Consider the following 72,089-nt stretch of genomic DNA (forward strand, 5'->3'; position numbering starts at 1 on the left):
CAACATGACTCCACACATGCAATATGAACTATAGGTTCCATTCAATACCATTCCATATGTCTTTGTGCACAAAAACTCGCAACTTCCAAATAAACTAGATAAGATGGACACCGGACAAGGTTATCCTCCAAGATGATAGTCTAGTGGCAAGAGGACTCAAGACCCGCTCAAATACATGAGTATGTGAGTGTTTAAGCCAATAGCATCAAGAAAAACAACCCTGCAAAGGTGAAAAACTGCAGCTCAAGTAAAAGATCTACGGGCAAAGAACCTCTCCAAGTTGATGATCTAGAGGCAAGGGTACTCAAGACCCATGAGCATACACTTGTATGTGAGTTTTTATGTCTCTAGCAACAAGAAGAATGATCCCACAAGGTGCTCAAATTTCAGCCCAAAAACCGAAACGAAAATAAAAACCAAAAACCAAAAACTTGCGAACTTGCAAGGGAACCAATAGAGGGAAACTAGAAGGAGGGGAATTCAAGCATATGCAAAAACATAACTAAATTAGTTAAAGAGGTAAGCCCTATTTTAGACGGATTACAAAGATTTATCTCTCAAAACTTTCACATATTACATAGGCTAAGCACTCATCCTTCTCTCCTCTAAAAACCTAGCTCTAAGGCTCTCAAATGAGTGGCACAAGGGGGCTCAAGTGGCTAATTCGAAGCTCTCTCTAGCCCTACCCCTCTATTTATAGGCCTAGGAAACTTGGCACTTAAGTTTTCTAGCTTTTCTCCAAAATACCCCTCTCTTGTAGTGCACTTCTACCTACCACCGAGGGTATTTTGGTCAATTTTCTTCTTCATTCATCAGACGGCCGCGACGCCTTCATGACTTAGCTTCACCACATACTCCTCCAGTCCTCCCACGGTTTTGAGGCCAAACCGCGAAACCGCCTGCACGCTTCTCAAAGCGTGACTCACCGCCTTGCTTACACCTTAAGCAAGCGCTTCGATGTCGATGCGTGTATTCCGTCATGCGATCCTGACCGCCGGCAAGTCTCTCCTGCTCCCGATCCCTCGGGTCACCTTGTCACTTGCACCGGCATTCTCTTCGCTTGACTTTGTCAACACGCCGTCTCCATCCGCCTTCAATGCTTTGCTTGACCTCCACGTGTTCAGCTAGGATCACCCATGACTCCGCCCGGCCTCCTTGATTGTCTGGCACCAAGCACTCCGCTTGGCCCCGATCGTCCCGCCGTCGACCGCCAAGTTGCATTCATCACCTGCACACCATGAGACAAGCAAACACATATCTCCAACTCCAATTCCAATTAGTCTATAATCATTATGCTCAAATGAAATCTCAAATCAATTCAAATCACATCAAAGCTCATGCAAAACCGAAGATCATCAAACCAAATAAATGACAATGTCAATCACTCGTCACAAGAAAACCAAGGCACATTTCAACTTGGTTTTTCAATCTCCCCCTTGATGAGTGCATTGACAACCTGCAAAGCACAAAGATTTTGGTTTGAAGAAATTAAAACAAGATAAGCTCATCGAAGTGACCAAAAACTCAAGAAAGAGCAAAATATGTACTTGGCATAAGAAAGGTTGAAAAAGACCTAAGAGCGGTAAAGACGAGCCAAAAACCTCAAAAGAGCAAGTAAAACTCAAAACCCCCAAAACACATCCCTTGTTGAATATTTGAGCATAAATTTTTGGGCATATTTTCTCCCTCTTTGGCAATACAAACATCAAGGATAACAGACTATGCAAAAGATGTGCAAATGCAAGCCTACAAAGCTTCACATATATATCACAAAGCACTTGCAAGAACTAGAGATGTCAAAGCACTATGAGAAGTAAACAATATAACTCAAAGGCGCAAAAAGTCTCGAAGTGAGTTCATGTCACAAGCACTGGGAGTGAAGCAAGTTTTGATCATGTTGTTCAATTATCCAAAATATATCACCACAAAAGCATCCGCAGTTTCATGATCAGTGCAAAGATTAGAGAAACTAGTGTTATGTTAAGTTCAAACTAGGCAACCAAGTTCAACCCGATGGGCTATGTAAACACCCACATATCAATCCAAGCCTTAGTTTGACAACATGAAAAAGAACATTATTAGCACATGAAAAAAGCACAAGTTAACTTTCTCATTTGATCATTTAACTATCCTCAAGTGAGTTAAAAGCAACCATGGGTTCACTTCTTTGGCAAACCACATGAAGCCTTAAGCCACCGTATTGGATTCAATTTTAGCTCAAAACTTGATCATTCATTTTATTAACTCAACATAGAATTCAAGATATGTAATTTTTCACAAAGCCAAAACAAGTTGTGCCTTTGCAACACAAAAGAGCACATGCTCTCCCAAGGGTTAATCATGGGCTAAACATTTACATAGAGAAAAGTCAAAGACCCCCAATCCGCTGAACTGAACAAAGCGGCCTAGTACAAGCTTTTCACAAAACTAGCCCTAATTTAAGCACTAATTAAGCTAAAGCAAATACTCAAGGGTGACAAAAGATCATGTTCGTATTTCAAGTTCATTCTTTAGAAAAGACAAGCTTGCTCAATAGATTTTATGCCATGTTTTCAATAAGAGACTAAGTTTGCACAAATTGTTATACATCTACTACACTTAGCACAAATTCACAACTAGTATAAGAAAGTGCAAAGAACATATAAGTGAAGCTTGCTAACATGATTATATTACAAAATGCTATGCAATCCAAATACAATAAAAGTAAGATAGAGTATGTACAAAGGCAACTCCCCCTCACACAATGCCATAGGGATGACACACACCAAGCTCTCCCCTCAGAAAGGCAAACCTTGTTGCATCTAGAGGCTTGGTAAAGATATCTGTCGTAGGGTGAACTCCTCAAGCAGGGATCCGGAGGGACCCCCTTTGAGATTCGGCCGGGGGATGATTCTGAATCTGTTTTGTAGGTGAAATAAATGGGCATAAATGCGATGCAGGTGGAATGTAATGATCGGATGCAGAAGTAGTAAATGCACAGGAGGTCTTTTAGACAGGTTCGGGCCGCACTGAGTGTAACACCCTACTCCTGTGTGTATGCTATAAATGCTCTGATAATGTCTCTTAGAGATGTTGCTGGTTACAAGAATATTTGTCTAGCCTAGAGCCTCGGGCTCCTTGTTCTTCAGTGATCTGAGCTTCTGTGTTTGTACTGAACCTCTGTCTTCTTCCTCGGCTTGCTGTCCTCACCTTCTCCTTTCTCTGGGGAGCCCACCCCGCCTTAAATACACGCTGGGTGGTAGCGTGACCAGAAAGGGAGGGCGCGAGTTCTGAGGCGCCATAAATGGAAAGCAACCATCATGGGCTGCTGCGCGAAGTGACGGGGAGGGTTGAAAACGTGCCCCCGTCCGGTCTTGTTTGTCATCATGCCGTTCTGCAACGGGCGCCGCGGAGAGGGCCCACCGGGCAGCCACTGAACAGCCTGGCGTGCCCGCTTGGTCTTGTATACCTGACATAGCAGGGCGGCAGGCGAGGCACCTTGGGCTTCGCGATGTTATCCCGAGGCGTGCCGGATGTCCCGCGATGGGACCCATGCATTAAATGTCCCCACGCCTCCCTGCCAGGCCGTGGCAGGGACTGACAACGAGCGTGGCAGGAGCAGTTGGAAATGACAGGCCATGCGCCCTCTTAAATGCGGCATCGGGCCTTTCACTGGTTGACACCTCACCGTTGGACCTCTGTGGGGGCCACCGACGAAAGACTTTTGAGGCCGTCGGGGAACCGAGTGCTCGGGGGTCACTGTTCACAGCCCCGAGTACTCTCTCCCGGATATGCCCTTTCTTGGTCCGCGGGGAACCGAGTGCTCGGGGGCCACTGTTCACGGCCCCGAGCACTCTCTCCCGGAATTGGCTGTTCGGGTCCTCGAGGAACCGAGTGCTCGGGGGCCACTGTTCACGGCCCCGAGCACTCTCTCCCGGAACGGACTTCCCTTTGGTCCTCGGGTGCTCGGGGGCCACTGTTCACGACCCCGAGCACCCCTTTCCCGGTACTTGGCTTTTCTGGTCGTCAGGGGACTTGAGTGCCCGGGGGACACTGTTCACAGCCCCGAGCACTCTCTTTCTGGCTCTTGGCCTTCTCGGGTCATCGGGGAACTCGGGCACTCGGGGACCACTGTTCATGGCCCTGAGCACGCTCTCCCGGGACTAAGTCTTCTCGTACCTCGCGGAGATGATCCCCGCGGGAGGACGCCACGTGGCAAACTGCTGATTTGGCCTCGGGACTCGAGGACCCCTGGTTCCTGTGTCACCGACAGCAGCCCCCGGGCCCATTGGCAGGCGATGGCTCAGAGACTGCGGATGGGGCCCTCATCTTCATCAAGGCTGATCCCAGCACCGGCTCCACGTGGCCTGCTTTCAGGTGCTGGTCTCTTCGGCCCAGGCCTCTGGTACGGCCCAGCGGGGAGCCGAACGGACGCGTGTCCAACCGACTCCCGAGGTGCATGATAATGAGGTGGGCAGCGCGCGTGGCAACCGCGCAGATCGAGGGAGATTCGCCTGGCGCCCGCGCCGAACGAGGAAATTCGTCTTGCCGAACGCGCCGTGGCAGGCATCGTTTGAAATTCCTAGGATATAAAAGGGAGAGGGGAGCGAACCGTTGCCCCTTTATGCCATCTTTGTGATCAAGCCTCTTGCCTTCTTCTCCTTCCTTGCGCTCGAGAGCTCTCGCCCTTTCTCCGGCCCATAGCGCCCTCCTTCTCCACCCGTTCCAGCACACTCCCCACCATCGACAGAATGTCGAAGGCAGGGAGCAGCCGCCATGACAAGGGGCCCGACAAGGTGCTACCAGAGTAACGGATCATCAATGAGGAGGGGGCAGAGAAGGTCCGCAAGCTGATGGTGCCCGAAGGCTAGCGGGAGGCCTCGGTGGTGATGCCGGCGAGCTTCCCGTCCATCACGGACTGGCCGGAGCGCATCGTCATCTTCGTCTCCTTCGTGGCGTCCGGGCTGGTGCCGCCATTCTCGACGTTCTTCCTTCAAATCCTCGACACGTTCGGCATCTAGTTAGTCCACCTGAGTCCAAACTCGGTGGTCATCTTGGCGATATTTGCGCACTTGTGCGAAATGTTCATGGGAGTGCTGCCGTCGGTGGCGCTGTTCTGCCACTTTTTCGTGCAACGGCCGGCTGGGAAAAAGAGAGGTTCCTCCACCACAAACGTCACCGGTTGCTGCAACTCCCGGCTACACAACCCATGACAGGGCAATGCGCACGGCAGCCGAGGAGTGGGAGGCCCTGGAGGAGGTGTGCGAGGAGGCTATCACCGCGCAGGAGGAGGCCAACCGCTTGGGGAAGACGTCATGGTGGTGCGCCGTAGAGGTCCTTACGCGGGAGCGGCTGGTCTGTGCTCGAGAGGAGGCCGTTGCGCAGCGTGAGAAGACTGTGGAGACCGCCCGGGCAGACTTAGCCTGTCGGAACGACAAACTCGAGTGGAGTCGCACCGAAGTCCACCGTCGGGAGGAGGAGGTTCCCCACTGAGGGTGCCGCCTAGGTTCCCTCAACTAGGCTCGAGGGTTCCCCTTCATCCTGGTCGGCAGGCAGGACGGAAGGCTGTGTGAGCCTTTCTTCAAGGCTCCGGCAGGGACGCGTGCACGGGAAGAGTCCAGGCTAGAGAGGTCATCAGCCAGAGCGTTGTCGCGGTGAGATATGTACCGCAACTCGAGGCTGTAGAAGTGCCTCTCCAGCCTTCTGACTTCTTCCACGTACGCCGCCATCTGAGGATCCGTGCACTGGTATTCCTTGGACACTTAGTTGACCACCAGCTGGGAGTCTCCCTTGACTAGTAGGCGACGAATCCCAAGGCCCACCGCAGCTCGGAGGCCAGCGATGAGGCCCTCATACTCCGCCATGTTATTGGTTGCTCGAAAATGCAGCTGCACGACGTACCAGAGTTCTTCACCTGTTGGGGAGGTGAGAACCACTCTGACCCCGTGCCTTTCAGCGTGAGGGATCCATTGAAGTGCATAACCCAGTACCCAGGTGCATCGTGCCCGGGATATGCGGAAATCTCTTCTCGGTCAATCGCAGGGACGGGCGTCCACTCCGCCACAAAGTCAGAGAGCGCCTGGCTTTTGATCGCCTGGCGGCTGACAAAGTGCAGATCAAACTCCGCCAGCTCCACCGCCCACTTGACGATGCACCCAGTGCCTTCTCAGTTTTGGAGGATTGGCCCCAGCGGAGACGTAGTAACCACCGAGACCTTGTGCGCCTGGAAGTAGTGGCGCAGCTTTCGGGAAGCGACGAGCACGGCATAGAGCAGCTTCTGGGCTTGGGGATATCTTGTCTTGGCGTCTCAGAGGACTTCACTGACAAAGTATACCGGTCACTGTACACGGCGAGCCCGGACTGCTGCTTCACCCGAGGGCTTGTCACAGCCCCCGAGTTTAGCTGCGTGGTCGGGGCTGGCCGAATGCTCGGGCTCGACTCCCTGGTCAGGAGGAGCCAACTACTCGGGCTCGACTCCCTGGTCAGGAGGAGCCAACTACTCGGGCTCGACTCCCTGCTCGGGAGGAGCCGCGAGAACTGGAGACTACCCGGGGGCGGTCGGGAGCTGGGACCCAGCACCTTGCCCCGAGCCCTCATCACCCTCCACTACCAGTACCATGCTTATGACCTGAGGTGTGGCCGAGATGTAGAGCAGTAGAGGCTCACCCTCGGAGGGGGCCACCAGTATGGGCGGCAAGGTGAGATATTTCTTCAAGTCGTGGAAGGCCTGCTCGGCCTCCGACGTCCAATCGAAGCGACCGGTCTTCTTGAGGAGTTTGAAGAGGGGGAGTCCTCGCTCCCCGAGCTTGGAGATGAAGCGCCCGTGGGCCGTCATGCAGCCGGCGAGGCGCTGAACTTCCTTGAGTCGAGCTGGGGGTCGCATCTGCTCGACGGCCTGGATCTTCTCCGAGTTGGCCTCGATTCCTTGGCTAGAGACCAAGAAACCGAGGAGCTTGCCCACGGGCACCCCGAAGACACACTTCTTAGGGTTGAGCTTTAGGCGGGTAGTGCGGAGACTGTTGAAAGTCTCGACCAGATCTTCCAGCAAGGTGGCGCGGTCTCGGGACTTGACCACGAGATTGTCGATGTAGACCTCGATGTTGCAGCCAACCTGCGAGTCAAGGGTAATGCGCACGGCGCACTGGAAAGACGACCCAGCATTGCGCAAACCAAATAGCATTGACACAACACAATAAGTCCCCACTGGAGTGGTAAAAGAAGTTTTTTCTTCATCCTCTACGGCCATTCGGATTTGGTGATAACCATAGTTTGCATCTAAAAAACATAAAAGATCGCACCCCGCGGTTGCATCTACAATCTGATCTATGCGGGATAAGGGAAAATGATCTTTTGGGCAAGCCTTGTTTAAGTCGGTGTAGTCGATGCACATGCGGAGCTTGCCATTGGCCTTCGGGACGATGAATAGGTTTGCCAGCCACTCGGGGTGGAGGACTTCTAAGATGAAGCCGGCGTCAAGGAGCTTACTTACTTGCTCCCGGATGAACTCCTGGCGCTCGGGCGCCTGCCGCCGGACTTTCTGTCTCACTGGCCGTGCGTCCGGGCGCACAGCAAGTTGGTGCTCGATCACCTCCCTAGGGATCCCGGGCATATCAGACGGCTGTCACGCAAACACGTCGACGTTAGCCCGGAGGAAGGCGACGAGCGTGCTTTCCTATTTGCCGCCCAGGTCACCGCCGATTCGGACGACCTGGGAAGCGTCTTCGCCTACCACGACCTCCTTCGTAGGAACAGAGGCATCGACGGTGAGTCAGGGTTTGGATGAAGAGGGTCCCGGGCCCCCTGGGTGTCCTTCGACCTCAGCCCGAGCAGAGACCAAGGTCAAGTATAGCTACTCGGCGCAGGAGACGGCGCTGCCGGTCTCGGCGGGCACGGAGATGGGGCCTGCTGGGCCTGGCATCTTAACTGTGAGGTAAGCATAGTGTATGACCACCATGAACCGATCGAGCACCGAGCGCCCGAGGATGGCGTTGTAGGGGAGGGGGACTTCCGCGACATCAAAGATGACGTTCTTCGTCTGGAAGTTGTCCTGGCTCCTGAATGTCACGGGCAACTCGACCTGCCCGAGGGGCAGGGTGTGCCCAGGTGTCACCCCGTAGAAGAGGAGCGATAGCTTTAGGCGTCTGGAAGGCACCTGCAGCTTCTTGAAGGCCTCCCGGGAAAGGAGGTTCAGGTCGGCACCCCCGTCGATCAGCACTCTGCTGACCTTTACGTTGCAGATGGTGGGGGACACTACCAGGGGTAGTCGCCCCACCCCTGCAGTACTTGCGGTGTGGTCGGCCAAGCTGAACGTGATCGGGGAGTCTGACCACTTCAGGGGCCTTGCGGCCTCCGTGCTCAGGGTCGCCGAGCACACCTCATGCCGCATGGTCTTGACACAGCGGCGGGAGGAGGGCGTATACGCGCCTCCGTCGATGATGGCAACAGTGTGCTCAGGCTCCAGGAACCCGAGCTCTTGATTGTCAGGGGCGGCTCTGTCGCCGTTGTCCCTTTGGCGCTCCTCGCGGTCCTTCTGGCGCCGCTCGATGAGGCCTTTGACCGTGCAGCACTCCGTGAGGTCATGCCACTCAGTCTGGTGGATCTGGCACCACTTCCCCGGCTCGGGCCTCACAGGAGCAGGGGCCCTTGCGGGAGCAGGAGCCCTCACGGGAGCCGAAGCCCTGGCGGGAGCCAGAGCCCTTGCAGGCGCGGGCCTTCTGTCGGCGGCCGCTCGGGGCGCCGGCCGACGGTCAGGCTCCTCGGCTGGCCTACGGGCAGGGCCTCGAGCCGGCACAACAGGGACAGCCTCGCACCTTCTTCTCATTTTATTTTTCCGCCTGTCAGAGCGGGAAGGACCTGGTTGATCGGCAGCGGGTTGCTCAGGGCGCGGAACATGTCACGCCCGAGCCTCCACCGCCTTGGCGCACTTCGGCCAATGCAAAGAGTTCCGCGGTGGTTTTGACTTCGTGCGTGCCCAGCTCGTCGCGGACACCCTGCCGGAACGCGATTATAATGGAGTGGGGGGTTATCCGCGGGATGGTGTTGCGGACCTGGCTGAAGCACTGTATGAAGCGCCGCAACGTCTCCCCCTCCTGCTGTTTCATGGCATGGAGGTCGCACTCCAGGCCGGGGCGCGTGAACGTGTCCTGAAAATTAGCCACAAACTAGTGGCAGAGGTCATCCTAGGAGCCGATGGATCCTGGGGGTAAGTTCATAAGCCAAGAACGGGCAGAGCCCCTCAAGGCTACATGGAAATAATTGGCCATCACCTTTTCACTGCCGTCGGCCGCTTGGACAGTGGTGGTGTAGATTTGGAGGAACTCGACGGGGTCGATGGACCCGTCGTACTTCTCCGGCAGTTCTGGCCGGAACTTCGTGGGCCAGTTGACCCGGCGGAGCTCGTTGGTGAAGGCGCGGTAGCCTGTGCCGTACCCCGCTGCGCGGGCAGCGCCCTTGGGCGATGAACGTCGACGAGCTGGGGAACCCTGGTGGTCATGGGCCGGCATAGAGGAAGCTTGGTCCTCTGCCTCGGCCTCGTGCCGAGACTCCCATTGGCATTCGAGGGTAACATGCACATCTTCAACAGCCCTCCACTCGTTGAGATGCAAGCGGAGGTCCTGAGCTCCGGTAGTGGCCAGGGGGGTGGCACTCCGCTTGGAGGCCCCCTGGCCGGTTCGGCCGCCACCTGAGGATGGACCGGCCTTGGTTGCGCTGCGGTGGGAGGTGCCCCGGGAGCTTTCGGCCAACACCTGATGGTGAGCCGTGCCTACCAGAGCGGCCACCTCCTGGAGCCAGCGGCCTTCTGGGGTTTCCCCCGCCGCCTAGACTGGCGGGTGCCTGAGGAGAGCTTGCACCGCAAGCAGCGTGATCCCAGGACTGGCATCGCCGAAGGCGAGCCTGCGCCATAACGGCGCCCGGCGCTGTCCAGACGTGGACCTCGCGGCAGGAGTTTCTGCCGCTTACTGAGGGTTATGCGGTGTGCTCGCAACGGCGGCGACGGCCCTGCTGGCCCCATCGCCATGGTCCCTGTGAGAGGGGAGCGCCGTGCGAGCGGACCGGGGCTGCTGCTGAGGAGCAGCAGCGACTGGGGCCTCCTGTGCGAGGGGCTCCATTTCTTCACTGGAGCTGGAGCTGGTGCCTCCTGCCATTTTTTCTGCAGGAAAACAAAACAAATTTAGGGATGCAACCCCCCTACCTGGCGCGCCAGCTGTCGGAGGGTGAACTCCTCAAGCAGGGATCCGGAGGGACCCCTTTGAGATTTGGCCGGGGGGATGATTCTGAATCTGTTTTGCGGGTGAAATAAATGGGCATAAATGCGATGCAGGTTGAATGGAATGATCGGATGCAGAAGTAGTAAATGCACAGGAGGTCTTTTAGACAGGTTCAGGCCACACTGAGCGTAACACCCTACTCCTGTGTGTATGCTATAAATGCTCTGATAATATCTCTCAAAGATGTTGCTGGTTACAAGAATATTTGTCTAGCCTAGAGCCTCGGGCTCCTTGTTCTTCAGTGATCTGAGCTTCTGTGTTTGTACTGAACCTCTGTCTTCTTCCTCAGCTTGCTGTCCTCACCTTCTCCTTTCTCCGGGGAGCCCGCCCTGCCTTAAATACTCGCCGAGCAGTAGCGTGCCCAGGAAGGGAGGGTGCGAGTTCCGAGGTGCCATAAATGGAAAGCAACCATCATGGGCTGCTACGCGAAGTGACGGGGAGGGTTGAAAACGTGCCCCCGTCCGGTCTTGTTCGTCATCATGCCGTTCTGCAACGGGCGCCGCGGAGAGGGCCCACCGGGCAGCCACTGAACTGCCCGGCGTGCCAGCTCGGTCTTGTATACCTGACATAGCAGGGCGGCAGGCGGGGTGCCTTGGGCTTCGCGATGTTATCCCGAGGACTTGGGTGCCCGGTACTTGGCTTTTCTGGTCATCGGGGGACTTGAGTGCCCGGGGGCCACTGTTCACAGCCCCGAGCACTCTCTTCCTGGCACTTGGTCTTCTCGGGTCATCAGGGAACTCGGGCACTCGTGGACCACTGTTTATGGCCCCGAGCACCCTCTCCCGGGACTTAGTCTTCTCATACCTCACGGAGATGATCCCCGTGGGAGGGCGCCACGTGGCAAACTGCTGATCTGGCCTCGGGACTCGGGGACCCCTGGTTCCTGTGTCACCGACAATATCGGCAAATCCTTGGTGTACTTCGTCTGATGGACGAATGTACCTTGCTTGTATTGCTCGATTTGCAGCCCAAGGAAGAAGTTGAGCTCGCCCATTATCGATATCTCGAATTCCCTGCTCATAGTTGTAACACCCTAATTTTTCTAATTCTAAATTTTTCTCAATATTTGTTAAAGTTCAAATGACTTTATATATTTTATTTAAAAGAGAGAGAAAACCCTATTTTATATGAAAGAAGAAGAAAATGACATAGGATATAAGTGAATATTTTGCATACATGCTGAATTAGGCAAATAAGATTTTTATTTGATTTTTGATGAATTTATTTGAAGAGATTTTGCTTTGATTTTGAATTTGAATTCATAGGAAAAAAGAAAAAGAATAAAATCTCTTCTGGGCCGCCTTTTCTCTTTTCGGCCCACCTTCTCCTCGGTTTCGGCCCAGCCGCCGTCGATCTCTCCCACTAGGGCCGCCTGCCTCGGCCCAACTCCGCGCGCCAGCCCATGCGCCGAGCCACTCACCCGAGCCGCTGACATGCGGGTCCCGTATGTCAGAGCCTTCTTCCTCCTCAGTCGGACTCCGACTCAGAGACGGGAATGCGCCGGCCGCTGTCTCCTGTTCAAATCCGAATCCATGCCGAACCCGAGAGCTTCTAGAGAGTTGCCAAATCAAATCCCTGGGATCCCCTCTATCTCTAGCCGGCCTTATCTCTAAGGAAATCGCAGATTTGAGCTCAGATGCATCTCCCCGCCGCCGTGTCCGAGTTGATCTCGCTGCGCCATCGCCCTGGACACCCCGAGCTGCCTATATAAGTAGAGCCTCCTTCCCCGAACGCATCTCAACCAGAATTCGCCAAAACCCGAGCCTCCTCGCCGAGACTCATCTCGCTGCCGACGCCACAGCCGCCGCCTCTGCACGAGCTCGCCGCCCCGTCGATCCCGAGCATCCCGGAGCCTTCCAAGCCCACCATCGGAACCACGTGACCCCACAGAAGCTTTTCCGGCCCTCGCCACCACTGATTGATCGCTGGAGCGCCATCCCCGACGAAGTCCCGAGCCTTCTGCCGCCCCTTGTCGCCGCCAAACTCCTCCAGTGTCGATCTGCTCTCGGTAAGCCCTCAAACTGGATGCCCTCTCCCTCCTGATGCTATTCCGCCGCTTGTTGACGTGATCCGAGGCCAGCGACGAGGTTTGCGCTTGTCTCCGGCGAGTCGCCGCCGTGCCCGAGCTCGGCTCCGCCGAGGAACACCCTACCGACTGCCCAAACCTTCCCCAGCCGTCGGATCCGAAGCCCTCGGCCCAGATTAGATTTGTTCTTACCCCTTCGGTCAACCAATCAGAAGCTGCCACGTGTTGCCACTTAACCCAGTCAGCAGCCATGCCATGTCACCCATCCACCTCAGCCGCCACCTCAACCTTTCTGCTGATGTGTCACCCTGTCACCATGCCACGTCAGCCTGAGCTACCCAGTCAGTAATTCAAACCTTTTTCAGTATAAAAATAAATCTGATAATTCCTTTAATTGGTAATTTTGCAATTTAGCCCCTAAACTTTTTTGAAATAACAAAAAGAGCCCTATCTTTTTACAGTTAGGTCCCTATACTTTTTCATAATTACATTTTGGTCCCTCTACTTTTACAAAAAAGTCCCTGGACTTTCTGATAATTTAATTTAAGTCCTTTTCTTTTTCCAGATTTAACCCTAGACTTGTTTTAGCCCTAACTTTTCCATCGTAACTCCGATTTAAGCAATTCTTGCGTCGATGGATTCGTTTTTCAGTGCTCTTTCTTTTTAGCTAGTTTTTATCTCATTGTTCTTTTGTTTTGTGCTCTGTTCTTAGTGTATCTTGTTTGTTTGTTTGTCGGTAATTATGCGATTAGCCGATAACGTTCCGGATCAATTTGAAGAACAGCAAGACTAGGAGCAAGAATACACTGAGCAGCAGCAAGGAGAAGGCAAGTGTCCTTGATCTATTGAACCTACATTTTTAAATGTTTTGTTTTACAAACTGCATGCAATGTCTGTCAATATGATGGGTAGTCACCTATGTTAGGGTTTTTCCCTAGATATTCCCTTATCATCCCTTGGAACCTAGATGGTCTATGGTTAGGAGTCTTTTATAGGTAGATTGCTTAGCCTTGCTTTTGGGATATTGGGAAGTGTCATAATTTTGACTAATGAACATATGCAATAATGATGGTTAATATGATGATATTTTAGCAACATGGAACCTTAGGTCTTGAGCATAGGGATGTTGGTGATAGTTGTCATGGTTATGACGTTGGTTTAGTGTTTGCTCAAGAACCTAAGTAAGGACCAGTTCGTGGAGCGACAACCCAAGAAGTAACGTACCAACCACGAGGCTGATATGGGTAAGGTGTGACGTACTGATTAGAGTCTGTCCAGTGTGCGTTGGGTCAGCACAAAAGGGGGCTTCTGGGTAGGAGCTTTGCTTGCGTAAAGCCTAGCGGTGAAACCTAGTGGGCAGACATGCACTGGATTAGTCTCTGGTTAGTGGAAAGTGTCATATAGTAATTCTTGGTGGCACACCACTGGCGTGTGTTAAGTGTCTTGCAAACACGGCAACATGGAATTCACTGACTCGTGGGGAAAGCTGGACAACCTCTGTAGAGTGTAAAACTGTTATAACAGCTGTGCTCATGGATATGAGAGACTTGGATCCTCACATGATTAGATGATGGTTTGGTTTTGGTTCTGGTACAGGGAGTACTAGATGTCATGGTTTTGGTCTTAGTATGGGGAGTACTAGACGGTTGTGGTATACAGGGTGGGGAACCTTGTATGCTAGATGATGGATTGTTGGATTACATTCATTTAATACATGTCTAATGCTTTTGAGTCCAAATGTGTTTTCATTACTCGCATTTACGCAAGTAATACCTTGTGTCAGCCTATCCTTGATATAAGCCTGCATGTCATTATTTTCCCACACTTGCTGAGTACATTATGTGCTCACCCTTGCTTTCTCCTACCAAAAACATATGCTGCTCAGTGGAAGACTTTGAGAATTTCCAAGACGACGACCTGGTGTTCTAAGGAGCGTGTCTTCCAGTCGGTCGCCAATGTTTTCGTCCTGCTGCCGTCGTTTAGATGATGTCGTTTAGGTTAAGTTTTGAGGTTGCTTAGGTGAAGTCTTTTATTGTAAGAAGTGAACGTTTGATTAAATAAAGTATTGCTTGTGTTACTTCACCTATGATGTCCTTATGTGTGCTAAACTTCCTGGGCACACATAAGCCGCACTTGGTTTTGGCCGTTAAAACTGGATGTGACAATAGTTTCTGCAAACTTGGCCACAAGTGCATGAGAAGAGCCACCAAAAATGATATCATCCACGTAAATCTGAACAAATAAGAAATCATTGCCATTCTTAAGAGTGAACAAAGTTTTATCAGCTGACCCCATCACATACCGATGCCCTAGCAAGAAAGACCTAAGCCTATCATACCAAGCCCTAGGTGCCTGCTTAAGTCCATACAAAGCTTTCTAAAGCTTGTATACTCTATGTGGGTATTTGGGGTGCTCAAAGCCTGGGGGTTGCTTGACATAGACCTCTTCCTCTATAAAGCCATTTAAGAAAGCACTCTTGACATGTATTTGATATAACTTAAACCCTCGGGATGCCGCAAATGCAAGAAGGGTTCTAATAGCTTCCAGTCTAGCTACTGGTGCAAAAGTTTCTCCAAAGTCTATCCCCTCTACCTGAGTGAAACCTTGAGCCACTAGTCTAGCCTTGTTTCTTACTACAGACCCATCCTCCCCCTGTTTGTTTTTGAAAACCCATTTGGTGCCTATGGTGTGAACATTAGAGGGTGGCTCTACAAGGACCCAGACTTGGTTTCTCTCAAAGTTTTCAAGCTCTTCATGCATGGCATTGACCTAACTCGAATCAGAGAAAGCATGTCCAACATCATGGGGCTCAAAAGAAGCAACGAATGCAGAATCAGTAAAATGAGCATGAGAAGCAGACTTGGACCTCGTTACCCTCTTCTCAAGATCTCCGATCATCATGTGTGGAGGGTGTCGCCGTTGAATGTGTTGAGGGGCCTCACGCCTAGAGGTGAAGTCCCCCTCAATCTGTGTGAGTGCAGGCTCGAGAGCAGCTGAAGTGGAAGTAGAGGCTGCAGGACCCTCTGCTGGAGTAGAAGAAGCAGGAGCAAGCCCTGGAGCAGGTGTGGTTGAGGGAAGTAGTGGATCATCCTCATCATCATCGAAAGCTAGAAGATCGCCATCTACAAATATGCTCTCGCTCATCTCGTGATCACCTGCATACTTAAAGGAAGAACTAGCACAGGGGGTTGATTCATCAAAAGTCACATCACAGGATTCCATGATGGTAATAGTGTCAAGATTATAAACCCTGTAAGAATGACCATGAAGAGAATACCCCAAGAAAATACCATCGGAAGAACGTGACTCGAACTTGTCAATATTGCCACGCTTTAGGATGAAGCAACAACAACCGAAAACTCTCAAATGTGAAACCTTCAGCTTCCTCCCAAAGCGCAACTCATAAGAAGTCAAATTTAAGATCGAGTGCAAGAAAATCCGATTAGAGATGTAGCACGTTGTGCTAATGGCCTCAGCCTAAAACTTCCTAGGAGTCCTATGCTCATCGAGCATCGTCCTAGCCATCTCCACCAAATTCATGTTCTTTCTTTCAACCATGCCATTCTGCTGAGGAATGCGTGGGGTAGAAAATTGATGTTCAATGCCATGTTCAAGGCAGAAAGCATCAAAGAGATAGTTCTTGAACTCGGTGCTATTATCACTGCGAATTGCTTTTAATGGACCAGGAAGTTCTGTGAACAATCTCAAAGCTAAGCTCCAAAAGTGTGAAAACACTTCATCCTTGCTCACAAGAAAGAAGACCCAAGAGTAGCGAGAGAAATCATCAACAATGACAAGAACATACCACTTCCCACCCGCCGAACAAACCCGAGAAGGACCAACAATATCCATATGGAGAAGTTCTCCCTGTCGTTCAGTCATCACCAGATTGACTGGTGGGTGAGGAGTGGCAACCATGTTGCCATGCTGACAAGGAGCACACACAAGGTTCTTCTCAAACTTGAGCTTGGGCAATCCTCGGATCAAGCCTAGGGCACTTAAATGAGTAAGAAAATCAAAGCTCATATGCCCTAGTCTCCTATGCCACATCCAAAGCTCAGAAGAAGGTTGAGCAAGTAAACACCGAGAAGAACTAGAAGACTCAAAAAAATCAGCTCCAAAAACTCTCCAAACTCGAGAAATCTTGCAAATCAAAGCGCCAGAAGAATCAAGAACTCGAGAAGTATTACGTTTGAAATGCACTTCCAAGTCCTCATCTAGCAACTGAGATACAGAGAGAAGATTGTATCCCAGATGCTCCACCAAAGCCACATCTTTGAGAGTGAAACTCTCATTCACCCTTATCATACCTTTGGCTTTCACCCTTCCTTTCCGATCATCCCCAAATGTGATATACTCGTGTCGCTTCACGAGGGTGAGGCTAGAGAACCATGATGAATCTCCGGTCATGTGGCACGAACAACCGGAGTCAATGAGCCACTTGTTTTCCAGGCCTCCGTCTACCACCTACATATGAGAAGAATAGAAGGTGGATGGCTCAGTACTGGGGTTAGTCAAAAACCTCCTAGGAATCCAGTACTGGGTCATCCGCCCTGAAGCAGAAACAGTAGGTAACTCAACACCAACATGCTTGGGGTGAGTACCACGATGAGGAAAACGTGGTCCGTCAAAGCACTGGGACTCAAAGCCTCTTACACATGGACCAAAACCATATGAGTCATGGTAAAATCCACGCCGGGCACCACCTTTAAGAAAAGACTGAAAAGTACTAGGGACTCGTGAGTGGAAGCGAGGAAAAGACTCATGTACACCATCAGAGGGACGATACATGTCCCGGGTGCTCCATTCCCACTCACGCTGCTCATCTCTCCTACAGCGAAAGCAAAACCCAAGCAAGTGACCATCTCTCTGGCAGTAGGTGCAGTGGTAGCGTCTCTTGGGAACTTGATTATCGGTCACTCGGGGCTCTCTTACAGGCTCTCTCATCTTAGGTTGTGGAGCTCTCTTGGGTTGTGGTGCGGGCTTCTTCTTTGTGGGTTATGGAATTGGTTTCTTGATGGGTTGTGTTGTGGTATTGATTTTGGACTTCTCAGCATCTAGGGTAGTAGGTGTGGTGAACATAGTCTTACTCTCCCCATTGTAAGCCACTCTCTCAAAACCCAACCCAAGAGCTAAACCTGCCTTGTCAGCACACATCTTGGTCTTGGCCAAGATCAAATTCATTTTCCCTTTGTCCTCTGAACACTTCTCCACCAGAGGAAGGAGATACTCATTCTCAGTCAGAAGCTTTTGAACTTGCCCTCTAACCCAGCTGAGTTTGTCCTGAAAGATGGTGCAGGTGGAACAATTTAGCTGCACATCCTTAGAACTCCCAGCACTCTCCAATCTAGACTCTAGCTCCTTCAAGCGTTTGTCTTTCAGATCAACATCCTTTGCAAGTAAAGGGCAATTTATACAAGCACCTAAGAGAGTAGACCTAGACTCCTCCTCAAGGAGCTTCTTCTCGGCACTCTCAAGCCGACTGGCGACTTGAGCATGCACATTACGAAGCTTAGCAAGTTCAGGTATGACAATCAGGCAACTCTCACACTCCTCAACATCGGGCCTAGACCTAAGTAATGCAAGTTCAGCAGAGGTAGACTCATACTTAGACCTAAGATCCTTCAACTCACGCATAGCTTTCTTAAGTAACCTATCCTGGCTAGCGAGAGCATCATTCAAGGTATCTACTTGGATGGAAAGCTGATCGTAGGAAGGTAATACCTCAGAGGGATCCATCTCTGGGTCGCTATCGTCATTGTGGCCGTCCGCCATGAAGCAGAGGCCAGTGAAGTCCTTGGCCTTCTTCTTGTTCTTTGCTTGCGGTTCATCCTCCTCTGAGCTATCCTCCTCCCTAGAAAAAGTATCGATGTCACTGAGAGCCGCCACGAACGCCCTAGAAGCCGCCTTGGCCGCCTTCTTGGCCATCTTGTCGTGGTTCTTCTTTAAGAAGGGCTTCTTGTTCTTCTTCTTGTGCTTGTTGTAGTCGTGGTCGCTGTCCTCCCTCTTCTTGAGCTTGGGGCAGTCCGCCTTGAAGTGGGTAGTGTCACCACACTCAAAGCAAGCACGAGAACCACCCCTCCTCCGGTCTTGGTGGTTGTTGTTGAAGCGGGTGAACTTCTTCACAATCAGCGCAAGGTCCTCATCATCCAGCGCGTCCACCTGCTCCTCTGTAACAGAAACCAAGGAAGACAAAGCAAATCCACTCGATGAAGTGTTAGCATAAGAAAAGCCAGCTGCAGACTGATTGCCACCACTAGATCCAGAAACCAATACCATGTTCTGAGATAGGGGGTTTTCGAGACCGATTCGAGCCGCCTTGGCTATCTCGGTGGACTTGAGCTTGCTGAAGAGCTCATCACAAGTCAACGTGTTGTAATTTGGAGACTCTTCAATGCTCGAGATCTTCACTTCCCATATGCTACGGTCAAGAGCATAGAGAAGCTTGATCGCTCTCTCTTGGTCAGAATAGGGTAAAACACCAGTTGATCGAAGATTGCTAACAATCCCATCAAAGCAAACAAATATCGCATCCAAAGACTCTCTGGGGCCTTGCACAAATATTTGGTATTCTTGTTTGTATGTGCTTTAGCGTCTGGTCTTAATCTAATTAGTGCCTTCATGAAAGACACTCAGAGTAGACCAAATCTCCCGGACTGTACGGAGGTGCTGAACCCTGTCAAACTCATTCCGACTCAGGCTTGTGAACAAAATATTTCTGGCCTTATTGTTGGCCTCATACTGTTCAATCTAAACCTGAGTCGTGCGAGTAGCAGGGATCTCATAGTTGAAATCAACTATTTCCCATATTGCACTTCCTTGTCTTAGAAGATAAGCCTCCATGCGCACCTTCCAGTACGAAAAATCACGGCCATCAAACAGGGGAATCTTCCCACTTCTCTCCATGTCGCCTATGGATCACAAAGCCGGTTAAGATCAATAAGTGATCAAACCGGCTCTGATACCAATTGTAGGAACGAGAATGGCGACTAGAGGGGGGGTGAATAGGCGCCTCAACAAATTTCTTTTGAAATAGATGGCCTTTTCCTATTTCTCATCCAATGCACCTCAAACGCTCAAGCGGAAGCAAAAGAATTAGAGAGAAAAAGCAAGAAGACTACTTCCATGGCAACATGACTCCACAGATGGAATATGAACCATTCCATGTGTCTTTGTGCACAAAAACTCGCAACTTCCAAAGAAACTAGATAAGATGGATACAGGACAAGGTTATCCTCCAAGATGATAGTCTAGTGGCAAGGGGACTCAAAACCCGCTCAAATACATGAGTATGTGAGTGTTTAAGCCACTAGCATCAAGAAAAATAACCCTGCAAAGGTGAAAAACGGCAGCTCAAGAAAAAGATCTACGGGCAAGGAACCTCTCCAAGTTGATGATCTAGAGGCAAGGGTACTCAAGACCCATGAGCATACACTCGTATGTGAGTTTTTATGCCTCTAGCAACAAGAAGAATAATCTCACAAGGTGCTCAAATTTCAGCCCAAAAACCAAAACGAAAATCAAAACCAAAAACCGAAAAACTTGCGAACTTGCAAGGGAACCAATAGAGGGAAACTAGAAGGAGGGGAATTCAAGCATATGCAAAAACATAACTAAATTACTTAAAGAGGTAAGCCCTATTTTAGATGGATTACAAAGATTTATCTCTCAAAACTTTCACATATTACATAGGCTAAGCACTCATCCTTCTCTCCTTTAAAAACCTAGCTCTAAGGCTCTCAAATGAGTGGCACAAGGGGGCTCAAGTGGCTAATTCGAAGCTCTCTCTAGCCCTACCCCTCTATTTATAGGCCTAGGAAACTTGGCACTTAAGTTTTCTAGCTTTTCTCCAAAATACCTCTCTCTTGTAGTACACTTCTACCTACCACCGAGGGTATTTTGGTCAATTTTCTTCTTCATTCATCGGACGCCCGTGGCGCCTTCATGACTTAGCTTCGCCTCGACGCAAACTTCGCGATGGTGCCACGTACTCCTCCAGTCCTCCCACGGTTTTGAGGCCAAACCGCGAAACCTCCTGCACGCTTCTCAAAGCATGACTCACCGCCTTGCTTACACCTTAAGCAAGCGCTTCGATGTCCACATGTATATTCTGTCATGTAATCCTGATCACCGGCAAGTCTCTCCCGCTCCCGATCCCTCGGGCCGCCTTGTCACTTGCACTGACATCCCCTTTGCTTGACTTTGTCAACACGCCGTCTCCATCCACCTTCAATGTTTTGCTTGACCTCCACGTGTTCAGCTAGGATCACCCTTGACTCCGCCCATCCTCCTTGATCGTCTGGCACCAAGCACTCCGCTTGGCCCCGATCATCCCGCCGTCGACCGCCAAGTTGCATCCATCACCTGCATACCATGAGACAAGCAAACACATATCTCCAACTCCAATTCCAATTAGTCCATAATCATTATGCTCAAATGAAATCTCAAATCAATTCAAATCACATCAAAGCTCATGTAAAACTGAAGATCATCAAACCAAATAAATGACAATATCAATCACTCGTCACAAGAAAACCAAGGCACATTTCAACTTGGTTTCTCAATCTCATTACTGATAACGTCCTACTGGCATATGAATTCACACATTTTCTGAATGGTAAGAGAAAAGGAAAGGAAGGAGTGGCAGCCATTAAGGTTGACATGAGCAAAGCCTATGACAAAATTGAGTGGGGGTTCTTGAGAAATATGACGGATAAGATGAGGGGATTTGAAGAAAGATGGATCCAGCTCATAATGAAGTGCGTGATGACGGTCAGCTATCATATAAAGGTCAATTCTGAGTACACAACGAGAATTGTTCCTCAATGTGGCCTGAGACAAGGAGATCCATTGTCGTCATATCTCTTCATTTTATGTGCAGAAGGCTTGTCTGCTATGTTGCAAAAAGCTGAAGCTGTAGGAAAAATCAAGGGGGTCAGGTTTGTAGAGGAGCACAAGAGTAAATCACCTTTTCTTCGCTTATGATTCTTTAATATTGATGCAAGCAAGGGAAAGTGATGCACAACAACTCACACGAATACTGACAGTCTATGAATTGGCTTCAGGCCAGATAATAAACAAAAGCAAATTGTCAATTTTGTTCAGCCGAAACTCAAGCTACCGGCTTAAGAATCGGATCAGAAGAGTCCTATCCATTGAGCAAGAGACAAGAAGTGAAAAATATCTTGGCTTACCTGTCTCGATAAGTAAGTCAAAAAAAGAAACTTTTGAATACATAAAACATAAGGTATGGGCAAGGATCTAATGTTGGCAAAGAAGCTCCTCTATAAAGCTGGTAAAGAAGTTCTAGTGAAAGCAATTGCATAGGAAATTCTCACTTATGCTATGTCTTGCTTCGATTTGACAAAGGGATCGTGTGATGAATTGAGCACAATGATAGGTCGCTATTGATGGAGCTAACAAGATAAAGAAAATAAAATTCACTGGCTTGGTTGGGAGAAGCTAACCCGATCAAAGAAGAAGGGTGGCTTAAGGTTTAGGGATCTGCACCTTTTCAACCTGGCAATGCTAGCAAGGCAAGCGTGGAGATTGTTAACAAAACCTGAAACTTGATGTGGGCAAGTCTTGAAAGCTAGATACTTCTCGAACACATTGATCCTTCATACCACTGCTCGGGATGGAATATCATACACATGGCGAAGTATCATCTGAGGGGTGGAGCTCCTAAAGCAAGGCCTCATCTGGAGGATAAGGAATGGAAACACTATCAACATATGGTCGGATCCGTGGTTACCAGGAAGGAGAACCAGAAGACCAGCTACTCCACGCAGCAACATGTTGTTAACCAGGGTGTCTGATCTAATTGATCCATACATAGGCAGATGGGACAAGCAGCTGGTACATGATGTTTTCTAGTGTGAAGATATAGAAGCTATTCTTCAAATCCCAATTGCCGAGATGATGGAGGATGGGCCGGAAGGGAACTATGACTTGAAGGGGAGGTTCTCGGTGAAATCGGCCTATAAGTTGGCAATTCAGAACCGAGATGATCGCCTTAACTATGATGCATCCTCCTCTAATTCAGATGCGAAAGGGAATGGTAATTTCAAATGACATCAAATATGGCAGCTAAAGCTCCCAAACAAGGTGAAAATGTTCATATGGTGCATAGCCCATAATAGTTTACCGGTGCAACACAATATTTCAAGGAGAGGCATTGAGCAAGACATCATGTGTCTGGTATGCCGGCATCTGGACAAGGACTGCAATCACTTATTTTTCAAGTGCAAAGGGGTCAAACAGTGTTGGTGGTCCATACTCCTTGAAAATGAACGTATCATGTTGGAGTTGTGCAGTTCTGGAACTGAAGCCATCCACAAAATCTTGCAAATGGAACATAAGGTGTAGCTCCGGATCCTGGTATTGTTGTGGCGATGGTGTTCAATAAGGAACAAAGCTAGCGCTGGAGAAAGGACGCTAAATGCAAACGAGATATGCAGCTCGGTCAGGTATGGAGTTTGAGAAACTTGCCGACATTGCTAAACAAAGTGCCTCAAGACAAACAGACAGATGGATTCCACCCCCCGGATGAGCACTACAAAATAAATGTTGATGCCTCATTTCATGCGGCTACAAGGACAGGTGGATGGGGATTCATCGTGAGAGATAGCGAAGGAGGCGTGCTTGAAGCTGGAGCTAGCTGTCTATCACTGGTCGATTACGCTTTGCATGCAAAGGCACTAGCAGTTTAACATGAGCTTGAAAGAGCTATGCAACTTGGCATGTCCCGAATTGTAGTGGAGACGGATGCGTCAACGCTAGGAGAGGCCCTCAAATCTTCATGATGGTATAGAAATCAATTTGGGTGCTTATTTAGGCTAATACGAGATCTTATGGATTTTGAGTTTAATCATTGTATGGTCACAATCTGTAATAGGACTTATAATCAGGTAGCAAATAGTCTTGCTGGGTAGACACTATCTACCTCTAACATGTTCTGGAGCCATACACCAGAGTTGGTAATCAACTTGGTCTCTGGCGACTTGCCTAGAGCCAATGGTTAAGGAAGTAATGCTTCTGTGTCAAAAAAAAAAAATCGTTTTGACTTCGAATCTAACAAAAACAAGAAAGTGGAAACTGATATGGTTTGAATCCAATTTCACCTCTAGACTGTCAGTATGTCACCATCACTCTAGATATGAAACTTGTGTTTCTTTATTTTTCTTTTTCTTTTTTTTTGGCTGAGTGCTATCGATTTTCTTTTGTTTAACATGTGAAACTCGGGTGAAGTTTATTTGATTATCCTTACAAAACTTTTGTTTAGAGGTGTAAATGGATCGGATACTAGTCAAATAGTACACTTTTTATATTGCTATCTAAGAATGAAAACGGTTCGAAAACGATTGGAAAAGACATAAACCACTTCAATTTCACATTTTCACTTGGAAACAAAGTCGATAACAATAATATCGGTAACAAATATTACATCAATAATACGAGAAAATCGAAAATAATGTTATCGAGACATAAACATACCAGTATCAATCAGAATTGATAATTTAAACCCAAAAGAATACATACATATACATAACACAACACAATCTCAAACTATCAAATAGCAATAGATCAGGGTCAGTCACTCAGGCATGTCGATCAGTCTATGTACCATGACTCCATGAGCAGCAGAAGACAGGCACAAAATATAGAAAAAAATAATTCTAAAAGTCATCAGGAGGAGGCATGCACACAGGCCACAGCAGAGCATAGGAGTGCCCGAGTGTACCCGGAGAAGGCAGGCACACCGCACACAACACAGCACGAGTCACACGGCCTGGGAGGCTGGGACAGCACACAAGCCGGGAGGCCTGGTAGGTGATCGGAGAAGCCTAGACTGTTGGGATGTGGGTCAAAGAAATTTGAGAATTTTTGTTGGAAATTATCGGACCAAAATAGAAAACTCAAAAACAAAATGGACTAAATTGTTTTCGCATAGTTTTATCGTTTCAATTTCCATTTTTCCGAAATATCGTTTTTGGCTTCTCTAATCGGAAACTTCAAAATCAATCTCCAGAATATGAATACCAAGTCTTACCGTTTTCAGATTTTCATCCCTATGCTATCTATATTTTAATATAAATATAAATCCGAATATCCTCAATGCGAATGTGATCGAATTATCCAAATACTAATTCGCATTCGAATATGTACTAGATTCAATTGTATGTATACATGGCCTGACTTTTGAAAAGCCCGATGGGAAAGTCATAAGCCCGAGCTCGAGCCCAACCCAATAACGATGTTTTTCAGGCCGAGCTCAGGTGTTTTCAAGTTTTCCTTAGGTTTCGGGTCTATTTTTGAAGCCCAAACCTAGCCTGAAAAAAATTTGGGGGCTGGAAAGTTAAGCCGGAGCCGGCCCTGTGCACTAGTCAGGCCGGGTCGGGCCGGATTTACTGGGCAGGATTGCCCATGAGCAGACCTAGTTGTATGTGAATATCTTACAATTTTAACGATAAATTATGAAATAATAAATTTATTTTACATAATCATGATGATAATTCAATATAAGGAACTTTATTTTTAATGGATTGATCCTCTACCTTAAGTCAAAAAGTCACTTTTAATACATTATCATGACTTTGTATGATTTTGAACCGTTGGATGAGGAGATGAAAGGGATAGATTTATCGCTACAGTATATGTGGTATAATATTAATAATAACATAATAGGTAGGATCAAAGAATTAAGTAAGAGAATAAAATAAAAGAATATAACTTTATATTACTCATATTTATATTTCATAAAAGTATTTCTGTGTATTCGAATACATATATTATTCATATCTATTTAAAAAATGGATTATGATACATCCATATTCATATATAATAAACGAATTCAAATATATCTTGTCGGTGTATTTAGAACCAGGGGTCCCTAAGTCCCGAGGCCAGGCCGGCCATCCACCACATGTCACCACCCTGCAAGGTAGGTAGAAGCTAAGTCCCGGGAGAAGGTGCTCGGGGCCGCCGCTTCTGGTTCCCGAGCACCCTAGTTCCCCGATGATCCGCAGAGCCCAAATACCGAAAAGGAAGTGCTCGGGAGAGAGTGCTCGGGGCTGCACGTGGCAGCCCCCGAGGACTCGGTGCCCCGAAGGTCCCACCGAAGTGCTCGGGAGAGAGTGCTCGGGGCTGCACGTGGCAGCCCCCGAGGACTCGGTGCCCCGAAGGTCCCACCGAAGTGCTCGGGAGAGAGTGCTCGGGGCTGCACGTGGCAGCCCCCGAGGACTCGGTGCCCCGAAGGTCCCACCGAAGTGCTCGGGAGAGAGTGCTCGGGGCTGCACGTGGCAGCCCCCGAGGACTCGGTGCCCCGAAGGTCCCACCGAAGTGCTCGGGAGAGAGTGCTCGGGGCTGCACGTGGCAGCCCCCGAGGACTCGGTGCCCCGAAGGTTCGCGCAAGATCATTCAACGACCCGAAGGGTCCCGTCGTCAGGGTGTCATCCAGTCAAAGGCCCAATGCCGCATTTAATAGGCACGCGCGGTCTGACATCCTGACATCCTGACATTCTCAGCTACCCACGCCCCAGTGTCAGACCCTGCCATGCACTAGCAGGGGGCCGTGGGTCCATTAAATGCACGGGTCCCGTCCCGTTTCATCCAGGTGCCTCGGGATAACGTTGCCAGAATCGAAGCACTCCGCCTGCCACCCTGCCCTGGCAGAAGAACAAGACAGGGTGGGCGCACTGGGCACCTCTGAGGCTGACCGGTGGGCCCCTTTTAGGGCGCCCCAAGGCTTCCGCAGCGGCTGGTGGTCGAATGCGCGCCGCATTTCTCCACCGCCCCTGTCACTTCGCCAAAATGAAATGATTACGCCTTTCTCCGTGGCACCTTGGCATTCGCGTCCCCTCTTTCCCATTCAGGATATGTTGAGGTCGGCGCGCCTATAAAAGGAAAGGATGGAGAACACTAAAAGCAGAGAGCAAGAGCCCCCGACCACCAGACAACCAACAATCTCCGACGAACCAGGCCAAAGATAGATCGACGGACACTCGAACCAGCTCAAGTTAAGTTAGAACATAAGAGCCTCAAGCTCTTTGTAAACAGTTCTCCCCTTAGAACCAGATATCTCCTTGGAGAATCCCCTTCAAGGATAAATATAGCGCTCATACAGGAGTAGGGTGTTACGCCTCCGTGCGGCCCGAACCTGTCTAAAACCCGGCGTACCCACTTTTCCTTGCATTAGGGTGATCGTCTCCCACCAGCCATCGCATTTATTTCCGTTCCCGATTATTTCCCGCACAAGCTTTTCCAGGATCATCCCCCCGGCCGAATCTCTAAAAAGGGGTCTCTCGGGATCCCTGCGACAGGAGTTCACTCTCCGACAGTTGGCGCGCCAAGTAGGGGGGAATATCCCTGGATTGTTTGTTTCACTTTTTTCTCCACAGGAAAAGATGGCAGGTGGGCACCGTCTCCAGCGTTCCGGCTCCACTTCCAGTAACGGAACGCTGCCCCACGAAGAAAGCCCCGTCGCTGCTGCGTACCCGCGGCAGCCGCCATCCACGCGTGCGGCTTTTCCCGCCCAAGGGGATCAAGGCGCTGGGCCCATCAGCGCCGCCGCCGCTGCCGACGTACTTTCCGACCCCCAGCAGGTGGTCGGGACCCCGGCCGCCAGGTCTGCCTCTGGACCACGTCGGGTGCCGCCTCGGCGCAGGCTCGCTTTCAGTGAGGCCAGCCCAGGGAGCGCGTTGCTTGCAGCACAAGCTCTCCTCAGACACCCGCCCATTCAGGCCACGCCAAACACTCCGGAAGGCCGGTGGATGCAAGATGTCGTCGCTTTGGTCGGCACTGCTCGTCGCCAGGTGCAGGCCGGGAGTCCTCGCGCCACTTCTCAGCACGGTGCCGCCAGAGCCGGCTCCTCAGCGGGCAACACCCGCACGGGCCGAGGGGTCTCCAGGCGGAGTGCCGTCCCCCTGGCCATGTCCGGAGCCCGGGACCTTCGTTTGCACCTTGACGAGCGGAGGGGCCACGAAGATGCCCGAGTCACTCTCGAACGTCAACGGGAGACCCGGCAGGGGGTTGGGGCAGAGGACCAGGCTTCCTCTCTCCCGGCCCATGACCACCGGGGATCCCCGGCTCGCCGCTTCTCGCCACCAAGAACCCCCGCTCATGCTGCGGGGTACGGCACCGGTTGCCGTGCCTTCACCACCGAGCTTCGCCGGGTGAGGTGGCCTTCCAAGTTCCGCCCCGAGCTGCCGGAGAAGTACGACGGGTCCATCGACCCCGTCGAGTTCCTCCAGATCTACACGACGGCCGTCCAAGCGGCCGGAGGCAGCGAAAAGGTGATGGTAAACTATTTTCATGTTGCCTTGAGGGGTTCCGCCCGCTCTTGGCTTATGAACTTACCCCCAGGATCCATCAGCTCCTGGGATGACATGTGCCACCAATTCGTGGCCAACTTTCAGGGCACGTTCGCGCGTCCCGGTTTGGAGTGCGACCTCCACGCCGTCCAACAGCAGGAAGGGGAGACGCTACGGCGATTTATACAGCGTTTCAGCCAGGTTCGCAACACTATTCCACGAGTGGCCCCCCATGCTGTTATTGTTGCTTTCCGGCAGGGCGTCCGTGATGAGCGGATGCTCGAGAAGCTAGGTACGCACGAGATTGAGACCCCTGCGGAACTTTTCGCACTGGCCGATAAGTGCGCCAAGGCTGCGGAGGCCAGGGCGTGGCATGCTCCTCGCCCCGCTTCCGACCAGCCAAGTTCTTCCCGCTCTGATAAGCGGGAAAAGAAAAAGAGAAGGAAGCGCGAGGCAGCTCCCGTCGAGCCAGCCCAAGTCCCCGCTCGCAGGGTACCGCAAGAGCCCGATCACCGGCAAGAGCGTCAGCCGGGTGTCGATCGGCGCCCCGTCAAGGCCCCTGCTCGGGCTCCTCCTCGGGCCTTTGTGCCCGCGAGGGCCCCGACACCGGCCAGGGCGCCGGCTCCAGCAAGAGCCCCGGCCCCTGGCCGAGCTCCTATTCCAGCAAGGGCCCCCGCTCCCGCGGGGCCCGAGCCAGGTAAATGGTGTCCCATACACCTGACTAGATGGCACGACCTCACAGAGTGTCGTACGGTCAAAGGACTCGTGGAACAGCGCCAGAGAGAGCGCGACGAGTCCCGCGCAGGAGGCGATACCGAGGTCGTCCCCAACAACGCCGAGCTCGGCTTCCAGGAGCCCGAGCATGCGGTCGCCTTCATCGACGGGGGCGCTTACACACCCTGCTCGCGCCGTGGCATCAAGGTCATGCGGCGCGAAGAGTGCTCGGCAACCCCGAGCGAGGAGGCCACAAGACCCCTGAGGTGGTCGGATGCTCCGATCACGTTCAGCATGGCAGATCACCCCGTCAGTACTGCGGCCGTGGGACGATTACCTCTGGTTGTGTCTCCCACTATCTGCAATGTTAAGGTCGGCAGAGTGCTGATCGACGGTGGTGCCGGCCTCAACCTCCTTTCCAATGTGGCTTTTGAGAAGCTGCAAGTATCTTCCCGACGCCTAAAGCCGTCACTCCCCTTCTGTGGAGTAACTCCCGGGCACTCCCTGCCCCTCGGGCAGGTTGAGTTGCCTGTCACATTCGGGAGCCGGGACAACTTCCGCACGGAGTGCGTCCTCTTCGATGTTGCGGAGCTCCCTCTCCCCTACAACGCCATCCTCGGGCGTCCGGCGCTTGCCAAGTTCATGATGGCCGTGCATTATGCATACCTTACGGTTAAGATGCCCGGCCCCGCAGGCTCTATCTCCGTGGTCACCGACTCCCGCGGCGCCGTCTCCTGCGCCGAACAATCATACATGGCTCTGGTCTCAGCACAGGCCGAGGTTGATGGCTCTTCAGGGGGCCCGGGACCCTCTTCATCCAGACCCCGCATCGCCGCCGACACCTCTGTTCCAACGAAGGAGGTCGAGGTGGGCGAAGATGCTACCCAGGTTGTCCGTATCGGCGGCGACCTGGGCAGCAAATAGGAAAGCGCGCTCGTCGCCTTCCTCCGGGCTAACGTGGACGTGTTTGCCTGGCAACCGTCCGACATGCCTGGGATCCCTAGGGAGGTGATCGAGCATCACTTGGCTGTGCGTCCGGACGCCCGCCCGGTGAAGCAGAAGGTCCGGCGGCAGGCGCCAGAGCGCCAGGAGTTTATCCGCGAGCAGGTCCGCAAGCTCCTCGACGCCGGATTTATCCGAGAAGTCCTCCACCCCGACTGGCTAGCAAACCCAGTCATCGTCCCGAAGGCCAACGGCAAGCTTCGCATGTGCGTGGACTACACCGACCTTAACAAAGCTTGTCCTAAAGATCCCTTCCCCTTACCTCGCATTGATCAAATTACAGATTCAACTGCGGGATGTGATCTTTTATGCTTCCTAGATGCAAACTCTGGGTATCACCAGATTCGCATGGCCGTAGGGGATGAGGAAAAAACCGCTTTTACTACCCCAGTGGGTACTTATTGCTACATGTCGATGCCTTTCGGCCTGCGCAACGCTGGATCATCCTTCCAGCGCGCCATTCGTATCACTCTTAACTCGCAGGTTGGCCGCAACGTCGAGGCTTACATCGACGATCTCGTGGTCAAAACCCGAGACCGCGCCACCCTGCTCGAGGACCTTGCCGAGACTTTCAACAGTCTCCGCTCTACCCACCTCAAGCTCAACCCAGAGAAATGTGTCTTCGGGGTGCCGGCGGGCAAGCTCCTTGGTTTCTTGGTCTTTGGCCGAGGGATCGAGGTCAATCCAGAGAAGATCCGGGCCATCGAGCAGATGCGACTCCCGGTTCGACTCAAGGAAGTCCAGCGCCTCGCCGGCTGCATGGCCGCCCTCGGGCGCTTCATCTCCAAGCTCGGGGAGCGAGGGCTCCCCCTCTTCAAGCTTCTGAAGAAATCCGGTCATTTTGACTGGACGCCGGAGGCCGAGCAGGCCTTCCGCAACTTAAAGAAGTACCTTACTTCGCCACCCGTGTTGGTGGCTCCTTTTCAAGGTGAGCCCCTGTTGCTTTACGTTTCAGCCACTCCTCAGGTTGTGAGCGTAGTATTGGTGGTGGAGCGAGACGAGTGTTCAGGGCCGGGTGCTGGGTCCCAGCTCCCAGAGGCCCCCGACCACTCACCTGTCCTCGTGGCTCCCCCGGAGCAAGGGGTCGAGCCCGAGCACACTGCTCTTCCCAGCCAAGGAATCGAGCTCGAGTGCCCGGCCAACCCCGACCATACCGCCAACCCTGGGGGCTGTGGCAGCCCCCCGGGTGGGGCCACCATCCGGGCCCACCGGGTACAGCGACCGGTGTACTTCGTCAGCGAGGTCCTTCGGGAGGCCAAGACAAGGTATCCCCAAGCTCAGAAGCTGCTCTATGCCGTGCTCATCGCCTCCCGGAAGCTGCGCCACTACTTCCAGGCGCACAAAGTCTCGGTGGTTACCACTTATCCACTGGGACCCATTCTCCGGAACCGGGAAGGCACCGGGCGCGTTGTCAAATGGGCAGTAGAGCTGGCGGAGTTCGACTTACACTTCGTCAGTCGCCAGGCAATCAAAAGTCAGGCGCTCTCCGACTTCTTGGCAGAGTGGACGCCCGTCCCCTGCGTCGTCCCGGAAGAGGTTTCTGCCTATCCCGGGCACGACGCGCCTGGGTACTGGGTCATGCACTTCGACGGCTCCCTCTCGCTGAAAGGCGCAGGGGCCGGAGTGGTTCTCACCTCCCCAACGGGTGAAGAGCTCCTGTACGTCGTACAGTTGCAATTCCGCGCATCCAACAACATGGCGGAGTATGAAGGTCTCATCGCCGGCCTCCGAGCTGCGGTGGGGCTCAGGATTCGTCGCCTCCTGGTCAAAGGGGACTCCCAACTGGTCATCAACCAGGTGTCCAAGGAGTACCAGTGCACGGATCCTCAAATGGCGGCGTACGTGGCTGCAGTCAGAAAGCTCGAGAGACGCTTCGACGGCCTCGAATTGCGGCATATCCCTCGCCGCGACAATGCTCCGGCCGACGAGCTCTCTCGCCTGGCCTCATCACGTGCGCGCGTCCCTGCCGGAGTCTTTGAAGAAAGACTCGCACGGCCTTCCGTCCTGCCTGCCGAACAGGATGAAGGGGAAACCTCGAACTCAATTCAGGGGACCCCGGCGGTGCCCTCAGTGGGAAGCCCCGTCAGGGCGCCGCCGTCCGACGAGTGCGCTGTGCTCGCCGAATGTTCTCAAGATGCCTCGTGGATGTCTGACATCCGAGGGTACTTGAAAGAAAAGTTCCTACCCGAGGATGAGGCATCTGACGAAAGGGTTGCTCGGCAGTCCAAACGCTATGCCATTGTAGATGGGGATCTCTACCGACGTAGCGCAGGAGGTATCCTCCTGAAATGCATCTCTCGGGCAGAAGGCGGCGATCTTCTCGCTGAGGTCCACGAGGGCGAGTGCGGTGGCCATTCATCGTTCCGCACGCTGGTCGGGAAAGCCTTCCGGCAAGGTTTCTACTGGCCTACAGCTCTCCAGGATGCTTCCGAGCTGGTTCGGCGCTGCAGGGCATGCTAGTTCCATGCAAAGCAGATTCACCAGCCAGCTCAGGCTCTCCATACCATTCCCCTGTCATGGCCTTTCGCGGTCTGGGGTTTGGACATTCTGGGTCCATTCCCCCGAGCAGTCGAGGGCTATGCATACCTATATGTCGCTATCGACAAATTCACCAAGTGGCCGGAGGCGGTCCCAGTCATCAAGGTGACCAAAAACACGGCGCTCCAGTTTATCCGCGGCATCACTAGCCGCTTTGGCGTCCCAAACCGAATCATCACCGACAACGGCACCCAGTTCACAAGTGCCTTGTTCGGGGACTATTGCGAAGATCTCGGCATCAAGCTCTGCTTCGTTTCCGTCGCTCATCCTCGGAGTAACGGGCAGGTCGAGCGCGCCAACGCGGAGATACTAAAGGGCCTCAAAACCCGGACCTATAACGTGCTCGCTAAGCACGGGAAGGGATGGGTGGACGAGCTGCCAGCCGTGCTATGGGCCAATCGGACTACGCCAAGCCGCGCTACCGGGGAGACTCCTTTCTTCCTCGTCTACGGCGCCGAAGCAGTCCTCCCCTCCGAGCTCACTCTGGGCTCCCCTCGAGTACATGCATACTCTGAGGGTGAGCAGGAGCATCAAAGGCGCGACGACGTAGACTACCTGGAGGAGCGCCGGCGGCGTGCTGCTGTCCGGGCGGCTCGGTACCAGCAGAGTCTGCGGCGTTATCATCTGCGCCATGTCCGGGCCCGGTCTCTCGAGGTGGGGGACCTAGTTCTCCGACGCATCCAGTCGCGCGAAGGAATGAATAAGTTGTCCCCTGTGTGGGAAGGTCCCTTCACCGTGATCGCGGTCTCCCGGGCAGGTTCTTTCAAGTTGGCGACGGAGGAAGGACAGCCACTCCCGAATCCGTGGAACATCGAGCATCTTCGACGCTTCTACCCATAGATGGTCGTGCTCGCGGTTCAGGTTAGTAAGGCCGGGGGCTTCTCCCCGCCCGAGCAGTCTGAAGGCTTCGCCCCGTGGGGTAAGTCGATGTCACCCAACCTTGTAAATATTGCACATTAAGTTTTTCAATAAGCAATCGCTATATCAAAATACTTTTTCTGGTTTCTGTATGTTTAAATATGTCTGGTGAGGAGCTCGGTTGTGCGAGAAAAAGTTCGTTCTCTCTCTTTTTTCCCGCTGACAAAAGAATCCCGAATCGGTATGCACGCGAGCAGTCGCCGCTGGCCTACGTCCAGCATGGTAGGCTGTGGTGTTCGGTGTCGTGACAGGCTCCCGGGCACTACCAAGTTTCGGGGTGCTCTGGGTAATCCAATCGCTCGAGCTGCTCGAGTAGTCCGGAGCTCGGGCCCCCGGAGCGGGCTGTCGGTGCTCGGTCTGGTCTGTCATACCCGGACGCCACCGAACCATAGGACCTCTAGGTTATGCCTCTGTCCGCTCTTGTCCACCGGTTTGGGTATTCGAGAGGTCTCGGGTCAAAAACGAGAGCAGTCTATAGCAAGTACCGCACTAACAGAGCGCACCAGACAAAAAAATTCTATATTCTCTCTTAAGTCACAGGCTGGCAATCACGAGAAGTTCGGCCGCGAGGGCTTCAATGCCCCGGTCCCTGGTCGGCCCCAAGGGTCCTCGGATGGTCCTACCACTTAGGCTTGGGTGGTCGAGATCACCCGACCTTAGGAGCCTCGTATGCCTCTGGGCACTCGGGCGCTCCGTTGAAAGAATCAAGTCCCCGGGCACCCGAGCTCGGAAGCACATCCCTCCTGGATCGATGAGCCAGAAGGCCGACAGCTGTCCGGTGAGTGGTTATGTTCAGATAAGTCTGCTTTAAGTAAATTTATGTCCTCGAGCCGCTCTCGGGGGCTCTCGCGGTTTAATCTGTTCGGCGAGGTGGTCTCCTCGCACGCAAAAACCCTGCCGCGTGTCTACTTTTTCCCAGAACGACAGAGCGGTTTGCAGAAAAGAGTAGCGTGCTTGCGATAATGTCTGACCGAAGCCCTTCGTGGTCGTCGTGGTGTTCGGTCCGCTTTTATGGACCCCGAGCACTACCGAGTCCTCGGGTACCCTGGGTAATTCTATCGCTCGAGCTACTCGGGTAGTCCGGAGCTCAGGTCTCGGGGGCAGGCTGTCAGTGCTCGGTTCGGCCCGTTTCAAGCCCGGGCACCACCGGACCGCGAGGACTCTTGGTCACATTCTTGCCCGCACACGTCTCCCTTCTACTAACTGAGTGGTCGCAAAGTGAAAAAGTGTTCATTAGGCACGGCGTGTTCCGAGCAGGATCGATCTATCTCCCGGGCAAGGGAGTCTGTGTCTTCGTTTCTTAACCTAGGCAGTGCGGACTCGCGAAAGCTCGAGGGCTGGCCGCGCCAATGTCAGCAATCGGAGCAACTTCATTTCTCGGGGATGGGAAGGTCGGGAATGGCCCGACTAAGTACTCCCCGGGACTTCCAGGCAGAATACCAAAAGAAACATCAAACACACAGAGAAATTGGAGTTGCGAGCCCAAGGAAAAGCTGCCATTATATTCACAAGACATATACAAGGCGTTTTTCTAAGGGTTCACTCCTAATATTCACTCCTACATCTACAACAAAAGAAAAGAGGGCACAGAAGGCCTAGTCGGCGGCAGAGGCGTCGGCTGAATCCTCCGAGTCGTCCCCGGGGGCTGGCGGTGGCGGCACCTCTCGCCTGAAGCCGGCCGCCACCACGGAGGCGGTACTCCTAACCGCTGTCCGGGCGGCCTCCTCCTCAGCCTCGACTACTCCCTCTCGCGCCGGCTCCAATGGGAAGTTCGGGTCCCTGCTTCGGTAACAGGCCAGGACGTGCTCGGCCACGGCCCGTGCCAAGCCACGTCCCTCCCGGGCAGCAAGTTCCTGAACTGCCCAGGGCAGGGTCTCGAGGCGCTCGCAGACCTGCTGCAGCCCCAACACTTGTCGTGCGGGGCCGTCGCCCTTCTTGTCGTCGACAAGCCGTCCAAGACCACCCTTCTCCACGGCCCGTTGCATCCGCCGGAGTATGTCCTCCAGCATATGCTCGAGGTTGACCCGCGAGACAAAGGCGGTCTCGAGCTTCTCCCTGGCGGCCCGCAGCTGTGCCTCGAGTCCCTGGTCCCCTGCCGGACCAGAAGAACCGCCAGCCATGGTGGAGGCGGCAGCCTGCTTCGTCTTGGCCACCATCTCGGACAAGGCGCGTTCGCGCTCGGCCAGTTCCGCCTCATGCTTCGCGTTCTCCTCCGCCCTGGTAGCCGCGGCGGCCGCCACAGCAGCAGCTTCGCCCTCTCGGCGACTCAGCTCATTCTCCCGCCGGGCCAACACATCCTCCTGCTGGACCACCGAATCCTCCCGGGCACCGAGTTCAGACGCCGATAGCTCGTTGTCTACTTCCCGGATGGAGACTTCCTCTTCCCAGCGCTTGATTTCTTCTCTGATCTTCCGGAGGTCGTCTTCCCAGCGCTGGAGGTCGGCGCGCGTCTTCTCGGCCGCGCCCTCCCGGCGGGTCAGCTCGGCTTGCCGCTCCTCCGCAGCCTGCTCCCGGGCTGCGACTGCCACCTCCCTCTCCTGCGCCTGACCCATCCTGGCAAGGGCCTCGGCGGCTTGCTGCCTCGACGCCTCGGCCAAGCGGGCAGCGTCTTCTCGTTCCCGCGCGGCTTCTGCCCGCGCGGTCTTCAGAGTTTCTCGTTCCCGCGCGGCTTCCGCGCGGATGTCTTCTAGGAGCCTCTGCTCCCGCGCGGCTGCCGCACGGGCCTCCTCCTGGGCGCCCGCCAGCTGCGCCTTCTCCAGTGCCAGGCGGGCGCGCTCGGCCTCGAGCTCCCCCTCCTTGGCGTTCACCACTGCGCCCAGCCGCCCAACCGCTACTTGAACGCCTTCAATGGCGGCCAGGAAAAGATCGGCGGGCTGACCGGGCACCGGTGGGGCCCAGGCTTCTCCGCAGAGTGCCTCCAGGGGGGCCGAGCTCTCCGCGGGGCCTTGCACCGCCATCCTCCCCGGGCTCTGCCTGCCCGGGGTAGGCTCCGCCGGAGCCAAGGTCTCGGACGACGGCCGCGTTCCCGCATCGGCCGCCCTGTCCACCGGCCCCGGCAGAATATCCGCCTCCACCGTTATCCGCCCCGGGCTCTCCGCGCCCGGGGTAGGTTCCGCCGGCGCCCTTCTCGTGGTCGCTGCCTCCGCCTCTCTCCCTGAGGCCGCCACGTCAATTGGCGCCTCCGCCGTTCCTATGCCGGCCTCCGTTGGCGCAGCGGGCGGGCTCGGCTCTGGCCCCGGCGCCTGTTCTCTCTCCGTCGCAGCAACTCCTGCGGCCGGCCTACGGGAGACAAGTGAAAATCGTCAAAACTTAGTTCGGGCCGGAAATACCCATGGAAAAGCAAGAAAGAAGACTCACCGATACCGCCATTTGGCCGCTGGGAGCCTGACGTCCGGGCCCGGCGCCGTCGGTCCGGACCCCTCCCGCCGCCTCTTCCGCTGGGGGCTCGGCTGAGCCGCTGCACGGGCCACGGGCGCCGTCGTGCGGGCCTCGGGTGCCGCCGCACGGGTCTCGATCTCCGCCGTGCTGGTCGCGGGCGCCGGCGCAGGCCCCATCCGCACCAGGCGCGGCTCCAGCACCGGAAATGCCGCCGCTGCCGTCGGCGACGGCGGAGAGTCTGGCACTAGGATCAAGGCCCGGGGACGCTTTCCCCGGTCTCCCGGCGCCAACTCCCCAACGACTTCAGTGGCGCCCTCCTCTCCGGCACGGCGGCTGCTGCTTGCGGCGGCCCCGTCGCCAGCCCGCGCCGAGCTACCAGCGACCTCCTCGCCAAGAAGTTCCTCCAGCCCGGGGAGGTCGGAGGCCTCGGGACTCCGGCTTCGTGGCCGGTCCACGGGCCCCTGGGCATCGAACTCCGGCAGCCCCGCCATGATGGCCACCCGGTTGGGATTGGCGCAGAGCGCCATCTCCGGCCACGGGAGCTCCGCCCGGCTCATGTCCTCCGTCCCGGTGATCACTCGGGTCATCCCTCGCAGCTCCGCCTGCCCCAGATCCCAGCTCGCGCCAATCTGGGTCCTGGTGATGTCCTCCGGCCCGGTGTAGAACCAGCTTGGTCGGGCCCGCTCTCGCAAGGGCGCCAACCGACGACGCAGAAAGTCCACAACCACCATGACTGAGGTCAGCCCGCCCTCGCGCAGTTCCAAGATGCGCTCCAGCACCGGCTTCAGTCTCGCATCTTCTGGTGGCGGCGCCTCCCACGTCGATCGCCGAGGTTCCGCCGCCTTCTCTGGCAATTCGAGGCGCTCGTGGGGGTCGATATCGACGAAGAACCAGTCCCGTCGCCATTCCTCCCACTTGCTGCGCATCACCTGGGGAATATAATGGTCCCCCAGGCCTTCCCGGAGCCGAAGGTTGCAGCACCCCGCGACGTCCGCCGTGGAGTGCCCCCTCTTCTTCCCCACCGGCCGAAGGACGAAGAAGTGGCGAAGCAGCGTCGCCGACGGCATCACCCCCACGAACATTTCGCAGAGATGCGCGAAGACCGCCAACGCCACGACGGAATTGGGGCTTAGGTGCACCATTTGAATGCCGTACGTCTCCAGCACTTGCAGAAAGAAGGCGGAGAACGGCGGCACTAGCCCTGCCGCCACGAAAGAGGTGAAGAGGACGGTCCGCCCAGGGACGGTCGTCGCCGGCGTCAGAGTCGCCGGCCTCACCACCACGGCACCTTCCTGACCCTCCGGTACCAACAGCTTCCTAATCTTATCCGCCGCCTCCTCGTTCCTCAGACGAGACTCCGGCAAGATGCTGTCCGAAGTCTTGTCCCGGCGACCTCCTCCAACCCTCGTCATCTCGTCAGGATAGAGGGTGTTTTTTGGTGGTGAAGAGAGAGAGAAGGGAGAACGCTCCGATCGCCTGGGAGTTTCCTGAGGGCTTCGGAGCACAAAGAAGGCAGGAGCGCAAGTGCGAGAGAGCGTAAAAAAGGGGAACGGTCCGATCCATTCCCCCTTTTTATAGCTCAAAATTCAAAAACTGCCGCCCCAGACGGTTCGCTCGGCAAAGCGTCGCCTCGATCGACGCAACTGTCAGGCGAATCTCCCGCCGATCGCGCGATGTCAGCAGTTGCCAGGCGTATTTTCCTCGATCTGCGCGGCGACCGCGCGTGCCGCCCGTATGGTTATCATGCCCTTCGGAAGTTGTGTGGACACGCGTCCACTCATTTTCCCGTTGGAACGTACTTGAGGTCTAAGTCCGCAAGGGCCACTTCTCGAAAGCTTACCACATGGCGTCCGCGCCAGCCTTGGCCTCGGTCGCGACGAAGGGCCCCTTCGCAGTCTCCGTCCCATCGGCTACCAACGGGCCCGGGGGCTACTGTCGGTGTATTTAGAACCAGGGGTCCCTAAGTCCCGAGGCCAGGCCGGCCATCCACCACATGTCACCACCCTGCAAGGTAGGTAGAAGCTAAGTCCCGGGAGAAGGTGCTCGGGGCCGCCGCTTCTGGTTCCCGAGCACCCTAGTTCCCCGATGATCCGCAGAGCCCAAATACCGAAAAGGAAGTGCTCGGGAGAGAGTGCTCGGGGCTGCACGTGGCAGCCCCCGAGGACTCGGTGCCCCGAAGGTCCCACCGAAGTGCTCGGGAGAGAGTGCTCGGGGCTGCACGTGGCAGCCCCCGAGGACTCGGTGCCCCGAAGGTTCGCGCAAGATCATTCAACGACCCGAAGGGTCCCGTCGTCAGGGTGTCATCCAGTCAAAGGCCCAATGCCGCATTTAATAGGCACGCGCGGTCTGACATCCTGACATCCTGACATTCTCAGCTGCCCACGCCCCAGTGTCAGACCCTGCCATGCACTAGCAGGGGGCCGTGGGTCCATTAAATGCACGGGTCCCGTCCCGTTTCATCCAGGTGCCTCGGGATAACGTTGCCAGAATCGAAGCACTCTGCCTGCCACCCTGCCCTGGCAGAAGAACAAGACAGGGTGGGCGCACTGGGCACCTCTGAGGCTGACCGGTGGGCCCCTTTTAGGGCGCCCCGAGGCTTCCGCAGCGGCTGGTGGTCGAATGCGCGCCGCATTTCTCCACCGCCCCTGTCACTTCGCCAAAATGAAATGATTACGCCTTTCTCCGTGGCACCTTGGCATTCGCGTCCCCTCTTTCCCATTCAGGATATGTTGAGGTCGGCGCGCCTATAAAAGGAAAGAATGGAGAACACTAAAAGCAGAGAGCAAGAGCCCCCGACCACCAGACAACCAACAATCTCCGACGAACCAGGCCAAAGATAGATCGACGGACACTCGAACCAGCTCAAGTTAAGTTAGAACATAAGAGGCTCAAGCTCTTTGTAAACAGTTCTCCCCTTAGAACCAGATATCTCCTTGGAGAATCCCCTTCAAGGATAAATATAGCGCTCATACAGGAGTAGGGTGTTACGCCTTCGTGCGGCCCGAATCTGTCTAAAACCCGGCGTACCCACTTTTCCTTGCATTAGGGTGATCGTCTCCCACCAGCCATCGCATTTATTTCCGTTCCCGATTATTTCCCGCACAAGCTTTTCCAGGATCATCCCCCGGCCGAATCTCTAAAAAGGGGTCTCTCGGGATCCCTGCGACAGGAGTTCACTCTCCGACATATCTATAGCTGTCAATCATATAAGAATATTTCTTACCATATTTACGTTTAACCGAATACAAATATCGAATAATACAGATATATGCTATCCATTTTCACCCCTAACTTTGTTCGAACATATATAACGTTTAGAACTCGTTTCAAAACCTTTGAAAGCATATGAGCTTTTCCGAAAGTTTATTGAAAGAAAATTTCTTAAAACCTCTCTAAAATACATATGAAAAAAACTTGTGTCCGGTGGAGTCTCTACGCCCCTACCCAGTCGTGGAAAACGGGAACAGGTGGGTCCACGGTTGCAGAGCCTGCCGCTCCCAATGGTGTGGCGCAGTCTGCTTGCTGAAAGAAAAGCGCCCCCCTGCACGCGTGGAACCCGAGGCATTGCAGCCCCACTTCTCCCCAAACAAACCTGCACCCACATCTCAACCATCCCACTGACAATACTACCCCAAGTAATTGGACCCCACCTGTCAGAATCACGCCACTCGCTTTGCTCCCCTCGTTTCCACTCCAACAGCGAGCTCTGCCCTCTGACAACCACGCACCAGTAATTGTGGGCCCACAGAGTCAGCGTCAGCGAAGCCTGCACTGCGCCGTCCTTGCGCGTGCTTCGCAGACACGACGGCCAACTCCCGCCCCCGCTTTACAGCTTTCCTTCCCGCGGAAGCAAATCGTGTCCGTCCGTTCCCCACCCCGACTCCACTGCATGTGATGTGCTGCCGCCGCTGCTCTTTCCCTCGCTTTCCCCATTCCTCCTCCCTTCCCGCCTCCCGCCGCCAGCGCCGGCCATGACGCCGCCGGCCGCCGCGGGCGCGCTCGCCCAGATCCTGCACGCCCTCCTGCCGCCGCTCCTGCTAGCGGCGGCGTCGGTCAAGGCGCTCCACTCGCGGTGGCGCGCGCTCCACGGCACGCTGCTCGCGCTCCAGTCCTCCCTCGCCGCCACGCCCGCCTCCGCCGCCGCGCACCCGCTCTTCGCCGACCTGGTGGCGTCTCTCCTACAGGCGCTCCGCTCCCTCCACGCGCTCTCGGCCCGGTGCCAGGACCCCGGCCTCCCCAGCGGGCGGCTCCGCCTCCAGAGCGACCTCGACATGGCCGCATCCTCGCTCTCGCTCCACCTCCACGACCTCTCGCTGCTCCTCCGCTCGGGACTGCTCTCCGTGGACTCGGTGGCGTCCTCCCCCAACGCTATCGTGCTGCAGGTGCCCGCCGCTTCGGCGTCGCGCGCGGACAAGTCGCTGTTCGTCAGAGACGCCTTCGCAAGGCTCCAGATCGGGGGGCTGGACCTCAAGCTCAAGGCGCTCGCGTCGCTGCTGGAGCTGCTGGGCGACGACCCGTGCGCCGAGGCCGCGCAAGTCGTCGCTGCCGATGGGGACGTCGCCGCGCTGCTCCGCCTGCTCGACGCGTCGTCCCACTCGGCGCTGCGGGACCGCGCGGTCGCAGCCGTGGCTCAACTCGTCACCGCCTGCGCCGCGGCCCGGAGGGTGGTGTTCGACGAAGGCGGCCTCGGCCCACTGTTGCGCGTGCTCGACTCTGGCTCGGCACCGGCCACTCGGCAGCGCGCCGCAGCGGCCATTGTGGCCATCACCGCCGACGCTGGCAGCGCATGGGCTCTGTCAGCTTATGGAGGAGTGTCCATTTTGATTAATGCGTGCCGTCCTGGCTCCGGATCTCCCGCTGTGCAGGCACTTGCTGTGGCGGCGCTGAAGAATGTGGCTTCCATCGATGATGTCCGCTTTGCTCTGGTGGAGGAGGGTGGTTTGCCAGTTCTTGTTGATCTACTCGCGAGCAGCAGCGCTGGCACGCCGAAGAGTGCTGCTCTCTGCCTCTGGTCGCTTGCTTCCATGGGAGACCACGAGACGCAGAGCCAGATTGTGCAAGCTGGTGCCTTACCGCCACTTTTGCAAGCCCTGCATATCGCCTCTGACCAGGATCTCCAGGATTCTATACTGCAAGCTATCCATGCACTGACATCAGTCCCTACTGCCGCCAGAACCCTCTGTTCGTCACCACTGTTCTTTGCACAACTCACAGATCTCATATGCCTCTGTGGTAGCATCCTGTTGCAACAAATGGCCGCTGATATGGTTGCCGACCTTTCACCTACCGTGAGCGATGACACCAAGCGGTGCATGGCGCCGTGCATCGGCTCGCTTGTTAAGATGATGGAGGTGGCCAAGCCAGCAACAGTACAGGAGTCAGCTGGTCGTGCACTTCTTGCTTTGCTCACCTTGAAGTCCAATCGGAAGGGATTTGTCAGGGATGAGAAGAGTGTAACAAGGCTAGTGCAGATGCTTGATCCCAGGAATGAGGAGATTGATAAAAAGTACCCAGTTTCAATCTTTCTAGCACTTGCCATGGGTGGTGGGAATGGAACGCGACGACGACTTGTGGATGCTGGTTCTTGCCAGCATCTACAGAAGCTGGCTGATGCCGAGGTGCCTGGCGCAAAGAAGGCTTTGCAGAGGATATCCAGCAATCGACTCAAAAGCTTACTCTCCATAGGATGGCAAAACTAGTCCATATGCTGGGGTAAAAATTCATCTTTCCCTAAATCTCTTTTTTCTAATCCTTTGTCCTGATCTACCAACTTTACTAGCTAGGCCAGAAACTTTAGCTAATTTTAATTGTTTACAATTTGCAAATGTGAGTGCTTAGAGGGGAGGATTGTCCTGTTATCATCTGGTGTGTTGTGTGAACGCCCTGTGATTTTCAGAGGTCATTGTGGTGACATATCATGGGAGGATTGGGCCGATGCTTGTAGTGTGTCAACAGGCCATTTTAGCTATTTTGTTTACATATCCCAAATGGAATTGCTTATCAGGGAAGATTATCCTGCTAGCATGTGGTGCCAATGCCCTGCGATTGTTGACTTGCTGTGGGTGGGTTGACATGGCCATTTCGTGAGGGGATTCAGCGTTAATGCTGATAGTACGAGACTATGCAGGCTTCTAGCAAACAAACGGCATCATAGCTATAGAGAGATAATATGCTATCCTTTTTTTTAGAGGAAAGTGGATGGATATTTTGTATGCCTTCAGATAATAGAAACATCGGGAATGTGAAGAGGAAAGCACACAGATTGACGTAAACTTAGTTGGTTCTTTGAAGGAAGAGGAAAGTTAAAAATGAAATAGAACATGCAAAGGGCATAACATAATAAAGGACGTCTGGTTTAGGCAATAAAAAAATGATACTTGCATGAGTTATCATCACAGCAACTGTGTTGTAGTGTTGTAATATCAGTTTTTAGCTTTGCATAAAACAATCACTTAAAACATGTCTATTGTGAGGTATCATAAATTTGAGCCATGTATTATTCGTGGCCATTGGAATATTTTCAGTAATGGTTTTTGGGATATTTGCACTATACAATAAGTTCATTATGTGAAAATTTTTGCAAGCATGCAAATTTGAGCATACCTTTATTGGTAAGGGGTGATTGGGTGAAGGCATAGGTCTTATATATGATTGCATTTTGTTGTGTTTCACTTTGGGTTCCATTCACTATTTTTTTTTCGTGGACAAATATAGAGTACGGTTTTGCCGGCTGTTATGTGTACATTTGCATATTTATTGTGGGCAAGTCTGCAACTCATTTTAATTACCAATGTTAATATTCTTCTAAAACGCCTAAACAGTTTATTTGTCTGCATGTTATGTAAGGTGGGGCATTTGCACGCACTGGAGAATGCAAAAAACACTGATTTGGAATAAATGTCCATGGAAAACCTCATCTATTTGTTAATATAGTCTAAAATCGGATATTTGTTCTGAAAATCATAACTTTTTTGGCATGATATGACGATCCTCTTTCTGTTGGGCGCGTTTGTCCTGCTGCTCTCATGCTACTTTTTGTTTTAATTGCTTCATCCATTGCATTTTACTCACAGGTACCCCTTTACTTACTGAAGCTTTTTCATTGTGAATCCATTCAACGATACAAATCAATCTCACAAAAAAAGGCTTTTCTCCCTCTAAAGGTTGTTAAGTTGGAAGTAAAAGCAGTGCTAGGCAGTGTTACCTGGACACCCGTGTCCAAATTTATTTACCGAATCGGACACCCTGAATCCGAGTCGGATTCTGACACCCATGTCTGATTCTGAGTTGTATTTCACATGTCAAAATTTTCTTTGCCGAATCGGACACCCGAGTTCAAGTCGGATTCCGACACCTGTGTCCATATCCAGTTAACATTGTGCTAGGTCAAGGCCATTGTTGCTACGCGTGCATTGCCTATGTTGTGATGATTTATTAGCTTGTACTGGCAGCATCACAGTTTAAGCTTCAAAGTTGTTGCTGCCATTTATGGGTTACCAATTGTATTCCCCCTTACTTTCCTTTTGTTCTTTGTAATCCATTTGCACATAATAATTCGTATTACTCATGTCTGCATTTTTTTTCAATGTGCAGTTGACGAACAGCCCAAATGTGGAGCGCTTCTAATTATATAAGAACTTAAGTATTTATTCAATTAGGAGTGATGATACAAGAACACCGAGCGAGAGAGCGAGGGGTTCTCAGTTTCTCTGCGGCTAAAAGGTGGACAGTAGATGGTATTTACTAGTAGTATATTAACAAGATAGAAGCATGGATGCGGCATTTTAGGAAGTGTCCTAGAGCTTCTATTTTTGCCCATTTTTTCCTTTCATTTTTAGTTTCTTCTCCTTTTTCCCGTGGCTATCACCTGACTTGTGAAATAATGATTTGTTTGTGTGTTGATTTGGAATGAAGCAAATGTGTGATCTAGCACATCTCATCGGAGGCTACTTTACCCACTGATTGAAGTCTCATTTGATGTAGTTCTAGATTCAAGATATTTTGGAGTTGGTTAAATTTAGCTTCAAAAAATTTTGGTTTTAGTAGATCGAGGTATTTAGTTGAGTTATCTGGTTTTTATTTTAAATTAAAAATAAAAATCTAGATTATTTTATTTTATTATATACACTTTAAATTCAATATAAATCTTGAGCTAGAGCTGTGTCAAATAAGCTGCTGTTTTTCGCTCCACAGGTACATACTGCGGTGGAGTAGGGATTCAGATTATAAATGCCATTGATTATGGTCACGTTGCTTCTGTTGTTTGTTAACCCCACTACGGTGTTGGAGCTGTTGCTTGTGATGTCACTGTTGACCGTTATGTTTTGATTGGCTTATTCCTGTTGATCCACCTGTCGTATTTGTTGACTGATCATTATATGTGCTCTGAAATCTCAGTGCCATCTTTCTCTATACTCGACACTGCACTGATTTGACCAACGATCCGATGGCAATAAGCACATTTTATCCGTACGTCTGTGGGTAGAAACTCTAACCGGCGTGAGTTTGGGATGTAATCTTTGCATGTGAGTCTAGGTGTAAATTTAAAGTTAAACTTAACTGTATAGAGAAATAGATATAAAATAGTTTTACCTATGCTTGTTTCGCTTATTATTCGCTCTATATATATCTAATATTTATATCCAGTTCATTTTTAATATATAAACTAGCATACTTTCTTTAAAGTTTCTTGTTCTGTTCATACTCATTACCTAGCCACCACTTACCCACACAGCCACAATCCAGTCCCAGCCTCCCAGCCCTTAGCTCCATGTCCGCCTAGAGCCTCAGATCCAGCCGCCACACCCCGACGCATGCAGTGCCCAACCACACCCCATCTGACTGATCATGCGCCACATGACCGCACCTCGTCTGCCTCCACTCCGCGTGATTCTTTATTGATATTTGTTTGTATGGTTAGACCTGTTGTCTTCTTAAATAATATTTGTTTGTGTTGCACTAAGCACCAATATTCACCTAGATGCTAGACATTGACAGTCAGTCAGTCAGTCACCCAGTGACTAGCGACTAGGCTGTCTACACAGCGACAAGAAGATATAGATGATTTTGGGTTGTAGCAGCAAAAATGTAAACAAATATATTTTTATGTGAGATTTAAAGCATACCTTCTAAAGATAGAAATGCAACTTCAATCATCTATTGTCCTCTAGTTCATCAATCAATAATCATCATGACAATTTAAATTATTTATATGCCTATAAAGGAATATAGCAAGCGTTAGTAAGATTTCAAATGATCAAACCACAAATGTCAGGTTGAAATACATAGTGCCTGAGCAGAGCATAATCAAACAAATATTTGAAATCACACAGAAGAAGCAGAGTAGAGTACACACCACAAACAATGAGATGACACCCAGGCTATGGGTGCTGGACCAGTGCCTAAGCCAACCGTGGCTGTCGCAATGTGGGCTGCTGGAGCAATCCATCTTAGGGGAGTAGAGCTATAACATAGACTTGATGGAGGTGGATCATACATAGATCCGGGGATTAGAGCTAGTATCTATCCATGGAAGGGGATTTAAGGAGCAGATGGGTGACAGTGCGGGGATCGCTGATAGCTCGGGGGCAGTCGTAGGCGATAGCTCAAACGAGGCCACGGGTGCTGGTGGTGGTGCAGACGTAGGCGTGAGAACAGGAGACAACACAGATGTGGCTGCAGGCGATGAATCTGGTGAGGCCATGGGCGACGGTGCTAGCGCAGGGGCTGCAACCGGCGGTGTCACCATAGATAAGAGGAGAGTGTTGAGAGACGAACGAGGAATGGATGGATTGGTTTGTGTTTTGTGCAGTGCGGGGAATAGTTTTAGGGCTGAAATTTGGTCCCACACGTGACCAAAACAATCCTCCAGCGCGGAACTGGTAGGCGCCAAACCCTGCATCGATAAGATGGCTACCTAGTCTCGTGTGTAGCCGACTAATCGCATCTAGCCACGGTCTAGATTCACTGACTAGTCTATATTTGATCGGAGTTGATCGTCTAGACGGTCTAACTGTCTAGAGTTGCGTCTAGCCCCTAGACTAGATGCCGAGGCTTCAACTAGCGACTAGTCATTGTCTAGACGCGTTAGATGATCGTCTACGTGGACATTGCTAAGCACTATTAAATTGTGAAACAATATATTGTAGGTGAACTATGTGGTAATGTACTAGTATGATATGCATGCTACGTATATGTGATATGCTTCCTCATTATCTTAGTTGAGATGCATGTTTAAATTGATGATATTATTGTTACATACTTGTTGTTATGTTCAATGCATATTTACTATATTAGTAGACATACGGGTGTGCCCACGGATATGTGATACCCACGAGGGGTGGGTGTGGGTGATAGTTCTTACCCGTGGCAGGTAATGGGTGTGGACGCGGGTTTGAGAATCAGCTCACGGGTACAAGTTTGTATAGCTTCTACCCATAGGTATTGTGCCCGTTTCCATCCCTAATCTGGTATCAGCTTTATGATTTTGTTTGTCCTGTATTTATTCTCCTTTTCTTATTTTCGAGAATCGGATTCCCTAATGTGTGCGTGAAACACGTCCCCCTCCAGCGGACGCTTCACCCGTATTTCCCTGGTCGTTTGTTCCGCCCACGTTGCTCCATCCGAATCCAGCCACACATTCCCCTTTTTGCAAAAAAACCTCAAGTCTTCTTGAAACCAACCCGCAAACTACAGTGGCCGCATTCATTTTCCTTCCATCCAGCTCTCTAGTCTCCACTTTATTTCCACATGAAGGAGAGAAGATTCCGATTTCTTGCTTTTTTGCAGATAACCCCCAAGGGCACCATGTGCAAGCAACGCAAGGCAGAGGAGCGATGATAGCGGATCGGTGCGGGAGGAGGCAAGGCGTGCGGCCTGATGCGCGGCAAGAAGCAGAGCTAGCATGCGGGACGGCATGGTGGTGGTGGCTGCCACTGTAGAGATAACTCATGGTACCTATTTTCTTTTGTCTGGAAATGATAGAAAAAATAATAAATAGAAATGTATTAATTTCACTGGAGTGATGATCCCATTTTTTTCTCTGTACGGAGACTAGGGTTAAGAAAATAAAAATTGCTAACTTGGCACATCGGAGTAGGGCAAGTCGAGCGAAATTGATCTGGAACATCGGAGCAGGGCAAGAACAAGAATCGACAGGATGAAGTGAAGAGGAGGAGAGGGAAGGGAGAAGAAGCCGCGACGACCGCTACCACTGTCGGCTAGCGATGGCGGCTGCACCGAGAGGCTTGGCAGGGATAGGGAAATGGGGTATCGAGGTCGCCCCTGAGTCGCTTCAGGAGGCGACACAAGGGCCTGAGGAGAATCACTTTACATACCTCAAGACATAATGGTATGACAAATTGAATAGTCGCAATTCCAGTCATAAAGCATATGTGAATCCTAACAATGGAATCCATATAATAAACAATTTTGATAAAAAGTATAAGTAAAAAATCAATGTGAATGAAGGAATTAAGTGAAATTGGTTATCATCGCGAGAATTGGAAAGGAATTGGATGCAATGAAGAATACAAAAACAATGGGCAATAACAGAGAACATTGTAGGAGATATAAGCTATGAAGAAAAGAAATTCTCAATTGGATTTCCTTAACAAGGCTGCCGCCTACGAATGGTTCAAAGCTAATCCATCCATCCACGCTTCACTTGTTTATTCCTCTACAGCTAGTTTCGGTCGAAGGTTTTATCTAATCCAGAATATGCGTGAAAATGAACAAGACACCACTCTATGTTACGTTTATTTACACAAAAATACTTGTATTACCCTATGTTTCTTTGAACCAATTAATATTTCACGCTGGTATGAGTTGAAATCTTATCATGGGTCTCCAAACTGTCAGAATCAAGAACCCATTGGCCGGCTGCGGCAGTCACACTCGTGAACATGAACCGTCAACCATCAGTAAAATCGAATATACAAATACTTATTTAAAATAGGAATATCTATTGATCAACAATGTATATTAACACTACTACAAAACCTATTTTCCGAGACACCTAGGATTGATTTGTACAGGCGGTTCGTAGGAAAAACCGCTTGAGAAAGTGGTTGCGGCCCCGTGCGGCCGAGGACCGCCTGTGGAAATGGATCTCATTTTCACAGGCGGTCCACTTAAGGAACCGCTTATGGAAATTAGTTTCCACAGGCGGTTCCTTAAGTGGACCGCCTGTGAAAATACTCCATAAATACTGCTTCTTCTCGGCCAGCTCCATTCAGATAGACTTACTGTTCGAAACAGTAAGCATTTACTGTGGCGGCCGATTTGGAAAATAGGGGGGGGGGGGAGGTTTTGTTTTTGATTTCCTTGGAGGAGCCAAATAAGGTATGTATATCTCATCCCTAGCTTGTATTTTTTTGAAGTTTAAATTTAGATTTAAAGCTAAATTAGAGTTTCAATGTGATCTAGAGATGCTCATGGTTCTTGCTATTTTGATCATCAAATTAGCTCAAATTTGTTGCAATATTGATTTAATTGTGTAGATTCACATGATTCTAGTATTATATTTTAAAAATGTAGCTAGAATGTGATGTTTAGCCTTAGGAGGTTTCATCATGAATGGGGATATTTTCTCTAGATCTAGATCTAGATCTAGGGGAGAGGGAGAGGGAGAGGGAGAGAGAGAGAGTAATGAATTCACATTATTTTGAGTCATAAATTTACGTTAATGTAGATTCAATTGCGTAGACATATTATAATCATAATAATCTTTTTAATTCTGATTTTCAAATAAATTATTTAATTAATTAATGTATCTAATTTTGTGGTTGAAGTTAAAGATGGACAGAGCATGGATGTATGATGGGCCAAGACATGAAGAAATATACATCAAAGGACTTTCTGTTTTTATTGAAGCCGCAGAGAAGGACGCTTTAACCAAGAACACAAAGGAAATGTACTATCCTTGTTCTGACTGCAAGAACCAGAAATTATGGGACAAATCAAGTATAATCAAATCGCACTTGATCTTGAGAGGTTTTGTTGAGAATTACAAATGTTGGTCCAATCACGGTGAACAACGTACAAGCAAACCAAACCAGGACATCGCTGCTGATCAAGTAGATGGTGATGATGAGGGAGCAGTCGAAGGCGACACTGATTTTATGATGGATGATGAACCCGATTTTGATCTGGATGATGATGCTAACTTTGATCTGGAGGAAATGCTGCGCCACGCAGAACCGCATGTTTTAAGGGACACGAGAGGTTTAGATAATTTCGAGGCATTAAAAAAGGCATCGAAGGAACTTTTGTATGAGGAATCGAAGGGCTGTGATAAGGAGTTCACGGTGTTGCATTCGGTGCTTGAACTTCTAAGGTTGAAGGCCAGCAATAGATGGTCCGACAAGAGTTTCTCGGATCTGTTGAGTCTCTTGGCAAACATGCTTCCGAAGCCTAACTCCTTGCCCACCACCACTTATCTGGTGAAGAAGCTTATCTGCCCGTTGTCATTAGATGTGCAAAAAATACATGCGTGTCCGAACCATTGTATCCTGTACCGTAAAGAGTACGAAGCCTTGGATAGATGTCCAGTGCGCAATGCGAGTCGGTACAAGAGGAATGATGATTGTGAGGACGAAGTTGCTTCCGCCAACACGAAGAAGAAGAAAAGTAATGCTGGTCGTGACGAAGAAGACACTTCTTCCAACGCGGAGAAGAAGAGAAGAAGTCCTGCGATGGTGATGTGGTACCTACTAGTGATACCCCGCTTGCAGCGCCTGTACTCGAACCCTAGGGACTCTGAACTGATGCGTTGGCATTTCGATAAGCGCAAGAAGGATGGAACTAAGCTTCGACACCCCGCTGATGCTAGGCAATGGAGAAAGTTCGATGCCATGTATCCAGAGTTCGCTGAAGAACCAAGGAATGTAAGGTTCGCGTTGAGTACGGACGGAATGAATCCTTTCGGTGACATGAGCACTTCACATAGCACTTGGCCAGTGGTCCTGGCCATCTACAACCTTCCTCCATGGCTATGCATGAAGCAGAAGTACCTTATGCTGTCCACTCTTATCCAAGGACCGAAACAACCAGGCAATGATATAGATGTGTTTCTGGAACCATTGATGGAAGATATGGCGAAACTGTGGAACGAGGGGGTTCAGGTGTGGGATGAATTCCGACGATAGTACTTCACACTGAAAGCAATGATTTTCGTTACCATCAATGATTATCCTGCCCTTTTTAAACTATCAGGACAGGTTAAAGGGAAGCAAGGATGTGCAGTGTGCTTGGATGAAACCACATCTGTGTACCTTCCGTACTCACAGAAGGTAGTGTACACCCGCCACCGACGGTTCTTACTCAGAACTCATAGATACCGCAATATGAAGAAACATTTTGACAACACGGTTGAGGAAGATACTGGCCCGAAACCTCGCAACGGGGCACGAGTGTTTGAAATGGTCAGTAGCATCAAGGTTGTTTTTGGGAAGCCGCCGAAGGGTAAAAAGAAGAAGAAAAGTGAGACGCCGACCAGCACGCTGTGGAAGAAGATGCCAATTTTCTTTAAGTATTTACGCTACTGGAAGGACTTGGACGTCCGTCACAGCATCGATGTCATGCACGTTGAGAAGAATGTGTGTGATAGCATCATTGGCCTCTTACTGGACATTCCAGGCAAGATAAAGGATGGAATCAAGTCACGTAAGGACTTGGTGCATTTTGAAATTAGGCCAGAGCTACACCCTGAAGACAGACCAAATGGGAAACATTATCTTCCGCCGGCTAGCTACTCTCTGACACCTGAGGAGAAAAAGGCACTGTGTAAGTGCTTACGTGGGGTGAGAGTCCCGATTGACTACTCATCCAACATTAAGAACCTAGTCTCGATGAAAGATTTGAAGCTAATCGGCATGAAGTCTCACGATTGTCATGTGATGATGACGCAGATGCTCCCTATTGCAATAAGGGGTATCAAGCCGAGATACATAAAGGTGGTCATTACACGGTTGTGTCACTTCTTCAATGCAATTGCTCAGAAGGTGATCGATGCTGAAAAACTGGGTGCTCTACATAGTTTGTTAGTAGAGACTTTGTGCCAACTTGAGATGTGCTTCCCTCCATCCTTTTTCGATATTATGGTACACCTCTTGGTTCACATCGTGAATGAGATAATTGCGCTGGGCCCTGTATTCTTACATCAGATGTATGCGTTTGAGCGGTACATGGGCATTCTGAAGGGCTATGTACGGAATCGTGCTCACCCAGAGGGTTCCATGATCGAGGGCTACAGTACCGAGGAAGTCGTTGAGTGTTGCATCGATTACATAAAAGATTCTAATCCCATTGGTGTACCTGTATCTCGACATGAGGGGAGGTTGTCTGGGAGAGGGACCAAAGGAAAGGAAAGATTCATCGATCATGATTACAAAGCAGTGGAAGAAGCACATTTCACCATATTGCAGCAGATCTAGTTAGGGGCGCCGTACGTCGAGCAACACCTAAATGAGCTGTACACAAAAAATCAAGGCCGCTCGTATGATTGGATCTTGAAAGAGCACAAGCGTCGCTTCACCACATGGTTCAAGAACCAAAACCTTCCGGACGGTGAATCTCTAGATAAAAAAATTGTCAAAATGTTGGCTTGTGGCCCATCAAGTTTAGTTACGTCATGGCAAGCGTATGACATTAATGGGTACAAGTTTTATACCAAAGCAAAAGATAAGAAGAGCACGACCCAAAACAGCGGTGTTCGAAAAGAAGCCTATGACACAACAGGGGAAAAGGTCACCTACTATGGGTTCGTAGAAGAAATCTGGGAACTCGACTATGGAGTGAATCTGCAGATCCCCGTCTTTCGGTGCAAATGGGTCAAACACCCAAATGGCGTGGCGGTGGACAACTACGGCTTCACGATTGTCGACCTCAGCATTGTAGGCCACAAAGATGACCCGTGGGTACTCGCTGATCACGTTGCACAAGTTTTCTATATAATCGACCCCGCGAATGAAAAGAAGCACGTAGTTGTTGCCGGAAAACAAAGAATTGTCGGAGTCGAGAATGTGGAGGATGCGGAAGAATACAATCAGTTCGATGACGTGCCGCCTTTTGGAGATCCAGAAAAGATCAAACTTGTAGAAGCAACCCTCGATAGATCTGTGATGCCGTACATGCGTCTGGATGGTGTAGGGAAAACAGTTCAAGGCAAATAGTGCAATGTTATGCGAATTATTTTTCAATGTGATAGAACCCTGAAATTTGTATACAATTAGGATAAGCTTTAATTTGTATTATGGACTTGTATGCATTTAAGATGCTTCAATATGTAATAGATTATTTAAGATGCTTTAGTATGTAATAGAATATTTAAGATGCTTTAATATGTAATAGAATAGTATTTCCCAAACTAGCAAAAAAACATTCCACAGGTTTCCACAGGCGGTTGACTTACGAAACCACCTGTGAAAATGGATTTCCACAGGCGGTTCCTTAGGTGAACCGCCTGTGAAAATCCATTTCCACAGGCGGTTCTTTTCACAGGCGGTTCACCTAAGGAACCGCCTGTGGAAATGGAGAGCCTGTGAAAATAATTTCCACAGGCGGTTTCTTAAGTCAACCGCCTGTGGAAATCGTTCCTATTTATATAACCGCGCGCGGCCCTGAGAACCCTAGTGCTTTCAGAACACATCGACCGCGCCGTCAGGCTGTCCTTCCGTCCGGCTCCCTCGCTCTCCGTTTCCGCCGAGTGTGACCGCGCCGAGGAGCCGCCGCCACCGCTGCCGCCGAGTTCGACAGCGCCGAGGAGGAGCCGCCGCCGCCGAGGTCCACAGCGCCGAGGAGGAGCCGCCGCCGCTGGTGAGTAGTTCCATATCCCCCTTCCCGGCCGAGCCGTCGTAGTCGGTTCTCCGGCCGGCCGTGTGTTCCCCCCCCTTCTCTGTGATGCCGGCCATCGTGCCGTGGTGCAGCGCCGCCGGTGAGTAGCTCCGTTTCCCCCTCCCGGCCGAGCCGTCGTAGTCGGTTCTCCGGCCGGCCGTGTTTTCCCCTCCCCCCTTCTCTGTGATGTCGTACATGTGCTGATTGTTACACTCGAAAGTTGTTTGTGCATGAGATGCCCGGGAGGGAGTAATCAGTAGGTAAAGGTGTTGTTTCCTGATAAAGTGTGCAAAATATGGGTGATAAAGTGTGCAAAATATGGGTGATAAATTATGCAAAAAGTGTATTTTTGTGATATGGGTGCTAAGAAAACTGTAGTATTGTGTTAATTTTTGTACACATGTATAGTTTCTGAAGAAAGAAACAACAATGCTATTTAGAAAATGAAGATTGTAGTACAGTGCGATTTCTGATAACATCCTCGTAGTACAGAACAATATGCCGGGTATTCTTGAAATTCACCAAAGCATCAGCTGCCAACTTATCAGACCGTTTTAGTTCAGGAATCAACATTTTTTTGTCAATGGTTGGCTTATATTTCGCAAGAACATCAACCTAAAAAAGAAATAAGGATCAACAGGATTCTCTTTTATTTGTGATGCACATCTTCGGCATATATGTATTTGAAAGTTGCATGTTTCAAATAAAATATCCAACTCTGTCATGCCAGTAGCATCAAAAGATAAAGATGTGAACCTCGTCTCTGGTGTGCACATGAGCTTTATGAGTTCCATTTAGCTGTTTCGTGGCCCTATCATGAGCATTTGCAAGTATAGAGACATAACGCTGGAGAAGATTTCTTCTTAAAAGGAATATTGCAGACACACCCTTTCGGTCGAAGTATTCAACTATCTTTTGATGGTGCTTCATTAGACCCTGTAATTTCCACCAAATAAGCATATCACAAGATAAACCAAAACATGTAAGCTGAATTTATCAAGGAAATGTACCACATTAATAATCGCAGTACAAAGAATAATTCTTATGAGCATATCAAAGGACAATTGAAGTAAACATATATACTCAGAAAAATCACCTTAGATATTAGGAATAAGTCCATTTTACTCTCTGAACTACTAAGCTTACTTTATTAGTAATTACTATTATCAGGGGCAACTCAAAATTGAGATATTTTATTAATATAGTAATATATCAACACAACAGCCCCTGCAATTTAGTTCAGGAAGTTATATGTGTATCTGACCGCAATTGAAGTGATACCAAGCAAGACTAGTCTGTAGCGCTTGCTAGCATCTTCAAATCATGTTTTGCCCGCAAGCCAGACAAAACAGTCTTTAGTTTTTTTAAAAATCATCTTCAAGGGTTCCCTAGTCTTTAGTTTTTTTTAAAATGGTATGGTATCACGCTTAGAGCATCTCTAATAATATAGATGATCCATACCAGCATTACTCAACTCTGCTAGGTTCTAGTTTCTAGCTTATTGGAATTTTGGATAACCCTTTTTTGGCCCTTTGCAACCCGGTCTATTTACGTCTTGATATCCATAGAAATTAACGTCTAGGAAAATCATAAATTACTTTTTATGGCAATGTAAAAGATATAAAAATGTTTGCGGCAATGTAACTTATACACATACCTGTATATATCAACTTATACTATCATACCAATAATGCTCTTAATCTTTCAGCAACTCTCGAGACCTCTAGGCCGATTCTTGAGCTAACGGCCTGCGGTTAAGAGGAGTGAGAGTGCAATTGCAAGCAAGTTAGAACACTACTGGTTTAGTGAAATTCTTATCAAGATAATAAGATGCATACATATATATAGTTCTTGAGGGCCTTAGACCCTGGTACAACTACTTACTGTATAGGACGGTATGCATGCATGCATGCATATAAGCACATACGGCGTTCAAATAATCCAATATTGTCATTCTCTGCTCTCTAATTTCTATGCTTTTCTTGTGTTCTATGATACTCCATTTTGCATTTTACACTACTACTAAATTCCCCTTTTTTTCATACTAGCATACTTGTTAGCTTTTTCTAGACAACAATAATCCAACGGTCGATTCAGTACTACGGGGCAGAAGAGGACAGTAACCCCGAAGAAACCAGAAGCAAGCAGGATGTCGGATGTTGCAACAGAGGCCTCCCCGGCACAAAGGACGCTCGCAATAGAGGCCTCCCCGGCACAGAGGTCGGATAGGGACCCAAGCCCTCACCAGCCGTCCTCCTCCAACAGCAGCAAAAGCTCGGGCTCGTATCACAGCCCGAGCCCTGTTCTGTGCGAGCGGGAGATCCGCCGTCGGGAAAGTGACAACGAGTACGATCCCGCCGAAGAGGTATTTAGTTGAGTCAATGCATTTCATACTTGTTAAATGGAGGAATATCTTCTGTTGATGTCAACTCTCATTTATTTTCTCTCTAGAGGGTGAGGGTGCAAAGATCTTCACGTCGATCATCTGCGCCACAACATTCTGCGCCACAACCCACCGCTACATCTGTGCCCGAAATTGCGGGTCCCTCTGGGCCGACGCTGAAATGAAGAAGGGGAGAGCGTAGCAGGAACAAGTTGCCGTCCGGCATTTATACAATAACACAGGTTGGTGTTGAAGGGGAGCCTATTGCACCTCGTGAGGCCTGCGCCAAATTCCGCAACGGTTGCGGATTCCTTGTCAAGGAGTACGTCCCAATCACTGTAACTGATTGGCGATTGGTGTCGGATGAGACGAAGGATTTCCTATGGGCAACATTGCAGAGAACCATCCGATTCCCCTCGGGAACAGAGGAAGCAGCCAAACAGAATGCATTGAAAACTATGGGAAAAAGCTTCCGGGGTTGGAAGAGTGAGCTCAACAAGGAATTCGTGAAGAAGAATCTGGTACCCTTTAATAAATATGGAAAAATTACACTAGAGCAATGGGCAGAGTTTGTTAGGCAGAAGACCACACCTGATGCCATCAAATTGGGTGAATCGTTCAAGCAACTTGCGAAGAAGAATAAGCACCACCATCACCTGGGCATATCTGGGTACGCCCCCAAAATTCCTGAGTGGAGGAGGCAAGAAGAAGAAGCTGCCCGGGTTGGGAAACCCAACCCTTTAGAAAATTGTGACGAGCGAATCAGGAACTGGGTCTACGCTCGGTCACAACGAACCGAGTCTGGGGACTTAGCCTTCAATAGCCCCGAGACTATGGAGGTGACCCAGACCATCCAAGGGCTTGCTAAGGAAGGGTCTCTAGAGCCTGACAGGGAGAATGACCTGCTTACCAAGGCCCTGGGGAACAAAGAACACCCGGGTCGCACTCGAGGCATCGGATCAAAAGTGGGCTGGAAGCATGGGTTCCCAAACGATGCGGGCCAGTACAAGACACGAAATAGATATAAGAAGACCCTAGAGGAATAGATACAAGAACAGGTTAAGGTCGAATTCATGAAGATGTGGAATGAAAAGGAGAAGGAAAGGGCGGCATTAATGCTGATAGAGCAACCAACCAGCCCAGGATTTCGGAGCAGCGTTGGGTCCACACATTTCGATAGCCAGAGATATCCTGTGGATGAAATCAAAGAGGCTACCCCTTGCATTCTTCATGTTCTGGTCGGCAAGGGAGACTTCACTGTCGAGGCTGCCACTGGCTAGGCCATTCCAGGCCGTGTGTTTCACAGTCAAGATATTCCAGCCGGTTACGCCAAGGTACAAGTGGACTCGGTGCAGCCGATTTTCAGGAAGTACAAGCTCGAAATCAGCGCACCTGAGGGTATTGAGATTCTCGATGAGGCTGTTGGAAACTTCATTTTGTGGCCCAAACGGGATATCATAGTAAGCTGTCAGAAGTCACAATCGCCAGCGTCCCGCCTGTCCCAGGGCCCTGCATCTCTGCCTCAGGCACCGCTGTCCCAGAGCCAACCCACTCCACCTCAGGCACCTCAGCCCCAGAGCCAACCCACTCCGCCTCAGGCACCTCAGCCCCCGTGCCAATCCTCTCCGTCTCAGGCACCGTCGCCCCCGCACCCGGTATCTCCGCCGCAGGCAACTTCGCATCGTGCTTCACCGTCTACAACTCAGGCACCTCCGCCTCCAGCGTCTCTGACTCCGGCGTCTCCGCCTCCGGCACATCCATCACCTGAGCATCGGAGAGTTCCTACAATGATTACCCCATATGAGAAGATTGAGCTACCTGATCCGATGAAGAGGTGGCTTCTATCCTCGTCAAAACCAAAGGCATCATCCGCTCAGGAATCTCCAGCGAAGGGCAATCTCACGAAAGAGATCGTCAAAGCATTAAGTACCTCACAGATAGATTTCGTGCCTACACTGGATGTTCCCAAAAAATATGAGCATGGCAAGCCATTTCTGCCATCATTTCAACTCCAGGAAGGTCCGTGGGAGATGAGAAAATTCCACGAATGGTACATGAGGGCATGTCGCGCGGGCTTCTCCATAATCACTGCTTCTGTCCCTGCTAACGTTTATCTAAGCGGAGACAACCACCTCATGTTGGATTTCAAGGACATGCACGCCGTGTTCCGCCTCGACAAACTTGACGTCAATCTCATAAGCGTGTGGTGCCTGTAAGTGCCAACAATCTACCACTACGTTCATATATGTACCAATATATGTTATAGAAGCTAATGACTATTGATTTGTTCTGTAGGATGCAATTTAACGATGCGGATAAGTTAAAGAGGCATGTCGGATTCCTTGATCCGCAACGAATTTCCCAGCCAAACATGATCGTGAACATAAGGACTGATGACCCTAGGATTAAGGGGAAGAGTAAAAAGGATAAAGCACGGGTCATAAAAGAAGCAACCAAAACAAAAAGGCTCGAAATGTCAACCTACGTAGGAAGGGCTATGCTTGAAATGCAGGACAAGGACTGCATCTTCGCTCCCTACAACTTTAAGTAAGTGTGATACGTTATGAATCTAACATAAGTGTTCAACTTAGTTGATAGATCAAGAATCTAACAGAAGTATTCATGTAGCGATCACTATATTTGTATAATGCTGATGCCGAAGTCGAGCAAACTCGTGGTCCTTGACTTTGCCGATTTCCAACAAAAATCCTACCAAGATTTCATTGATGTTATACAGAGGTAAAGGAAATCTCCCATACTTAAAATTCTTATACATTATTTATGAATTGATAATTACTTGTTGGTATTCGAATAGGGCCTATAAGTGGTACGTAATGAAAGGTGGGATACACGATACGGACAGGCCGGATGCGATGACAGTCCGTACACATTTTCCGGTACTAACACAACTTCTAATTCTTGTATTCCACTATTAATGATGAATAGTTTTATTGAACTAACGAATACGTTGCATTTTTTTAAGTGCCACAAGCAAGGTTTCAATACCGTTCTTTGTGGATACTATGTTTGCGAATTTCTTAGGATAAACGGGAGGTACACAACGAACCCTAAGGACGTAAGTCATCATTGCGCCTGCACATTCTTATTTGGTTATGTTTCCGTTGTTAGTAGTGTTTTAACTCTTTTAGTGTGTTTTCAAACCAGGCAAGGATGATCCAATGTGCCAACCAAGCTCTCACCGATAAAGAAATCCAAAACGTCCAACGTGACATGTGCCGGTTTATTATGCACGAAGTCATCCACAAGAACGGTAGATTCTTTGATCGCGAAGGCGAATTAGCTAGCCATCCGAGACTTTGTGTGTGGGACAACGACTCTTAGCTATATAGGCTTGTGATGTTGTAAATATTGTTTTGTAAATATTGCTGTACTTGTGTTAAATGTTGAAATATGTGATGTTATTCATATTGTTATTGAAACTGTGTGAAATCTGGATGGAATAAAATATATTCTATTTATTTTTTTGAAATAAATACATACCACATGCGGTTCTCATACGGAACCGCCTGTGGAAATCTTTATATCACAGGCGGCAGCTAATGTGGACCGCCTGTGGAAATCGATTTCCACAGGCGGTTGACATTAGGAACCGCCTGTGGAAATCGATTTCCACAGGCGGTCACTTTTGCGCGTGTGGAAATCGTTGATTTCCACAGGCCTTCTGTCACAGGTGGGTGCGCCAAACGCCTGTGAAAAGGCGTTTCCACCTGCCTGTATAGTATCGTTCTGTAGTAGTGTAAAGAGGACACAAGATTTTATACATGTTTAAGTCTCCCTCAAAGTGATAACTCTACGTTATGTGCTACCTTGATTAATCTCAATGAAAGATAATTACAACTGATTTGTATCGAGATCTATTGCTATGAATCTCGATGAGTTCTTTCGTATTCTAAATCTTAAAGCTCATATCTTATTAATTTGATTGTAGCTAGAATCTATTGTGGATCTCAATAAAATATTTTTACTTTTATTTAACCTCTCTATTGCTTATTGATGGTCTTCTTTTAGCCCTCTCTAGCTTGTCCTTCTTGACTTACCCCTTTTCTCCTTATATAGTCGGATCGGGAAGGTATACTATTTTTAAATCTCGAGTGTAACTTTCTCATCTCATATTATTTTGAGGATTCTTTTCTGACTTGAGGATAATTTTTGTGTGGAATACAATGGACTGCCTAAAAGATCCACGCATGTCTTATTTACCTCATAATAGTTATTAAACCTATCGTACAAGTAATAAATACGTGTAGAATGATACTACATCCTTAAAATATATCGTAATTTTAATAAATTATTAATTATTAAATCCTCATAATGAACTGAAATAACAACTCATAACTCGCGATACAATTGCTATAGGATTCAGTGCGCATTAACGCATTAAGAGGTCAGACACTACCATGGCCCAGGTGCTTCGTATAGCCACTAGCAATGTCGTTCAGCCCACTGGGGCTAGCAAGTCCAAATTCCGAAGCGAACATTGTCCAACATGGAAAGGAAAGCCATCAACATCATTTTCTATATTTCTATTTTTTCAAATTTAGCAAAATTAGGCATCCATTTAAAATAATTGCAAATATAGACATCTGTCACTCGATGAAAGGGCGGCAGATACCGTTCCAACGGGTGATTGGTTTGATGTGGCATACCAGTGTGGCGCTACCTTTACATGGTGTAGGACATATCGACCATTGGAATGATGACATGACCTGTCACCCAATGAAAGAGCAACAACTTCCTATCGCATCTTAGATGGGTGATAGCTTCCTATCGCTTGTTGACGGGTGACATGTTGTTATCACCCTTTCATTGGGCGACAGGTCCTTCAGCTAGGGTTTACGTACATTTGTATGGTCAGATTGTGTCATCCAATTGAATTCTATGTTTTGTAAAATCTGATTCTTTTAAGAATTTATATTTTGTGAGATTTGATATGAATCAATGGACAAGAAGAGTTGAAGATGACAATTTTATTCGTGCAATCAACAGATTTTACAACGGCATGTATGATACACTTTCCTAGTAACCTAGCCATGTGCCACCTCGAAACCTAACATGTCTTAGGGAATGTAAACTACCCGATTACAACTGCTAGTCTATGTGCATCGAGGGTACTTTCCCTTCGTCGAAGCATCTGGTCCTGCTTCACGCATTCGGCGTGCCCTTTGTGCTTCCTCTCCTCCTCAATCTCATAAGCCTCCTCATTCTGGTGGGTTTGCTCCTCTCTCTGCTTCCATTGCTCCTCCTGCATGCATTTGCGCTAAGCTTCCGTTTGTTGGTGACTGCTCAGTATCCATCCACTGTACAAACTCACAGAGTGGTGGTGGAGACTACCAACGGAGACCAAAATGATCAATGGTAAATGATAGATGGTTGTGAAGTAGTTTGGCCAAAAATGTGTATCTGGTGGTAGCCACCAAGGATGTTACCCTTGGAGGGTCGTACTCATAGTTTGGACACAATGAAGAACCTCCTTTCGTATGTGTCTAAGAAATCGTTGGACTTCTATAGCCTACAAAGGTCTTCACACCAGCACATTGACATTTTCACCCTAACAGGTGAAGGAGCCAACATATATTTCTTTGGGAGAGGGTCAGAGTCCATTTTAGTAGGAGTATAAGAGCATCGGATGATTGGTTTCGCTCTACCAGTGGCCTCTTGTGCTGGTATTTATATCGAAAATTCGTGTTGGTTGATGGACTAAGTCCACAGAAAATAGTTGGGAAAAACAATTGATTCCTGTCTAGAGTGGTCATGTTATCTGAAAAGGCTATATCTGAAAAGGCTATACCTAAAAAGGCTATATCACAAAATCCTATGTCTAAAAAGGCTACAAGTGGATTAATCAGATGAGTAGAGTACAAGCTGGCAATTTTATTAGCAAACTTTGACATCTACGATTAACACAAAGTTCATGGTAATATTACAATGTTGGGGCTTTAAAATAGATTCTACTGCATGGACTATGTGTTGGTCGCTAAGTCACCAAATCAGGGGAAGTCTTCCGCAAAGAGAGAGAGAGAGAGAGAGAGAGAGGGAGAGAGAGAGAGAGAGAGAGCCGAAGGCGGCGAGATGCGACACATGTTTATGGGGAGATGTGTCATCTCATTAATGTGTCGCATCAGTTACAGTGCCAACCTATTTATAGCTCATACTCAACCACTCCACGCCATAATTTACAGCAATACCCTCCTAACTTCCACATTCCTGCCATATTCGGGGGTATTTTGGTACTGTTGGAGCAAGAGTTCATCTTGCTCCAGCAAATACGGTGAGAATTTCTTCTAAGGAGGAGACTCAAGCTTGGAGATGAAGTTTGAGAGGAAGGAACACCACGAGTATATTGATGGTAGGAAAATGGATCGATCTGGGGGGGGGGGGGGGAATCACAGGTTTGCTATGATTCGTGTTTTGTGTCCGTCTTTTTTCCGCGTGCCCTCTTCCCAGACAACTATGGTCCCCTATTTATTGGGCCATGTGTAGCTTGGCGTACAAGTTATTATAATGTACGAATATCTGGGACCTGGCCAAATTACTAGGCCTCATCCTGGATAACTACTTTCTATCCTATTGGGGACGTAAATATCTACCGTGGTAACTATCGTGGTGCCTGCCCCCTCCAGTATGGTGAGTTGGTCGCCAATTGTGGCCCAACGCCGCACTGTCAGGGGTGTCAGGATAGCCTCCATTATGCCAAGGTGTCAGAGTGGAGCCCATCAGCCTAGGCTTTTAATGCTAGTCACTTCTTAATAGGCAAAGCACAACCGGCGCTCCCTTTTTGGTAGATCTTCTCAGGGACTGCTGAATCACCCTGCTGTCTTTGGGAAGGTGGCCCGATCATCCCAAGGTGGGGGGCCTTGGGAGGCATGGATCTGGGAGGTGAATGCTTTGGGAAGCAGGGATCCGGGAGGTGAATGCTTCGGGAAGCAGGGCTCCGGAAGACTGGGGCTTTGGGGAGACCGAGCTTTCGGGAGGCTGAGCCTTTGAGAGACCGAGGCTTCGTAGTCACATTTCTTTCCAAAGCTCAAAAATCTATTGGATTGGGAAATCTAAGGTTGACGAAGAAGTCCTGGTTGGACTAGTAAAAGAGGGTTTAATCAGCGATGTTTTGAAGGTTAGGCTCCCAAAGGGCCAAGAGACTCCAAAGCCCGAAGATGACGAAGCCATTATCTTCGTCGACTACTTTTGAGTGGGGTTTCGCCTTCCTTGCGATGAGATGGTGCTGAAGGTTCTAAAGCTGTTTGAAATCTACCTCCACCAGCTGACGCCGAATGCCATCATTGGGCTCGGCCTCTTCGCCTGGGCAGCGCGTTCTGAAGGAACAAAGGCATCAGCCAGGGCCTTCTCCGCAGCCCACAGGTTCCATCACCACCAAAGCCAATTTTCGCGTCTAACGTGCAAAGCGAAGCCCACTATGGCTGCCTGAACTTCACTTATCATGTCGGCCTGGCCACGCCAGTTGTGGTATACAAAAACAAATGGCCGAAGGACTAGACGCAGTGGTGGTTCTACCAAAAGGTGGACCGAGAGGAGTTTCTTGTGTTCAAGTGCGAAGAGGTGAAGGGGAACCATGCCCCTGATGTACAGCTGAAGGCCTCTCAAAGGGCGGAATTTGAGGCCTTCACCAGGTGCGTGAAGCATCTGACCACATGTGATCTCGTAGAAGAGTTCATGGTGTCTGGGGTATGGCCCCTTAGTCGGGGCTGGACCATCCCGAAATTTGGTGGCAAAGGGCCGACGGGACTCCGCCGTCCCCAGTCTGACTTTCAAGGTTTCACAAGTATTATCTTTTATCATGTTCTTAACTGCACTTCGGCTCTCTGTCATTTCCTTACATTATTTGCTTTGTGGTAGACTTGACGGTGGACCAAGTGGAGACTAAAGCCATGCTTCTTCTTGGGAAATTTACCTAGGGTGAAGCCTAACTCTGCACCGACTAGGGGCTCGATCGGTGACTTAACCGGATTTTCAAGTTACGAGGCCTTGCCTATAAGGACAGGCCAAAGGTGACCATGCTCTCTTCGGGTCAGGGCGAAGGAGAGGGCTCCGCGAACACTGAGGCCAACGGAGAATCTTCTGCTGGCTGCCAAAAGAAGTAGAAAATCGCAAACCCTTCACCACGAGGTGGAAAAAAGAAGAAGGCACTTGCCCTAGAGAAGAGACCTCGCAAAGTGGCCCCTGACGACCTAGACGAGGAAGTGACCCCTGAAGGCTCATTGGCCTTTTCGAGCTGTGCCCCTTCGACAGGAGCCTCTGAAGGGCACACATGATCTTCCCTCCTCCTCACCAAAGCCCGCCATTTCTGCATGCGTGGACCTTGCCACGCTAATTCTCAGCGACAAAGAGGACGATCTTTCGGATCCGCGCGTTACCGCCGAGCTAGCAGGGGGGGGGGGGAGGCTGAAGGGGCAAAAATTGTAGAAGAAGCTGGAGCTGAATTAGCCTCTACCTCTTCATCTTTGAGTTCTTCATCTAAGGATAGTTCATCCGAAGGCCATAGAGCCATAGAGACCGAAGAGGAAAATACCTCGTTGCCCATGCCTCACGATGGCGGAAAAGGGGTTTATGAGTCATAGCGGCTTACTTGACGCCGAAGCCCTCAAGATTTCTTCATTTGAGCCAAGCTCGGGGAAGGTCAATGACGCAAAGAAGATGTTTGATAGCTTCGTTGTCCCCGAGCTTGAGATTTCTCTAGCGCAAAAGCCCGCTGTTGAGCTCATCGACGCCTCTGACGTGGCCATTGCAAAGGTATTTTGTATCGTTCTTCAGGTTTTCTTCGCTTACTTGTTCTCATACCTTTGCACTATCACAGGCTATGCATATTTTTCGCGCTCAGTGCAAGCAAGCAGAGCATTTTGAGGCCCGCGCAAAAAATGCTGAGGCACAAAGGGCCCTGGTTCAATCTTGGGTGGAGAAGGCCGTGGCCCAAAAAAGGGAGTTCGCGTGACAAGCGAAAGAGGCTGATCTGCGCTCGTAGTAGTTTGAAAAAGAAGTGAGTTCCCTTCGCTCGAGCAAATAGAGCACAGAAGAAGAGGTCACCTACCTTCGCTAGAATCTAACGGTGTCCAAAGCTCAAGTCTTGGAGCTGCAAGCCCTTTGCAACGCTGAAAAAGCTAAAGCGCAGCGGCTGCACAAATAACTGGATGAGGCGAAGGCGCTATTCGATGACACCCTCATTGTGCTAGAAGAACTTGAGCCGAAGGTTGTTGCTGCCTATGAAGAAATTAGCAATACTTTCGATGGAATTGGTGCTTTGGCCACACCTCCAACGCTTAACCTTGTCGGGCTGGTGGACTTGTTGGATGGATCTGCGAAACCAGCGGTCCAGCTGCATGGTGACTTCTGCACTATGGTCTCAGCTAGGAGTTTAGTCCAATCAATTGAGATGACTGGCTGTGACCATCATACTGCACATAAAAAACCAGCCTTATGCTATCCTTCGGACATGTCATCTTTGATTGTTCACCACCAACTACTAGTGTAAACATGGCCGCGAGCTTGCCCTCCGGGAGGCAGAAATCAATTGCCAACGAGTACATTTTTTTTAACTCTGCTTTCGATATTTTTGCCACCTATGTATTCATGGACCCTTTGTTGTACAGGCAAAAGCAAAGGATGACCCTTTCGCTAGAGCGATGACCAAGGTGGTCGAAGAAAAAGAGAAGGTGTGAAGAGTTCACGAAGCATTGTTTTGGGTTTTGAACGTTTGGTTACCAACTAAAATATATTGTAACATATATGCTTTTTTTTATTGCTAAATGTTTTGACTATCTTCGCTCCCTGTGCAGGTCCTCCCTTTGGACACTGCGCAGGTAGCCGAAGATGCTGTTCCCATCACTGTGATGCAGGACAATTTTTTTATGTCTTGGTCTTGCTGGAACTCCTTCCACCGTCACCACCTAGCTATTGATTTTGGGAGGTACTGGAGAGCGAAGTGTAGATCCTATGACGTAAGGAATACCAACTCCAAAGCGTTCCGAAAATCGTTTAGCCCTTCAGTTTTAGAGACCCGAAAGGCTGAGTGTGAAGCCCGTAGGATTGCGCGGGGAGACTTCGAGCCTCCGCATATGTTCGTCGATCCGAAGCCTGAGCCGAAAGACGATAATCATGGATTCTTGCCCTATCAGTTTCAATTTTGCTACCGCCAAGGGCATTCGCACGTAGTGCGACATGTCGAAGGCAGGAGCGCTTCGCCTACCTCTTTGTCTACCACTTCTTCATCTAATTATATTGGATCCCCATTGGATCCAACATTGCCTTTTCATCCCAGTCAAGGCATAGCCTTTCAATTTGGCTATGGCCGATGGTATAAAGATTTTGTAGATCTTGACATTGATGAATTTGCTGATTAAAGTTGTTAATGTTGAAACGATTATTATCTTTGGCCATTATGTATTGAGCTTATCGCGTCAGTCTTTCATTGATTTAGACCTTCGGTCGTATCGTGTCCGAATCGTGATCCAAAAAATGTCGTCTCCCCTGACTTTGAAGCCATAGGGACCTTCGGCAGAACCGCGCGTGAAGCATCATTTGGAAAACACCATCCCCCAACTTTGAAGCCGTAGGGACCTTCGACAGAACTGCGAGCGAAGCGTCATTTGGAAAACGCCACCCCCTGACTTTGAAGCCGTAGGGACCTTCGGCCGAACCGTCATTTGTTGATGACTACTGACATTGCCTCGACAAATTTACCTTTTGGTTTAATCACTTATTCACGCTCGAAAGCCTAGTACCTACGGCCAATTCCTCAAGGGCAATGTATCTCCCTTTTTGGTTTTGCTTCGTAATTGCTATTAATCATAAATGCGTTTGCACATTTTGTGGCGATGGTTGTCCAGGCTTCGACTTTTAATTCGCCGAATTTTCATGTAGTTTTGTAGACATTGTCCATGTTTCGGGTCAACGTTAGGCATCTTAGCTCGCTGCCCCCCCCCTTTTATTGTTTCCAAAGGTATCTTGTGCCTTCGGTGCAGGGGCAAGCACTCTTAGCCCCCAACTTTGAGTTGAGAGGTGCGCCGCCTTCTTTGAGGTCAAGCAGCACTTTGGCTTTTTCTCCCGAAGGTATGTTTTGCCTTCGGTGCGGGGGCAGGCACCCTTAGCCACTGACTAAACACCAATGAGGAGAGTGATCAGAGTGAAAAAATGCTGTGAGGAACTGTCCAAATAGTATTCTAATTAATCATCAGGAGGATCATTATTCATAATCACAACCTCGACGATTAACCAGAATACCATTCCGGTAGTCCCGGCACGTGTTTTGTGCCCAGGATCGGAACACATGCCTTCCAACTCAAATATCACAACACAGTTTAATAGAGAGCAAGTAATTAAACTGGATTACAATTATTAAACATGCAACTGCTTCCACAATTTACAACAAAAGAGGAACAACAGCAACTAAGCAGCGGAAGAAAAACCTATACAACAAAAGAGTATGGAGCCGTATGCCCTTAGGCTCCATACCAAAAGCGCCGGAGTTTGGAGTAAAAGGTGCTACTCCTGCCCGCCACCCTGATCGGTAGGCACAAAGTGGCCGAACACTGCCTCTTCCTCGCCAACCTGCGAACCTGAAAGCAACTTAAGGGCAGCACCCCTTAGTACGAAGGTACTAGAAAGTCTTACACAATATGAGTATATATATATTCTCGACTCCAAGGATCATGCATTTAAAGCTGTAGCAAGGATTAAGATATGTTTAAGTTCATTAAGCGGTAAGCAACCTAGACTCTAGGTGTAAGCAACTGACTTAACCAACCACCAACTCAAACCCTGCCAACCAACTGATCAGAACAGATATATGAACAACAAGTGTATAAAAGTAAACCATTCCCACCAAACCACCGACCACATACCGACCAAACCACCCCAAACCAACCATGCCACAACCCACATCGAAACTCTACGACCAAAACATGGTCGCTCGGTGGAGATAAGCGATAGCGATACTCATGACCGAGAGCGCGGCAGTTCGAACTGATTATACACCCTGCAGGGGGATACTCCTGGACCCACACGACACAGGGACCATACGGCTTGTGCCACCCTCTAAGATGCACACAAGGGGGTACCCGTGACAACCTTGCCCAACCATGTGGATCAACCATAGCTCGACACGGCGGTATTAGAACTACTCCTCGAGCAAACGAATACCGCTAAAAGCCCAGACTCAAACCGGACTCACACCGTCTATGACGAGGCCCACATGACCACGTCTGCGAAGGTAATCAGCTCGCCTACCATTATATCAGCATGTGGTGAGTAAGGTAAGTGCTAAAGCCGACTACACCGACGGTCGGTGCTTAACCGGTGCAAGCGATCTACGATGTCCGGGTTCCCTCCCCGAACTGCCTGAGGACTCCTCGTGAGCAGATGACACCCCTAACACCGCCCACACCTCGTCTCAACTCACCACTCACCAAACCGACTCATCATCAACACAACCACAAGTGTGAACAAGTAATAAGCCATAGGCTCGTGACAACGGTGGACGCCGTCGTCGACTTCTACCGGAAAGCCTAAGTGATGAGTACTGTTGGCCTGATCTTCCGATAGGTAGCGATAAGTCGGTGGGTGGAGAACTCGACGTTGATGATCCAAAGGCTTCGACCCGAACAGATCGTCTCCCTTGCAATCACTACACCACAGCTCCGATGGTTATCAACCGTGTCGCGCGGTTGACCTCGCCAAGAAGGCTCAATCCCTGCAAGCGTACCGAGAACACAAGCAAGAACGTAGAAGATGCAATCTGAAATATTGCGAATTGAATTCAAGCACTCGAAGTTGGGGTTCCACAAACACTTGCGGCGGCCTAGTCGGTCCGGAACAAGAGCGAAAATCTCACAAGATCACCAATTTCAAAAGTAATATGTTTCCGACCTTGGCTACCATAAGTTCTATACTTCTCATTCATCTTTTCAATATTTTTCTTAGTCAACTCATGCATTTTCAGAATCAAATCAGCACGTGTCTTAGCATCAAAATTCAATTTCTCGGATGTTGGTAAAGGAAGTAAATCAATAGGGGCACGGGGTTAAAACCATACACTACCTGAAACGGACTTACCTTGGTGGTGGAGTGAACTGATCTGTTGTAAGAGAACTCAATATGGGGTAGACACTCTTCCCACATCCTCAAATTTTTCTTCAAAACAGCCCGCAACATGGTGGATAATGTGCGGTTCACAACCTCCGTTTGTCCATCGGTTTGAGGGTGACATGTCGTCGAAAACAGCAGCTTTGTCCCAAGTTTATTCCAAAGTGTCCTCCAAAAGTGGCTCAAAAGTTTTGCATCACGATCCGAAACAACGGTGTTAGGCACTCCATGCAAGCGAATGATTTCCCTGAAAAACAAATCAGCTATGTTTGTAGCATCATCGCTCTTGTGACAAGGTATAAAATGTGCCATTTTTGAAAAACGATCCACAACGACAAATATACTATCCCTCCCCCTCTTGGTCCTAGGCAATCCTAAAACAAAATCCATAGAAATATCCTCCCAAGGCACACTAGGAACAGTAAGAGGCATATAAAGTCCATGTGGGTTCAAGCGAGACTTAGCTTTATTGCAAGTAGTGCAGCGTGCCACGTAGCGCTCGACGTCGCGCCTCATCTTAGGCCAAAATAAGTGAGTAGCCAGTACATCCTCGGTCTTCTTCACTCCAAAATGTCCCATCAAACCACCTCCATACGCTTCCTGCAAGAACAATAGGCGAATAGAGCTAGCTGGGATGCATAGCCTGTTAGCACGGTATAGTAATCCATCATTCAGCACACATTTATTCCAAGTTCTTCCTTCTTTACAATGTGCGAAAGCATCTTTAAAGTCCAAATCAGTAGCATATAATCCTTTAATTGTTTCTAAACCAAAAATCTTATGATCGAGTTGGGACAACATGGTATAACGTCTAGATAACGCATCTGCAATGACATTGTCTTTACCTTTCTTGTGTTTAATGATATAAGGAAAAGACTCTATAAATTCAACCCATTTAGCATGAAGTTTGTTCAGTTTGGCTTAGCTTCTAATATGTTTCAAAGCTTCATGATCAGAATGAATAATAAACTCCTTAGGCCAAAGATAATGTTGCCATATTTCTAAAACTCGCACTAAAGCATACAACTCCTTATCATAAGTCGAATAATTAAGAGATGGCCCATTCAATTTCTCACTAAAATAAGCAACGGGTTTACCTCCTTGTAGTAGCACTCCTCCAATTCCAATGCCGCTAGCATCACATTCTAACTCAAAAGTCTTACCAAAGTCCGGAAGTTGGAGTAGAGGTGCATGCGTAAGCTTATCTTTCAGCGTATTAAAAGCTTGTTCTTGTGCTAGCCCCCATTGGAACGGAACGCCCTTCGTTGTCAACTCATTGAGTGGGGCAGCAATGGTGCTGAAATCTCTCACAAAACGCCGATAGAACCCTGCAAGGCCATGAAAGCTTCTCACCTGTGTGATAATCCCAGGGGTCGGCTAGCTCTTGATGGCTTCAATTTTAGTTTCATCCACTTCAATTCCCTGTGGAGTAACAACATAGCCAAGAAAAGCAACTCTATTCGTGCAAAAGGTGCACTTGTCAAGGTTAGCAAACAAACGTGCCTCTCTCAAAGCAGTAAAAACAGCACGTAGATGATCAATGTGTTCTTCATGTGACTTGCTATAGATCAAAATATCATCAAAGTACACCACCACAAATCTTCCTATGAAAGCACGTAAAACCTCATTCATCAATCTCATGAAAGTGCTAGGTGCATTAGTTAAACCAAAAGGCATCACTAACCACCCATATAGACCGAACTTAGTTTTGAAAGTAGTTTTCCATTCATCTCCCAATTTCATTCTTATTTGGTGGTAACCACTATGCAAGTCAATCTTTGTAAAAATAATAGAACCACTCAACTCATCAAGCATGTCGTCGAGCCTAGGAATAGGGTGACGATACCTTATTGTGATATTATTAATGGCTCTACAATCAACACACATGCGCCATGTACCATCTTTCTTAGGAACCAAAAGAACAGGAACAGCACAAGGACTAAGGCTCTCTCGTACGTACCCACGGTCCAAAAGGTCTTGGACTTGTCGCTGAATTTCCTTAGTCTCCTCCGGATTGGTCCTATATGCAGCGCGGTTTGGCAAAGTCGCTCCCGGGATCAAATCTATTTGGTGCTCTATCCCTCTCAATGGTGGTAGCCCCAGGGGTATCTCAGCTGGAAAGACATCCTTATACTCCTGCAAAAGGTTAGTGACAGTAGCAGGCAAAGAGCTAGGTATATCATCAATTGAAAATAAAACCTCTTTGCATACGAAAGCATAGCACAAAGTATCATTATCTTGAATTTCAGCAAGGTCAGATTTAGTAGCAAGCATAACACCACCCTTTAACTTAATGCCTTCGGACCTAGGTGTGTTCTTCTCTTTCTTAGGTGGAAAAACAGATTGAGTTACTTGCTGATTTTCAGATTCCAAAACATGTTCTTTCTTTTCTTTTTCAGCTAAAGCTTTATCACATTGCACAATTTCAGCAGGTGTCAAAGGAAGCAAAGAGATTTTCTTTCCCTTGTGCATGAGAGAGTATTTATTACTTCTACCATGGTGTGTAGCATCGGTATCAAATTCCCAAGGATGGCCTAACAAAAGTGAACATGCTTGCATAGGCACTACATCAAAATCAGCATAATCATGGTAGGAACCAATAGAAAAATGTACTCTCGCAGATTATGTTACCTTAACCTTACCGCTATTATTGAACCACTGAATGTAGTATGGATGAGGATGTGCACGTGTTGGCAAGGAAAGATTCTTCACAAGATCGGAGCTCAAGAGGTTGTTGCAATTCCCGCCATCAATTATGGTACGAACACGTGCATCTTTGACAATGAGGAATGTCTGGAATAGATTATGGCGTTGTAGCTGCTCGGCTTGCCCCATTTGAGAACTCAAAACTCGCTTCACAATGAAGGTGCGTGCTGCATAACTCTCCGTGGCAGCGGTACCACTAATCTCCTCCCCCTCACTATCCATGTCATGATCGGCTGCAAGATTAGCTTCAAATGCATATTCTTCCTCGACATCACTATGACTAACATATCCACCATTTGCTGTTGCGGAGTATGCTCGCTGGCTTGGGCAATCCTTCATGACGTGGCCAATACCTTGGCAGCGACGGCACACAATGCCCGTTGTACGACCCGTGGTAGCTGCACCTGAAGAAGAGCATGGCATTGGATCCTGCAAAACAGTAGATTTACTCACCTCATGTGATGGTTGTGGTGCTCCTGCTGAACGCGCCCGAGTGTTGGAGGAGGGGGCAGCAGATCGTGTAGATGTAGAAGGGAATGTTGTTGCTTGTCCCGGTGGTACTCGTGAAGTAGATGTACTCCCAAAATTTTTCCGCAATTTCTGCACCTGTTGTCGACCCTGCAGTTCTTTTTCTGCCAAGATAGCAAAATGGAACAATCTATTGGTAGTATTGTAATCTTTGTAATCAACAAGGTCCTGAATTTCACGTCTCAACCCGGAGTAAAAACGAATCATGGTATCCTCATCATCCTCTTGTATACTACAACGAAGCATAGCAATTTGAAGCTCTTGATAGTAATCATGCACAGATTTAGAACCTTGATTTAAGCGCTGCAATTTCTTTTTCAATTCACGTGTATAATCAGGAGGAATAAATCTATTGCGCATGGCACGCTTTAGTTTAGGCCATGATTCAGGTTCTA

The 72,089-nt window shown here is 49.9% G+C and overlaps 1 protein-coding gene across 1 annotated transcript; it reads left to right on the forward strand.

Annotated features, from left to right (window-relative positions):
• Positions 1–21,039: 21,039 nt before the first annotated feature.
• On the forward strand, positions 21,040–44,073 carry LOC133897859 (uncharacterized). Its single transcript, XM_062338687.1, has 3 exons — positions 21,040–21,212; positions 39,883–41,846; positions 43,728–44,073. The coding sequence occupies exons 1-2, from the start codon at positions 21,040–21,042 to the stop codon at positions 41,831–41,833; spliced, it is 2,124 nt and encodes a 707-aa protein (XP_062194671.1). The 3' UTR covers positions 41,834–41,846; positions 43,728–44,073.
• Positions 44,074–72,089: the final 28,016 nt, after the last annotated feature.

The sequence above is a fragment of the Phragmites australis genome, chromosome 17, assembly GCF_958298935.1.
Source record: "Phragmites australis chromosome 17, lpPhrAust1.1, whole genome shotgun sequence".
In the NCBI taxonomy this organism is placed as follows: domain Eukaryota; kingdom Viridiplantae; phylum Streptophyta; class Magnoliopsida; order Poales; family Poaceae; genus Phragmites; species Phragmites australis.

Bases quoted from the DNA above. Each gene is read 5' to 3' on its own strand.
- LOC133897859 (XM_062338687.1), top strand. From the start codon at position 21,040: ATGACGGTCAGCTATCATATAAAGGTCAATTCTGAGTACACAACGAGA. The intron at 21,213-39,882 runs GTTTGTAGAGGA...GTGGGCCCACAG, and splicing joins GGAAAAATCAAGGGGGTCAG to AGTCAGCGTCAGCGAAGCCT.